Consider the following 72,089-nt stretch of genomic DNA (forward strand, 5'->3'; position numbering starts at 1 on the left):
TTCCTTAAAATAATAAGCAATTTGATATAGATTACATATTTTCAATAATATAAAATATATGTCCATGTTAATCATGTTGTGAAATGAGAAACAAAAGAAAAGAAAAAAACTTGAAAAAAATGGAGACAATATGCTTCATTTTGCACTGAGTCTTCCATCAGTTCTTTCTCTGGATGTGGATAGCAGTTTCCATCGTAAGTCCTTTGGAATTATCTTAGATCATTGTATTACTGAGAAGCACTAAGATATTTGTAGCAAGTCATCAAACGATTTTGGTGCTATTGTGTACAATGTTCTGATTCTGTTCATTTCATTTTGTATCAGTTCATACAAGTCTTTTCAGGTTTTTCTGAAATCTGCTTGCTCATAATTTCCTATAGCACAATTATATACCATTATATTTATATACCACAACTTGAAAAGTCATTCTATAACTGATGGGTATCTCCTCAATTTCCAGTTCCTTGCCACCACAAAAAAAGGCAGCTATAAATACTTTTGTACATAAAGGTTCTTTCCCCTTTTTTATAATCTCTTTGGAATACAGACCTTATTGTTGGATCAAAAGGCATGGATATTTTGATTGCCTTTGGGGCATAGTTCCAAATTGTTCTACAGAATGGTTAGATGAGTTCATAACTCAACCAACAATGCCTTAGTACTGGAGATTTTCATAAGAAAGCTGTATTGTCACTTTTTTTGGTGGGGGGAGAAGGGATTGGCCTATAGAGTTATTGAAGACCCTGTTATATCAGCGATACAATGTTCCTTTGATTCTCAGTTTTGTTTCATTCGAAAAAAAAAAAAAACAAACAACAAAAAAAAACACAAAACAAAAAAGGCACAATAAACAACCTGCCACCACCAGCAGCAACAAAAACAAGCAAACAAAACCAATGAACAAAATAATTATTCTAACAGCTCCTAGAATTCAAACTTCCAAAACTATCTTCCACTCTATTCAGCTGAACTAGAAATGAAGAGATAAGGACTAAGTGAATGCTACTTGTCAGGTAATTTAAGGCCCTTATAAGAAAAATATTATAATGCATTCATTCATTTTGATATTATTTGTTGGGTTTTTAAATGGAAACCAAACTGAAACTTTGCCCCTGCAACAATGTTGTCACTAGGATCATTTATTTCTTGTTTTTAGACAAAAAGTAAATTTATAAAGCACTGGGAAAAAAAATTTACCTCTCCTTTTACAGAACACTTCCCCAAATTGAGTTGGAATTGAAAGTGCACCAGGAGCTACAGAGAGGAAAATTCTCTTTCCAGATCTGTTAACCTGCTTTTCCAAAATAAAAATGGAAGAAGTTCCAAATGATAGATTCATTTTTCTTGTGAGGGAGGGATAATGGCAAAAAGGGCCAAAGGTTCTCTTTACTCTAGAGTTCATCAGATTTTTTTTCTTATTTTTTTGTATACTATATGAAGAAAGAGATAATGGGAAAATTCTTCTTTAGTCTTTCCTTCTACTTCTGAACTTCAAAGGAATGGTTGCCTTTAGCCACTCCTGAATTATGATTGTATAAAAAGAGAATAGAGCTAACATTTTCTCCAAGAAGCATTGTTGTATTGGTTGTCCAGTAACTCAAAACAATTTGAACTTCAAAGTCAGCATGGACACATCCCAGAATGCCTTTTTAAGCCTGTAAAAGCTAATGGTTCTTCTTGAAGACACTGCAGATCAGAAATAAAGACATAGAAACAGTGCCCAGTGGTCTCTGTAAGACAATGAAGTACATGAGAAAAGAAAATGAGGTGGAAATACAACATGATGGGAAGGAGTTATGTCTCTCAAGAAAAATGTGATCAATACCTAGGCCCAGAAAAATGGCAACATGAACAAATGGGACCAATATCCAAAACCCAAAACTAACGCTAAAGATGTATACATGGTTTGAGACTGTACTGCTAAGTAGAGATAGGTAGGCTGGTATGATTTGAAGAATAGTACTAAGTTATACTTGCTAAAACATCCCTTTGCCATGAGGCCCCTCCTCACCTGGCTTAAATTCTAACTCTTAATCCTCTTCCTAGAACAACAATAGGCCATCAATATCATCCATTATGATATAGAAGCTTAGAAGTATAAGTGAAAAGAGGAACCATGAAGATGATGTTTTCTTGAAATAATATCATTATCGATGGTCTTAATTTCATACCTCCTCTTCCTCCATAGAGCATGCCATTTTCTCTGTTTTTTGGCATCTGGGGTCTAATCAGGAAGAGAATCTATGAGAAGAATGGCATTAGGGTGTTAGAATATGTAGGATAAAACATTTACTAAGAAAAGGAAATTAAAAAAAAGATATAAGGGTTGGCATGAAATAATGGAAAAGCACATCAAAACAGAAGTAAGAAACCTACTTTCTAATCCTGATTCTACTCTGACCTTGGACAAATCTTTTACAATAGTCCCTCTAAGACTTGCCTTATTCATTTACAAAATTGAGGTAGCTATATCTTTTTAAGACTAATTCATGGGATTGTTATGAAAAAAGGTGCTCCATAATTATACATATTATTATCCATATATAAATCCATATATAACTATGTAGTCATATGTATGTATATATATGTGTGTGTATATATATATATATATATATATATATATATATATATATATATTTGTTATTATAGTTATGCAAAAATGCTCAGTGCCCTGAAATGTGTTATTGGAACATACAGTTTTATTCTCAATAAAATGCCATGAAAATGAGGTATCTTGTTATTTATAAAGCACTCTATAAATGGAGGACTTTCTTATCATTGTTAATAAAACAAAGCCAGGATTCATTTTGGAGCACAAAAGCGAGACTGCCTTCTGAGAATGCAGATTAAAAGAGGAATAGGATTTGTATTTCCTTGTGGGTAATGATCCTTCTCCTGGCAAGGAGAGGCTCCCTGTGGCTTCCAGGGCAGCCTGCTGAGCTGTCTGGGAAGGAGTGATGGGCGTTCAAGGAAGCATGTGTGCTGAAGTCTCAAGGTGCTTCTTTCTCCCAGTAGATGCTCCATTTCTTCCTCCATGCTGAAGGAAAAAGGAGTTCTGGCATATAGCATTCAAAACTGAGTCTTCCCATATTGTGAATCTTTGAAATGTAGGCTTCTTTCACTTTAGGCCATAACCAACTCGCTCAAGAGGTTTGTGCATCTTAAATTCATGCAAATCCAATCATACTTTCAATTCATTAGGGAGCTAGTGACTTAATGACGCCTTGTGGTATATTCTTTAATGACGACTCACATTTTTATTGAGTGTTACAGCTTATTAACAACAACCTTTTCTAACAACAGTCTTTTGAGATAGGTGTTTTCTAAGTATTTAAAAATATTTCTTTTAATCAGGAAAACCTGAATTCAAATCCTGCCTCAGATACTAGTAGTGTATCCCTGGCAAATCATTTTTAACTTTTCTCAGTCTCAGCTTCTTAATTTGTAAAGTGAAGATAATAATAACATCTGCCTCCCAGGGTTGTTGGGAAAATCCAATAAGATCACATATATAAATTGCTTAATAAACTTTAAAGCACTACCTAAATGCTTTTATAATTACTATTTTATACTGTGACTTTTATACCAAATACTATTATTATACTATTTTATAATTACTACTATCCTATTTTATTGTTGAGGATTAGAGTTGTAGGAGGTATAATGCTGGTAGCAGTAATAAAAGAAGCATAAGAGTTGGGGAATCTATTTAATCAAATCAACAAAATCACTTGACTTAAAGTAACTACCCAACCAGACAAGAACTTCATTACTCAATGAATCGAGGCCATCAGACTAGATATGAAAAGTCCTTGAGTTCTTTGGAAAGAGGAAAACCATTGGGTAAAATCAAGTGATGCCAGTCAGGAAGTATGTTGAAGTTTGTTGAGAGGCCATGTGTGCCTTAGGAGTTTTAAATGAAATGACAAAGTAGTTTGGAACTGAGGATTTGAGTGTCTGAAAATCTAAAGGATAGAATAGTTCCAGTTATCCCTTAATAAGGAAAATCTTAGGAGTAAGGTTAAGATTGGGGAGAGAGAACAAACTCGTGGGCCAACCCATGCCTTGATCAGGAAGTGAACTTTTAATGGTTGGAATTCTCAGCAGCATCCTAGTAACATTCTTTGAACATTTGTAGCAGGGCCTGAATCAAGAGCTGAGAATAAAACTAGACATCATGAGGAAAGGCAGCTTCTAGATGCTGCAGGACATACCAGTAGAAAACTAAACCATACTTAAGAGGAATATCACAGTCACCCTGCAGAAAAAGGAGAAAAAGACTTCAAGAGCCTGTGGCTTAACCACTTTACCACATTTGCTCTAAACCTGAACATATTTTTCCCTGGGTTCTGAATACATTTTTTTTTGCAATATTACACCCCACTTTTAGAGAGAGAGTCTTTTATTCCAAAGAGATCAGAAGTTATGAGGATTTGGTCTGGTTGATTAGTTACTGTCCTTCACTCTCAAAGATGATCAAAATGACATTATGTTGGAGTCAAGGTATGGTCTGTCTGACGCTGGCTGATAAGACCAGTACAAGCTTGAAAAATTCTCCTGCAGGTCTATTTGGTATGGTAGCATTTATTCAAAATGTCCTTCATTATTATGAGCCAGTGTTATGCCCAGGCAATGGGAAGAAACAGTTTGTTCATTGATAATGCTGTGCTTCTGGTATAGTTTATTGGTTAAATTTGAATGTAAATTTGGAGAATACACAGTACAGAGATCGTAATGATTCCTTGCAAAGTGATAGAGATAGGAAAGAAGGATATATGCCTGAGCTCCAACCAAATTAAATGTCCATGTGTACAAGTGGGTTTGGCCACTAGTTTTAATTTGTCAACTACAGCCAAAATGTAAAAGAAGCAGACAGACATTTAACAGTGGGTAATGGAGGAAAGGGGTGTGTGTGTGTGTGTGTGTGGTGTGTGTGTGTGTGTGTGTAAGAGAGAGAGAAGGGAGGGGGGGAGAGAGAGAGAGAGAGAGAGAGAGAGAGTGTAAGAGTTGGAAAGACCAAAAGCATTCTACAAAATTCTACAAATTGTACAAATTATTCTATACAAAATTAACAACTTTGGCAATTTCCCATTGTTAATTGTGTGCGCAAGCTTCTTCAGTTCTCAAGTTATGTTTCATATATATATATATATTCAGACTATCCAATATTTGTTCAGTTGAGAAACTCAGTTTACTTTCATGCCCAGTCTTAGATGAGATTCAATTAAGACTTCTTGAGAGATCATGTCCAAACTCAGGATTAAAAAGGGTCATAATCCAAGATCAATTCTGGATTCTGTATTTACCACGTCTTCTCATTATACTACTTCCGGTACATCTTGGAATGATGCCATGTTGCCATGTCACATGCTTACCTCCATCCTACACCAGCTTCTCATACACCATCACAAATTGATTGAGAAATTATATTGCTGAGGTCAGAAGTCAGGGAGACTCCAGTTCAGATACTTAAAAACTGTACCACCTTTGGCAAGTGATGTAGCCTCTTCCATCCTGAATTTCTTTATATGAAAAAGAGGAATAACAATCAGAAGATTGTTGTTGAGGATTAAATAAAATAATGTATAAGCACTTTGTTAACCTAAAATTATTATGTTAATGTGTTGTCACCATCATCATTATCATCATCTTTTTATCTACTTTCTCTTTTTAAAATTTGGGAGGTTTAATACCTGTCAGTATTAAGTACTGTGATAAGGATAATAGATACTCTACTTTAAAAAGACAAGAAAAAGAAAATAAGTAATTTTTAACTCTCAGAGAGATAGATACTTAACTGTACATGAATGTATGTATGTGTATGTATACATATGTTTGAATGCTGTCTCTCCTAAATACTCTCACTAAGCAAGAGTATTTTTTCCAGTCAAGAAGAATTTCTATTTACATTGCAAATCTGCTCCCCCATGGCCCTACAATTATTTCATCTAGGGCTTGACCCACTGTCATTTCCAAATCACTGTTCTGTACAACAGTTTAAGATAGGAAGTACAAAAGAAAAAGGCTGCCCTTATGAACTAGAAAGTTCAGACTTTACTGGCTCATCTCTGTTATAGCCAGAAAGGATCTGAAGGCTTTGTGAGGGCCTATCCCTAGGCCTGAGGGTTTTGAAAATCTTTCCTCAGTGATACTTAGTTTGGTCTTAGCTAAGTGAGCTTCCTGAGTTCTACAGCCAGCTCTTTCTATGGATTGTAGATCCTGTGATCAAGCAAAAAAAAAGTTATTTGACTATTGTTTAGGAGAGAGAAAAGTAGCAAGCCATCCTATTCTGAGAAGAAAATCCATCCAATTAGGTTGAAGATTCTTGTAATTTTCCTCCTAGCTTTTATAGGACATTCTTGCCATGATATAAAATTCAATATAGCAACAATTCATATGATAACAGTAGATTTAGGGTGAGAGGAGATATTAGCCATCACACAAGTCAAACTCCTCCTTTTTCAGAGTAAGAAGCCATGGCCTGGAGGGTCAGAAAGATTTTTCTAAGGTCACATAAGAAGTTTGAAGAAAAAGTTAACAGGTCCTCCCATTCTAGTAATCCAGTACATCTTAGAATGATACCTTGCTGCTATGTTAAATCTCTCCCTCCATGCTGCACCAACTTCTTCCACCACCATCATCATCCTCAGATTTTTTTTCTTTATTATTCATAAAACAAGAGGAGAGGATATAGGATTCCCCCCTTAAGCTTGTTATAATATTGTCTCAATTCTTCCACTCAATCTGTTAAAAAATCAATCATTTAATAACTATTATTATTAAATAATAAGCATTGCATTTTATTAGGTACCTATGTACCACAATGGGATGTCCTGGATGAGATAGATTTTAAATAAGCCCCAATATTATCCCCTCAATTTTCTAGGGGAATATAATATGCAAATAACACATGGAACAAAATAGCTGATTATCCAAGACATTGTTGGGTTGTGCAGGGAAAAGTGTCAGACAGTGATAAAAGATGGGGTGTTTTAATTTTGCACTCAATGTAACCTGTAGCTCACAATTGCTTCACTTCTCTGAGCATTAACATTCTTAGCTGTAAACTGGAATAGAGGATAATAACCATTTGCATTAATATCTAATGCATTATTTTAAGATTTGCCAAATTTACAGTTCTTAGTTATCTGATTTGGTCCTTAAGGTCTCTATCTGATGTAAAATTACAGCCTAATTATATGAATACCACATGTATTAGAGGAGAAAAAAGTGCCTTATTCTTCCCCATGTGAGAGGCAGCAGGATGTAGGTGTCTAGAGAGATGGCCTCAAAATTGAAAAGATGAGGGTTCAAGTCCTGCCTGTAGCACATTCAAGCTCTGTTGTGGATTTGTTACTTAATATCTCAGTGCTTGAAGCAACTCTCTTGAACTAAAAGTTTTGGAGTAGACATTGACCTGAATTGGATATAGGAGTTCCCCCTGGGACTTTATTGTTGTACTGTTGTGTCCAACTCTTTGTGGCTGCATTTGGGGCTTTCTTGAGAAAGGTACTAGAGTTGCTTATCTAGTTCTTTAATTTGATGATGAAACTGAGGCAAACAGGGTTAAGTGACATGCCAGGGTCACAACACAACTATTTAGTGTCTGAGACCAGATTTGAACTCAGGGAGATGAGTTTTCCTGACTCTAGACACAGCATTTAACCCACTATGGCATCTAGTTGGATAAGAAGAACATGATTCACTTCAATTCAGCACCATGGCAACTCTTTATCCACTGTGTTCCTAAAGAATGAAAATAGAATGGGAGATATAACCATGCCCCAATAGGAAAACATACATATGTGTGTATACACATCTATCTATCATTTATCTATCCATCTGTCTATTTAAATTATATGACTTGGCCAGAATTTTGATTTTATTGGTGTAGGGAATTCTCAATCTATTCCTTTTCCAAAAAATTATTGTATCTTTTTTTTTCAATTTGTTGTCTTAGAATTACAGTGGATAGGGAATTGCTAGGGCTCTGAGTTAGAGTGATACAAATGTGTATGCATATATAAAAATTCATATATATATATATAAACCCATACATGAATATTTTATAAATGCATATGTATGTATAAAGATATTTCATATACATGTATGTGGTCATAGCAGCATATAAAATACATGTGGCCTATTTATATGTATGTGTTTATAGAATGCATGCTATAGACACATACACCTCTGTGTGTGTGTGTGTGTGTGTGTAAAATAGGGCTTAGTTGATGCAGCTTCATCATCAGAATTTATGCAATGTTCATTCACTACTGCTATCAGACCTCATGGAAATGTTTGTATTCCTGTTTTTGTTATATCTTCCCAGTAAATATCCCTTTGAAAAGGCTAATAGATGTTAATGATGACATGATGCTGAGAATTTTTCACAGCCATAGAAGAGAAAATAGATGGGAAGGGGGACTAAAATCTACAATGTTAGAAATAATTATTGCAACCCTTCAAGGATATCCTTGGAGCCCCAAGTGGAAGATGCTGCCATTTTCTGAGAGTTCTGACTCATTAGTGACCCTGGGAGGAGGTCTATACCTTCTACTATGTGAGCTTATGGACAATTTGTATGGGCTACACATAAGTAACATACACATGTATATAGATATAGATAGATAGATATAGATATATATCTGTAGATAAATTAGCTATAGATATAGGCCACAGATACATATATGAATTACACATAACATCTTCTGAACAACATGCTCCTTATTAACTCATGTATTCCTCCTAACTCATGGGAGTAATGTAAGTTCCTGAGGAGAAAAGTGAGGTGAATTCTTCCCCTTTGCCCCCAGATGGCACTAAGTGCCTTTCTGGATGAAGAGAATTGAGTTACTTTATCAAACTCCCTACCTCTCTCTCTCTCTCTCTCAACTTATAAGACTGCTTATACTGAGAGAACAGCAACCAGCCCTCTCTCCCTGTGAAACTGCAGGAAAATAACAAAAGATACACTCAGTTTTCCTAGGGAATCTTTCTTTTTTCATAATCAGGAAGATGAATAGGAATGTAACTGATGGAAGGGAGAACAACTTTTGTCATGTTTGCCCCATGATGTCCCAACCTGGTCCATCAGAGCTGCTAATACTTTACAGTGAAGGTACTAAGAGGCATCACAGGTGACTAACTGCCCCCAGAGGAAAGAGAGACGTCAAAGGCTGCCCTCCATCCCCTTTACATACAAGGATGCCTAAGGCATCCAGAAAAATGAAGACCCTGGACATTGGAAACTGTTGGGAAAGGTGGCCAGCTTGACATAAATTGCTCGTGGTTTTTTTTTTTTTTGAAAGAATGGTTGAGGATGAGATGTTATCAAATTAAAGGCGAACCTCAATGTATCTGCTCTCCAATAAACCACATTTATTACCTTCCCAAAGCGACATTTCCCTTGATGGCAAGGCGGTAATGTTCTAAAGAAATAATTGTCCGTAACATTGTTAGGCACCGGCATGTGAAGTCATTCCCAGGCATTAAGCTCAAATGATGTCTTTGATAATCATCATCATCATAAAAAAATGAACCAAGTTGCACAATTGTGGATGTCTGGGGGGGGGGGTTGGTGGATGAGGATGAGAGGGGGAGGAGAAGGTATTTCTCATAATTCTTATGTCATGAAGACTAAAGGATTTAAGTCATAATGGAAAGGTTAAGTGTGTGGGGATAGTCTTTTTTCTCTCTAGGAAAGGTTTGAGAGTTTACGTATCATTTTCTTGTGGAGAAGAATCTGGCTCTTGGATTTCATTAGTGGAGGAATTCTCTGGGCAAAAATTCCTGCCACTAATGCAGCAACCCAGTCTCTGTGAGATACCTGAAGTACTTAAGAGGTTAAAAGCTTTGTCCGGGGTGAGTTTTTCAGTAGTGTCTGACTCTTTGTGATTCCATTTAATGTTTTCTTGGCAGACAGTAGTTTTCCATTACCTTCTCCAACCCACTTTGCAGATAAAGAAATTGAGGCAAAAATGTTAAATGATTTGCCCAGGGTCACACTTTAATGTCTGAGACTGGATTTGAATTCAAGAAGATGAGTCTTCCTGACTCCAGACTCAGCACTCTGTGCACCATAATGATACTATCTAGCCGTCCTATAGCTTGTAAGTGTCAAGTAATCAACAGATATTTTTAGTGCTTATTAGATACCCAAACACATGGATGCAAAAAGAGAAATAAAAATAATCTCTGGCTGAAATACACTTACATTCTATAAAGGAGGACAAAGGTTACATGCTATAATTGAAAGAATTTTGCATTTTCAATCAGAAGTCCTGATTTTAAAACTTGTCATTGTCATTTATTAGTTATGGAAACCTAGGAAAATAATTTAAATTCTCTGGGGGACTTTATCCTTACGTGGAAAATGAAGGCATTGAGATAAATGGTTTGTGGGATCTCTTCTAATTCTAAATCTATGATCCTAAATATAAAAAATAATAAATTCCAGCTCAGTTTTATGCAACAGATCTTGACAGCTAAATTGTTGCTGTTCATCCTTTGCTTTTGAAGAGAACCGATGATGTCTTGAATTGGGCATGAATTGAATTGTAGTGAGGCAGAGTTGGGCATAAGGGTCACCCTAGCTTTCTTTTCCTGAGTCATAGTCCAGCAGGAAGACAAAAGTCATGATACTTGGCAAAGTGTTTCATGCAAAAGCTAGTCCTTCCACTGAATAGCAGAGAGAAAATTATGTGTGAGATTTTTCTGACTCAAGAACTGACCTTCAAATCTCTTCAAAATGTTATCTCTCTTTCTCTTTATGATGGAGAATTTGATGCTTAATGACATTGTCTCAACCAGCCAAGTTGAGAGAGTAGCAGGATGCTTCCTGTGCTGTTGATCTTGACTGATGATTTAATAAGAATGATGTACCTAAGTAGTTTTCAGGAAGGAATTTGAAGGAGAATGTTCAGCTTTGGTCAGTCAGCACCTACTTTGTGCTAGGAATGTGCATAGAGCTGAGCATACAAAGAAAGACGAGATGCTTTTTGCTCTCAATAAACCCATAATCAGATAGGAATGGAGTGGGCCATCTCTCCTGTCCAACATCAGAAATTTAACCTATTGGCAAGTGAGCAGAAAAGGGACCAAAGTGCAGCAAGAGTAAGTCAACATTATGGGCTTAATTCCCAGAGTTCAGAGCTAAGACAGTAGCATGAAGACACCCAGAGCAATCTCCAACCTGGGCCAGAGGAGTTCTTCACAGCATTGAAGAACATGGACTCTAGGTTCAGAATTATGAAGAAAGCCTGTGGCCAGAGATTTCCCAAAGGGGCAGGAGTATGGCCTCCACATGGATAAACACAAGGTGGGGTCTTCCACAGCAGATTATTTCCCTGTTCAGTATAGCAATGTCTGTGTGGAAATATCAAGAGGGAGGCTGGAACACAGCCTCAGTACCTACAGCTCCCAGATAGACCAACAATGCTGAGATGCCCAGAACAATGTCTGAACAATAGCAAACAAAAGGCTATTCTCAGGCCAGGGATGCCCAAGACACAAGATTAGTAGAATCACTCCAAAATACCTATGAGCAAAGCTGCAAAGGAACAAAAACTAGCTAAATAAATAAATAAACAAACTTTACCCAAGAAACAGACTCTAAAAATCAGAATGGACTAAACAGGAATTGTAGCTAAAGGGTGTAGTGGATAGAGTACCTGGCTCTGAGTTCAAATGTGGCCTCAGACACTTACTAGTTGTATGATTCTAGGTAGTTCACTCGATCCTGTTTGTCTTGGTTTCCTCTTCTGCAAAATGAGTTGGAGAAGGAAATGACAAACCATACCAATATTTTTTATAAGAAAACTTAATTGAGGTCATGGAATGTTGGACACAACTAAAAATGATTTAAACAGTAATTTATGACTAGTAGATAAAATATATTAAACAAAAGATTGGAGGAAATAGAAGAACATATAAAATACTGAAAAAAGAAACAAGTGAATTAGAAAACATGTCAAGATAATTTAAGAATTATGATATCATGGCCCAAAAAGAATCTATACAAAGATTTAAAGAAATCTTGAAAGAAAACAATCTAGATAACTTTGGCTAGATAGGGCAAAGTAAAAATAGAAAGAATTCATCAGTAACCTTATAAAAGAAACATCAAATGAAAACTCATAGAAACATTATACCCAAAATCCAGAACTTTCAAATCAAAGATAATTTTGCAAGCAGAGAGAAAGAAATATTTTATGTACAAAGAAGACATATTCAGGAGCACACAAGTTTTAGTAATTACCACAAGAAAGAAGTAGAGAATATGGAATATGATCATACAAAAGGCAAACGATATTACAAACAAAATTTACCACTATTTGGTCTATATTCCAAAGAGATCATAAAAGGGAAAATATCCACTTTTACAAACATATTTACATTAGCTCTTTTTGTGGTGGCCAAGAACTGGAAACTGCAGGATGTCCATCAATTGGGGAATGACTGAACAAGTTGTGGTATAGGAATGTAATGAAATATTACTGTTCTTTAAGAAACAATGAGCAGGCCTATTCCAGAAAAAACCTGGAAAGATTTACATGAACTGATATTGAGTAAAGTGAGCAGATCCAGAAGAACATTATGTGACAATGAACTATGATAGACTTATTTCTTCTCAGCAATTCAATGATCCAAGACAGTTCCAAGAAACTTCTTATGGAAAATTTTTACCACATCCGAAAGTACTAAAAAGTTTTAATGCAGATTGAAGCATACTATTTCACTTTTTTGGGGTTTTCTTGTGTTTTTCCACTTTTGTTATTGGTCCTATATTTCACTCTGTGACGAATGTAGAAATATGTTTAACATGATTGTATATGCATAACCTCTATCAGATTGTTTACTGTCTTAGAGAAGAGGGAAGGAAAAAAATCAGCACTTCAAAATCTTATAAAGATGAATGTTGAAAACTATCTATGTAAATAATTTTAAAAAGTAGTATTTTTTAAAAGAATAACTTATTCAGGAAAATTTAGAGAACTCCTACAGGGGAAGATGGATTTTTAATGAAATAGAGATTTTCAAAGCATTCCTGATGAAAAGATCAGTGCTGATTGGAAACTGAAATATCAACAGGTGAGTAAAGAGAAACATTAAACATCTAAATCAGAAATCAGAAGAGAAAGCATAAGGAAAGAGGAGTTGATACAAGCATTTTCTGAGAATTGCGATGTCTGTAGGTATCATAGAATTAAATAAAATGAAAGGTCTGGGAGTGTTTTTTATTATGTTGTGATGATCTTAATTAAAAGAAATGGGAGGGAGGGAAAAAATAGAGAAGTAAAGTGGAGAAATCACAAGCAAATAAGAGTCTACACAAATGAGGAAGGGCTGAGGAAAAAAGGTTTCACTTGAACATCATTTTGAAATGATTCAGAATGAAGTGACTAGAATCAGGAGAACAATTTATCTTATAATGATATTCTAAAAGGAAGGCAATGTGGTAGACATAAAAAATATCAAGATAAAAAACAATACATTCCTTGACCTCAAAAAACTTATCTTCTACTGGACGTCAAGTTTGGAAATTAATTTCAAAACTCTTAACCTCCAAGATGTGTAGCATGTCATCAGAATATGCCATTTGAATATGATATATACTTAAAAATATGTTCCCATACCATTATTTTAGAATAGAAATCGTGCCTAAGTGGAAAGTGAGAGCAGACTTTTAAGCAGGATTGGTGAATAGGGTTGGTCAGTTACTCTTATTTGCTCCACAGCAATATTGATTTTTTGCCTTGACAGGTTTCTCTGGAGAGAAGTCTCTCTCCAGAGATCTCTCTCCACCTCTGTCAATCTCCATCTCTCTCAGAAATGTCTATCCATGCTCATGTCCCTCTAGATCCAGGTAGCTTTTTTTCAGTGACCCCTCTGAGTTCCATGGATGCCTTCAGGAGACATCTCTTTAGATGTTATTGCATTCCTTAATTGCCCAGAGGCGTAAGTTCTGTTCAGTAAATCCTGACTATCATTCTTTTCTTTTTTTCTTCAATAATATTTTATTTTTCCAAATACACGTAAAGATAGTTTTCAACATTTATTTTTGAAATATGTTGTGTTCCAATTTTGTCTCCATCATTCTTTTATCTCTCCTTTTCCCAAGACAGCAAGCTATCTGATATGGATTACACATATTTTAAATATATTTCCATCTTTGTCATATTGTACAAGAAAAATAAGACCAAAAGGGAAAAAAGCATGAGAAATAAAAAGGAAACAAGCAAAATAAAAACAGGTGAAAATTCCATGCTTTGATCTACATTCAGTTTTCATAGTTCTCTCTCTTGATGCAGATGGTACTTTCTATCTCAAGTTTACTGGAATTATTCTGAATCATTGCATTGCTGAGAAAGACCATGTCCACCACACCACACCACATCATTACATAATCTTTCTGTGACTGTGAACAATGTTCTCTTACTTCTAATCACTTCACTCAGCATAAGTTCATGTAAGTCTTTCCAGGCTTTTCTAAAATCAGTCAGCTCATCATTTCTTATAGAATAACAAAATTCCATTGCTTTCATGCTTGCCATAACTTATTCAGCCATCTTCAGCTGATAGGCATCCACTCATGATAGGCATCCAGTTCCTTGCTACTACAAAAAGAGCTGCTACATTTTTGCACATGTAGATTCTTTTCCCTCTTTTACATAATTCTTTTCTAAACAACCATATATTCTACCAGTATTAACATGAAGGTTCTCTTAGAGTAGGCTCTGGATACATAATTATAGCAGCATTGCTCTTTCTTCCTTTCCTTCTTAATTTCCTAGAACAATCAAGGAAATCTGGAGTTCTGGCTAATTCAAGGTTTTTCTTCTCTTAAACTCCTCTGTTCACCCTGACCACCTAAAAGATGTGTGCTAATTCCCAGTGAAAGACAAACTTATCTCTGAAGTGTGGTAAAATTAGATTACCAACTATAGATCCATATCCATATGAGTAAATCATATCCCTATAAGTAGACCATATCCAAAGAGTAGATCACCCATATGGATCCATATAGGTTTGAATCCTTGTTTTGTTCCTCACTTAAAATTAAATCTATATATATATAGACATGTATAAAGTATCTGACTATAGGCAGAACACTTTAGAATATAGTCTCTCATTCTTTTCTCATAAAAACTGTGAGATTGATGCTGGAGATATTGTGTATATCACACAACTTCTCTGGGTCTCACTTTTCTCAACTGTAAAGTGAGAGATTTGGAGCAACTGGTCTGCATGGTGTCTCCCAGATCTGAGATTCCCTAGCTCCTTTCAAAGCATACCTCTGATGCTGTCTTATCTAGAGGACTGTAGGATTTCACATACATCTGCACACACGCACTCATATACCCAGATATATGCACACATGTACTTGTGTGTGTGGATATATATATATATATATACCAAGTGATAATGTTTTTAATGTTTTCCCTATCCTCAAGAATGTCCTCTCTCTATATGTAGTAGGGATCTATCTGGACACAGGTTGCTTTCTCCCCAGTAAAATGTAGGCCCCATGAAAACAGACATAGCTTGATTTTTGTTTTTTATAAATCTGATGCTGGACATAGAGAAACATTCAATTAATTCTTTTTTAATTGGATTGAATAAAATCACCCTCTTCATAAAGATGAAAGCTGATCAGTTTTTGGAGAGGATCAAGAACAGGGCATTCAAGGCCCCTGCTGCCCAACAGAAGCAAACCCTAAGGATAGCCCACCACCACCTCAGTGAGGGGCACTGAGAAATTTGAGAATCCAAGCCAATTAAGTCAATGTAATGAGAGTGTGAACTGTACTGGTTAAAGAGATGAAAATGGCTGAACTGTAAATCAGTTTATTTAAATGCATTTTTCTTTGATAGCAGAGGATACGCATATCATTAGCTTGTAAATGTGTCTAATAAGCCTGTCTTCACTAATATGCCAAAAAGAGCCTAATTAACTTTTCCCCCTCCAGTAAGACAGCAATGTGAGGATCCCTGATCGTGTTTCCACACTATCTTTTTAGCATCAGCAAAGAGGCACTAAAACAGCCTCTGTGACATCTATAAAAATGCTAGTTTATAATTAGGATGATCTTGGCTTGAACAATAATGTTGCAATTTGTAGTGATGGCTTCTGTTTCTCTTTAATTTTAATGTATTAGCCAACAATCCTCTGGAGATCTATAGGCTGCCTTTTCCTGTTTCTGTTCCCCAAATTGCTAGCTTTAGAGATTTTAGGTGAAAGCAAGAAAAGCTGCCATTCTGTGTTTTCTCAGAAAATGAATGCGAAGGTAGTGAGTGTGAAGGCAAGAGGATGGCACAAAGCCTATTTCTCTTGTCTCTGCCCTCTCTCCATCAACCCACTGGATGAAGGCGAGAAACCCAGTTATGCAGACAATGCAGATGACCAATGAGATCCAAAGACTGTTCCCAAAGAAGAGGATCATAAAAATATATAAATCTGCCATCTGTCCTCTAGTTCAGGGATTATTGAGCAGTAGAGTCTTAAGTGGTCTGTAGAAGGCAATGGGGAACTCCTTCAAAGACTATCCAGGAATGGTGGCCATTTTCCTTTTTTCTCCCCAGTTTAACTGGAGAAGAAAAATAATAATTTGAGAAGAAATTCTTCCCTCCATGTAGTAGAATTTAGGGTATAAGAGAATAATGTTTTTCTAATAACTAGTATTTCCAAAAATGTGTGACAATTCAAGAAGACTTTCATGTCCTTTTTCTCCCAGGAATATCTCTATTTTATCTATCTTCTCTCCAATGCAGCTGAAGTCACTCCCTTGAATTCTAACTCGTTAATCCAAGTACATAATATAATCCCATAGGTGATGCTCTTTAGTTGGTATCCTTTCCCCCATACCCTTATAAAAGGCAGATCCACATACTGGGGCCCCTAAGGCAGAGCTAAGGTCTCAGCTTTTAGGATCTCCCATGTGGCAGTTCTGTGTATTTTTCAGAAAGAGCCATAAGTGAGGGGAGGCTATGTAATGGCATCAGTTGCCCTCCATCCTAGCCAATAGAGTCATAGCCAGTCAACATGGCAGCCGAATGCCAATGCTCTCAGGTAGAGCGCTAAGGTTCTTCATCTATCTTGGACTAGAACAGAGATCCAGTTCCACCATCAGCCTTCCATTCAAAGAGATCTTCTACCTTCCTTACATCCTGACAAGAGCCAGGAAGAGAATGCATGGTTTGTATAACTGGTTCCAATTTTATTCTGCTGCAAATTTCCCTTGGAGGCTGGGATATCTTCCAGTGTGGGCTTCAGGGTCATATGAAATTGATGTCACATACTGCTCCTGTTTCTGCTGCTATGCACTCCTATCGTTTCTTCCTGACGTGGTGCTGGGTTGCTGCTGAAGAAGATGAGGGGAAATCTGCTTTCCCATCTTGCCTTCATCAACTTGGCCAGTAGAGTTTACCCTGTTCCAGGATTTATTGTTCTTTGGCAGCTATGGAGTTAAGAAAATCAATTTATGGAAAACTCTATCAGGTTTCCATTTCTGAAAAAGAAGTTAACTACAACTTCCCAACTATACTATTATCTCTCAACTTTCTTGACCTTCCCCAACAAGTCCTGTGCATTTTCTTTATCTAATCTTATGATTCTTCTGGGACTTTATTTTGCTATTGAAGCAACTATGCAAAAGAAGGCTCTGATGGATATCTGCACAGTCTCTAAGGCAATTGCAAATCTCTTTTGCATACTATTTGAGGTCCAAATCTGTCTTGTTTCCAAGGCTTCCCCAAATCTGACTCTAGATGATCTTCCTAATACCATGTCTTATCCCTTCAGTATAAACCCTCCAATCTAACTCATTTTGTCTTACCCTCTCTTAAGTATCCATAAGGAAGGAAGGAAGGAAGGAAGGAAGGAAGGAAGGAAGGAAGGAAGGAAGGAAGGAAGGAAGGAAGGAAAGAAGCAAGGAAGGAAGGAGGGAAGGAAAAAAAAGGAAGAAGGAAGGAAGAAAGAAAGGAAGGGAGGGAGGGAGAAACTGAGAAAAAAAGATTTTATAAATATGAAACAATCTCTATCTAGCACCCCATTCCCTAGTGCATACAAGCACTCTCATGTCTTCCAATTCTTAAAAACCTTCACTTGATTCGACCTTCCCAATTTTTCCTCTCATTTTGGCTAAATTCTAAGAACATCATCACCAAATTTCCTAAAGTGCTAGTATAACTATATTGCCCTCTTATTCAGTAAACACAAATGGCTTCCTATAATCTTCTAGGATCAAATTTAAAACAGTCTATTTAACACTTTAAATCCTTTACAACCTGAGGTTTCCTACTTTTCCAATTTTTTTATACTTTACTCTTTTCCACACATTCTATATTCCTGCTATTCTGTAGTTTCTTAAATGCTATTTTTCTATCTCCAGACTCTATATCCCTCAAACCTAAACCTATTTCTACCTCTTAATTTTCCTCTCTTCCTCTACAAATCCCAGATTCTATAGGAGGACTTCCTAGTTTTTCTAATGTAGTTTCCCCTATGAGATTAACTTCCTTTTACTCTGTATATATTTTGCATGTATCTGTGCCCTCTTTTTATTATATGAACTTTTTGAAGGCAGGGATTGTTTTTATTTTTCATTTTATCTCCATAATAATCAATAAATAAATGTAACTTGACTGATTGACTAATCAGAAAATTGAGGGCTTTGCAGTAGTTGAGCTCTGATGATCCAACAGAAAATGAGAGTATCATTGCATATTTACAGTAAACTTAACCTTCCTGGCACCAGAGATATGTCTCAGGTTTATCTAGAAGGTAGAAGAGAGAGTCCTTTTCTAATATTGGGAAAATGTCTAGAGAGACCAAGGGGATTGGTATCTTCCTACTAGACTCCTGTCCATGGATGATGTGGCCTGTCCCATCTTTGTATCCCTCCTATCGGTATGATGAGAACAATGTTCAAGGTTCAGCTAACCTCCTTTACTGGTTTACTGTGACTATAGTTGCCTGTAGGAAGGTATGGTGTGCATAATAAGAAAATTAAACACAAATAGGATAGTAACCACTGACAATTGAATACATTTAAATAAATTTGAATAAATTCATATGGTAGCTTTCTTATCATCTTGAACTCATTTATGCTGCAAGTTGCTGAAGGCTGCTATTTCTGTGACCTTCAGATAGCTAACTTGACCCACTGAAATCTCTGGTACCTAGGAGAAACCCAAAGGTTTTCATTTTTTGAGCAGAAATCCATCTTCTGGCTTGGTTCCAATTCACACATACAATCATTGGTGTTGGAAATGTTAGGGAACACCTAGGGTTCTGGTTCTAGAACCAAGTCCCCATAACTGTCAATCATCTAATGGTATATAAATCACTAAATAATATAGCCAAAGTTCCAAAATCCATCATTCTAATTTCCACCTGTAGCAAAAGTCAGAATCTTTCCTCAGTAATTACTGTGTCTAATTAATGTCTTCCTATAGAAACAAAATGGGATTGACACTCTCACCCTTGTACATAAGTAGCTCATTTGAGATGTTTCTCAATTGACTAATGGATTGATCTTTCTAGGAGAGGTGATGGGCTTGTAAAGATTCAACCACATTCTTTTCATTTGATCTTCCCTGTGAAGAATAAAGTGCTTGTACTGAATAGCTTGATGGAATTTAAGCACTACCCTATAACCATGGAGCAAAACAAGATACATGACATAAACATTTTTTGCCTTAAAACAAGGAAGAACTTTAGAATGATGATGAGGGAAGAGGAAAATGATGATGATGATGATGATGATGATGATGATGATACAGTTATATAGATATCACTTTAAAATTGGCAAAGCATTTTACAAATATCACATTTGATCCTCACAACCCTGAGTGTTAAGAATTATTATTATCTCCATTTTGCAGATGAGGAAAGTAAAGAAATCAGAAATTAAATCCCTTGCCTTGGGTCACACAGGATCTAGATTCAGCTTTTCTTATTTTCCTTATCTTTTGGTTAAATTGGCGTTGGCTTCGATTTATAACTAGGCTCTACTTCACCAAGAGTCTTGATTTAAAAACAAACAAAACTTTCCACTCTGATTTGCCATAAAAATAAAGACCTGTAACCCAGCAAATGGCCTTCAATAGTTGCTATTATGGGTAAAAATTAATTCTCTATGGTTAACTTAGTATTTATTTTCTCTAAATATCTTCAGTTAATAGAATAAAATCTGTTAGTGGATCCATTGTTGGAGACTTCCAACATGGTAGAACTCATTTGAGCTTGTGTTCCATTGGTATTGGTATGGCCTTCAAGAATCCAGGGTCACCTCTTATTTATGATAATGCTTCTAAGGAGGATTATAGGAAAGAACTGTTAATATATCTGTGTATGTCTGCCATGATAAAGGCAGGCAGTGGGTTAGTTATGGTATAGGGAAAATAAAGGAGAAGGAAAGAAGCATTTATTAAGCACTTCACATATGCTAGGTTCCATACTAAGGACTTTACAAACATCATTTCATTTGATTGTGCTAATAATTAAACCATTGATCAAATTATTTTTTCTCCATCACTTTCTCAAATCTATACAACAAATAAATAAACAAAAAATAAATTATGGCCTAATTTGTAGTGTTTTCAATTTCAGAGGTATAAGTGCTCACACTAAAAATTTAACAACTTACTTTCAATAACCAGTCAGATTTTGGCTCCAGGCTACCCTGACTTAATGTGTGATAAACACAAACTGGAAAGAGGGCAATGAATGTATCCAAGAAGATTTGATCAACATTAGCAGCATTTCTATTCTCATTCTTTCTATATTTTTTTCTCCTCTCGACAATAGACATAACTCTTTATACTATAGTAATCATCATGTCTCATTCACCATGTTACCATATTGATCTTAATATAAACTGTACTCGTAAAATGTACACACATACACACATACACACACACACACACACACACACAAATCTGGCTCACAGAAAACCCAAGTACTCTTAGCAAAAGAATGAAAATGAAAGAGACAAAGATACAGAGACAGTGAGTAAAAATGGATAAAATACCTTCATTTGAATTTAAGAATAACTTAAAATAACTTTTCATAGTCGATCATTTTTTAAGTGACAATTTAAAATATTTTTTTCAGTATACACACACACACACACACACATATACACATAAGTGCATTGTATGTATGCATCTGTAGGCATTTCCTTTGCTCTCTCTTTCAAATGCCCTCATTTTAGGAGTGCAGCCTATATAGAGACCAATACGGTAATTGCCATGGTGCTGATGGGACAGCTCAGAATAGCAGTAGTCTTTTTCTCTTTTTTTTCTCAGAGGTATTTCCTATGGACCACCCCCTCCCCCCTTTTCTCGCCCCCTAACTGTCCCTGGCTGCCACCTGATAATAGAGGAGATACCAAGAAGAATAATCCTGCCCTGTTATCTCTGGACACGCAGCATTTTATTGGGCAATTGCAGCCTGCTATCTGACTCCAAGGCTTTGGATCTTCATAGAACTAGTGACAGAGACAGAACTGATTCCTTTAAAAGGCTGCTCAGGCAACCTATAAAATTAATTTTAAAACATTTTTCTCTGGCAACTGTGTGCCTTCAATACCATATGTTATCTCTGTGCTTTTGCCATCTCCCTTCTTATTCTCAGTATTAATAATAATATAAAAAATCATGTTACTTGGAAAAGCAGCGCAATTTTGTTTTGTTCTTTTTTTTCCCCTCAACTCATAAATAGCAGATTGGTCCAGGGAGTCAGGTGGTCTGGTCATCAGTCCTGTCTGCATTATTCACTTTACCTATTGCATGACTTTGAACAAATCAACTTTCTCGGGGACTATAAAAAGGAAACAGATGCCTTATCATCTGGTGGTTTTGTGAAGACTATCTAAAATGAAAATATAATACCTCAGCCTCAGAGACCGAGTCAGAATATCTTCAATAACTAGGCAAGTAAAGGCTGTCTGGAACAGTAGCTGCAGTGCTGCTTACCTGGGCTCAAATCATGACTTTGATCCTAAGAAGCTATATGACTATTGGCAAGGCACTTAATCTTTCTGACTCTTAACTTCTTCATCTGTAAAATGGGGGTATTAATTATGCCTATAATATCTACCTTGTATGATTATTGTTAGGCAAAAATGATATACTGCATGTAAAAGCACTTTGCAAATTTTAAAATGCTATATAAATGTCAATTATTATCATTAAGCAACACTGTGCAATAAAAAGCCATTAGATTGTTCCAGCCACTCTCCTATAGTCTCCTAGACTCTTAAGAGCTGGGAGGAAACAGAGCAAACATTTAGTCCAAACCCCTTATTTTACAGATGAGGCAATCGAGGCCTAAAAAGGTAAAATGATTTTCTCAAGATCCCTTAGCTTTTTAATGTGCATTTTATCCATAAATCCACTAATCCGGGAACAATTATTCACTGGGAGAGAATAATAAAATTATACATTTATAGAATGTAAGGACTGGAAGGAAATTTAGACAGTTAACCCCATAATTTTACAGATGAGGAAATGGAAGTCCAGATAAGTAAAATTGCCTGCTGAAGTGCACAGTGTCAGTCTTTGGGAGAACAGAGACTAGACCCTGAGTCCCAAAATCCCAGCGTAATGATTTATGCCATTGTTTCACAATTATCTAATTTTAGTTGGGAGAATGAATTTAAGGCAATGTGATTCCTGATCATCAGGACATGAAGCTTCCAATTCAAATAGTCTATGAATTTCTGATTTGTTTTTGTCCAGTTCAGACAGTTTAGGAAAAAGGAATAGGGAAAGAACAATAGCAACTTATCTCCAATCCAATCTAAGTCTAAAACATTTGATAAGCATCTACTGTGTACCAAGCTGAATCACAAAATATCAGAATTAGAAGGCATCTTCCTAGGTACTCTTCAGTACACTTGACATTTGGCATAGGAACCCTAAAGAGTAGTGTCATGAATGACTCCAAGAAAAGATGAAATCTCAATTTATCCTTAAAAATATGGATTCATTAACAGCAAGATTATGTAATGATCAACTATAACAGACTTAACTCTTCTCAGTAACATAGTGATCAAAGACAATTCCAATAGAGTTGGTATAGAAAATGTCATCCACGTCCAGAGAGAGAACTATGGAGACTGAATGTGGATCAAATAATACTATTTTCACCTTTTATTTCTTTGCTTGCTTTTTTTTCTCATGGTTTTTCCCTTTTGTTCTAATTTTGCTTTTAGAGCCTAACTAATATGGAAATATATTTTAAATGATTGTACATATTTAAATTACATCAGATTGTTTGCTATCTTAGGAAAGAGGGAGATAAGAGAGGGAGAGAGAAAAAAATTTGGAACTCAAAATCTTATTTAAAATGAATGTTAATGGAAATTGAATGGATGCCCATCTATTGGAGAATGGTTGGGTAAATTGTGGTATATGAATATTATGGAATATTATTGTTCTGTAAGAAATGACCAGCAGGATGAATACAGAGAAGTTTGGAGAGATTTACATGAACTGATGCTGAGTGAAATGAGTAGAACCAGGAGATCATTATACACTTCTATGCTTCTACATTATACACTTCTATACAATACTATGAGGATATATTCTGATGGAAGTGGATATCGTCAACAAAGAAAAGATCTAATTCAGTTCCAATTGATCAGTGATGAACAGAATCAGCTACACCCAGAGAAGGAACACTGGGAAATGAATGTGGACTACTTGTATTTTTGTTTTTCTTCCCAGGTTATTTGTACCTTCTGAATTTGATTTTTCTTGTGCAACAAGAGAACTGTACAGATCTGCACACATATATTGTGTCTAAGATATACTTTAACATGTTTAACATGTATGAGACTGCCTGCCATCTAAGGGAAGGGGTAAAGGAAGGGAAGGGAAAAGTCAGAGCAGAAATGAGTGCAAGGGACAATGTTGAAAAATTACTCATGCATATGTTCTGTCAATAAAAAGCTATAAATAAATAAATAAAATGAATGTTAAATACTATCTTTACATGTTATTAGAAAATAAAATACTTTTTAAATTAAGTTAAAATTAAAACTATTAAAATATAAAAAAATAAAATATGAAGTCATTTCAAATGATAGAAATAGTTAAGGATTGAAGATGAGATGAGTAAGGGAAGGAGGGGAGATAGGTACTTATTAAAAAATTGAGCACATTTGCATGCTACATTCATAAAAAAACTTACTTGTCATAAGAGTAAAAGAAGGCTTCTAATATATTAAATATAGAGATCTTTAGACTGGAGCTGGAAGACTTCCTTTTGGTTATGATGTTGAAGACATTGTCATTCATTTCATTTGGACTAGATGGATAGTGAGGTCCCTTCCAATTCTGAGATTTTAGAATTCTGGGATTCTGCAGCAGGGCTTGGTTGCTGTGGAGATGCCTGTGATGTCTCAAGCAAAAGAGTGAATTCCATAGAGCAAATGAGCCTAGGGAGTGGATATACCAGGAAACCACAACAATTTTCTTCCTAATGTGGTGTAATGAAGGAAGAAGATACAATACAAATGAATGGAAATGGGGGTGACATATCTTCTCTAGATAATGGCTCCCACCATTTTAGAGGCTCTTTAACAAACACCATCAGCTTGGCGGAGGGAACAGCAGCAGTTAGTGCCACTCAGCCTTAATTACAGCTAAATGTAAATTTCAAGCCATCATGTTCAGACAAGTCATTTTGAATAACACCTTATACTGTGTGGTTGAAATCCATATTTGTCACCATCTAATTGATTTGTGGCCATTTAGGCTTTTTGTTTACTTCTGTCCTTCATTTCCTTGGATTGGTGGGAACAGACTTAGCTGTAGGGATTTATTTCTTTAGTTGAGGGGATTTTAGTTCCTGGAATCTCTGCCTGCCCCCCTTCCCACTCAGACAATGCTTTTGCAAAATGTCAATGACCACTTTATAATCAGCTTATTTTCTAACCATCACACAACAAAATAGGTTAATCATGTGATGATCCTAATCAATCATGAACTTCTTCAAAATCTAGGCTCAACACTGGCCTCCCTCAGAAAGTTTTTACGGACTATCCTCAAAGCCAGTGGCAAAAGTCAAGAGCACTGGGTTCAAGATCAAATTCCTTAGGTTAAGGTCTTAGCTCTAATACTTCCAAACTATTTGACCATGAGGAAGTTATTTAACCTGAGTTTCAATTTCCTCATCTATAAAATTAGTACTTAAACCATTGACTTCACAGAAGAGTTATGAGGAAAACAATAGAATAATCTTAATGTACTGTTTTTAGTTATTCTCACGGTTGGTAATCCTGTTGGCATGGAAAGGAAGTGCCTAAAAGAGATCATGTATAGCAAGAATATGCACAGCTGACTCCAGTAAGCTAACCACATAATGAAGGGGAGATTCTCTACTTGACTTCAGAAATACTCAAAGGAACTGCCAGAATCAGCTACTTTTTCCTTTGTTTTTCCTCTTCATTCAATGATTTCTTTCCTTGAACATCTAATGAAGGTTATGACCACACCCCCTACTTTTTTTAAAGCCTTTGATTCAGTTTTATCAAAGACTTCTTTAAAGTCTCTTTTCTTTTTTCTTTTTAAGAGTATTTTATTTTCCCAAATACATGCAAAGATAGTTTTCAACCTTTACTTTTGATAAACCTTGTGTTCCAAATTTTCCTCCCTCTCTCCCTCCTTCTCCTCCCCTAAGATAGCAAGCAATCTGATACAAGTTAAACATGTGCAATTCTTCTTAGCATATTTCCATCTTAGTCATGCTGCGCAAGAGAAATCAGATCAAAAGAAAAAAAAACACAAGAAAAAAACAAGCAAACAACAATAACAAAAAAAGATGAAAATACTATGCTTTGATTCACATTCAGCTTCCATAGGTCTTTCTTTGGATACAGATGGCAATTTCCATTATAAGGTAAAAATCTCTCTTTTAGCAAAGTGAATAATATAATACATAAAATCAGCTAAGATTCCTTTTGGTTTTGTAACCCTATTGTTATTAATAGCAAAAAAGGCATCAAAATGGGCATATTATTCTCCACTTGATAAATGGTCAAAGGATATGAACAGACAATTTTCAGATGAAGAAATTGAAGCTATTTCTAGTCATATGAAAAAGTGCTCTAAATCACTATTGATCAGAGAAATGCAAATTAATACAACTCTGAGATACTAGTACAAACTGTCAGTTTGGCTAAGATGACAGGAAAAGAGAAAGATGAATATTGGAGGGGATGGGTAGACTGGGACACTTATACATTGTTGGTAGAACTGTGAATGGATCCAACCATTCTGGAGAGCAATTTGGAATTATGGTCCAAAAGTTATAAAACTACACATATCCTTTGATCCAGCAGTGTTTCTACTGGGCTTATACCCCAAAGAGATCCTAAAGAAGGGAAAGGGACCTGTATGTGCAAAAATGTTTGTGGCAGCCCTTTTAGTAGTAGCTAGAAACTGGAAATTGAATGGATGCCCATCAGTTGGAGAATGGCTGAATAAATTATGGTATATGAATGTTATGGAATATTATTGTTCTGTAAGAAATGACCACCAGGATGATTTCAGAGAGGCTTGGGAGAGACTTACATGAAGGGATGCTAGTGAAATGAACAGAACGAGGAGATCATTATACATGGCAACAACAAGATTATGCGATGATCAATTCTGATGCACATGGCTCTCTTCAACAATGAGATGATTCAAACCAATTCCAGTTGTTTGGTCATGAAGAGAGCCATCTATATCCAGAGAGAAGACTGTGGGAACTGACTGTGGGTTCACAGCATAGTATTTTCACTCTTTTTATTGTTGTTTACTTGCATTTTATTTTTCTTTTTTCTCTTTTTTTACTGGTTTAATTTGATTTTTCTTGTGTGGCACAATAATTGTATAAATATGTATACATATATTGGATTTAATACATATTTCTACCATGTTTAACACATATTGGACTACTTGCCATCTGGGGAGAGCATGGGGAAAGGAGAGAAATCGGAACACAAGGATTTGAAAGGGCTAATGTTGAAGAATTGTCTAAGCATATGTTTTGAAAAATCAAACTTTAATGAAAAAAAACGGGCACATGGGCTTGACAAAGTTTATAAGCAGGAAAGATGTTTAGTTCAGAATACTAAATGAAACACTCTCCTTCTAGATGGTCAAGTTTTCTAGGTTCTCTTCTTTCAAGGTGATATTGTATTGCTTGTATCAAGAGGCATCACAATACAATAGAAAGAGCCCTAGCTTTAGAGTTCAAAGTTTACCTTTGTCATTGGACTTTTTTATTCTTGGAAAAGTCACTTACTTTCTCTTGGGTCCAATTTCTTCATCTGTAACATGAGGATATTGAACTAGATTATCTCTAGAGAGTTTCCAGCTCTAAATCTATGCCCATAGTAGAACCTCCTAAGTGAGATCCATATTGATTTAAGTGGATAAAGAATGCTGATTGCTGAGACTGTGACATGCAGTCCTAAGAATGCCCATGGAATTTGTCTTTTGGTACATACCAGATCTAGAATTGAATATGATAATGAAATGAGTTGTTATTGAGAGACTACAATGTTTTTAAATGACACTAAGCTTCTTTATGAAATACTCTTTAAAAAAATACATTGGTGGGCTTCTAGCAATGCTATATGATAGCAATCTCTGAAGCATCAAAATTATGGGTCATCCAAAGGCAATAGAACACATGTGGCAGATGTAATTAGACTAGAATATGGCTAGTAAAGTTTAGCACAGAAGAAAAAACATAAAAGTTACTATCAAATAGATGCATGACTAGACAAAGGGGTCAATTGGTGACATAGAGAATATAAAGGAACATAGATTCATTGCTAGAAAAGTCTACAAAGGTCACCTCATTCAATGTTCTCAGGCTAAAGATTGAGAAAATGAAACCAAGTTAGTTTAAGCAACTGCTCAAAGTTCTACCAGATTAAATGTCATAGTCACATTTTGAAATTGAACTTTTGGCCTCCAAATTCAATGAGATTTCCAGTGGATCATAATGACAAAGAGACAGGCCACATGATCTATGGATGTTCTCATAATGTGAAGAAACCTATAGGAATCCCCTGTAGAACAACAGATGAAATCCACATCCCAGTAGATAGAGCATCAGCCCTGACATCAGAAGGATCTGAGTTCAAATCTGGCCTCAGACACTTAATAGTTCCTAGCTGTGTGAACCTGGGCAAGTCACTTAACCCCAATTGCCTCAAGGAAAAAAAAAGGAATCATAGGAAGATATGAAAAGGAGCTACATAGGATGAGATTTGGCTATTTGTAATATGGATTATTAACAGAATAATTTCTGTTGTTCTGAAGTTCAGCCATGTCCAACTTTTTGTGACCCTCTTTGGGATTTGCTTGGTAAAAATGCTGGAGTGTAAAAATATAAAATGTAAAAATGCCATTTGCTTCTCCAGATCACTTTACGGATAAGGAAACTGAGGCACAGTGACTTAAGTGACTTGCCCAGGGTCATGTAGTTAGTAAATGTTTGAGGTCATATTGGAATAAGTCAGTCCACTAAAGAACCTAGCATGCTTATGAAATCACAGAGCCATTGAGATATCTGAGCATCAAATTGAATGCTGCAAAGTAAAATTCTTCACATATGAATATCTCTCCATGTGTACATATGTCCTTTTGTGTTTTCAACTTCCATGAACACGGACTGAATTCTTTTTGATGTATATCTCCTCAATACTATATTTGAATATTGCAGAGACTTTTAAGGGAGATCCTTATTCAAAAATGTTCAGCCCAACACACATATATACACAACACCCCCTACTCTATGCTATAAATATTGTCACCTCCTCTTCCCATTCACACTTGTTCATTGTATGTCCCTTTCACTTGAAGCAATACCTCTTTCCCCAAGGATAGCACATGACAATATATTAAATAGAAAAAAAAACCCTTTGCTTATGTGTTCATACGATCCCTGTGTCAGAGGCTTCCTCCTGATTCTAAGGATTTGAGCACACTTTGACCGACTCTCATTGATCTAGCTCACTGCTCCTGCTCAGATGATCTGGGATCATAAGTTTTGGCCACTCCCCAAAGGTAACCGTGTACTATCTTTATTGTCTTATAGGCTCACAAATCTCCAAACATGAACAGTTTTGTTTCCAAATCGATGGAAGCAGATTTAAGTTCCATTGGGCTATGTAGAAATTATAATACCCCTGAGAAACATAGCTCTAAAAATTTGCATCTCTTTATTATCCTGCCCTCAGCATTCTGGGACTAGAATGCCTAGGCATTCTAAGTCTATTCTGCACCAGTGCTTCCCCTATCTCAGTCGGGCTGATGATCTCTTTAGATTTCCTCTGCTCCTAACGGGTATCATCTGTTGCTGCTCCTTATCAAGTCTTCTCCATCCTCTGTCCTTTACTATCCTGCTAAAGCTTTTCTTCACTTTCATAGCTGATTATCACCCATGCGCTGTCTCTGTCGTCTACAGCTCCTGAATAGTATTATTAAATCCTTTGCTGTTCTCTACAACTCCCTTCTTCTCCAGCAAGTGCCTTCTGCTTTCTGTAGGTCACAATAATGACAGTTCCATCCAATTCTTGTCCAGCAGATGGCACTCATCCCCTTTCCCAGAGGACCAGTTCATTAAACTGGCCTACATAAGTCTATAATGGTATTTTTATGCAGCTCAAAAAAATAAATAAATAAAAGTACTTTAATGTTCTTAAAACTTCTATTGTACACAATTCCTATAGCCCTAAGCTTCACATGATTTATGAGAAGAAGGAGGTTTGGGAGGGTTGAAAAGTTCATGAGAACTTCCTTCTACCAATGAAATAGATCTCTCACTCCAAACTCATGTCAACTTAGACATAAGTTACTACTTCTTGCCTCTTCTCTCAATCAGCATCCAGCTGGCTGTCCCTAGTATGGGTGCATATGCCAGGGAGAGACAAATTTATATGCTCACTGCAGGAGCTAACTAATATGTTATCCTTTCTTGGTAACAAAAACCTAATAGCATTCTCTCTGAGAAGGAAATGGTAAGACTTTCAGTCACCATAGTCAGATAGTGAGAGATCATCATCCCAAACATTCAGATAATTTTATAAAGTTCTATCTCCATCAACATGTTGTTCAATGATATGCACATAAGAATCACTAAGCAACTGCTTGGTAAGTAATTTCAAGTTGTTTCTCCTTTTAACCTCACAGCGACTCTTTCAGGTAGGCAATAAAAGGATTATATTATGTAATTATGTTAAGATTATGTAAGGTCCCTGAAGACAGGGATTATTTTATTTTTTTCTACCCATGGATGTAGTAGATTCTTAATAAATGCTCAGATTGGCCTCCCATTTTAATGATCAATTAATTGAAGCATGAGAGGCAATCTATCACACTAACTAGGATAAACAACTTTATTATTATTATTTTGGAGAATATTTCCACACTGAGAGCTCTCTATCCTAATGAAATCAGATCCAGACCAAAAACTAAAAACAAACACCCACAGACAACCAACTCATGTCTTCTGTCTCTAAGTCTAGAATCATTTCCGTTATGTCAGGTTGCCCATCAACTATTTTGTTGTTGTCAGTATAGCTAGAGAGAACTTTGGTCACCTACCCAATCCTCATTATCAGCTGCCATCCTTCTTGGGGTTGGCTCCAGCAGTGACTTTGTGATAATGTGGTGATGATGAATGCAGATTCCCAGTAATTGAATCCCCAGGGCTCTGACCCTCATCCCACCTGCCCAAAGACAATCTCCATTTCTCCAAAGTTGTATCCATGAGAGGCAGATGGAAGTGTAGCATAGATACATAGGGTTTGAAGAAGCAGTTGGTTCCAGGAATAGTAGTGCAAGGCAAAAGATGGAGATCTTTGCCTAATATACACAAGGTCTTTCTCTCTATTTTCCAGGATGATTCCAAGAGTGTACTGAACCCAGGTCATACTACCTCTTGGAGACTAATTGTTAAATTTTCATTGTAAGCTTTTATATCTTAAAAACTGGCAAATGCTACAAATCAGATTTTGATTTATTATTTTGTACATTGTTTAGACTTAAGAAAGTGATAGGGAAAGTGTTAATAATGAAGATTAAAATTAAAAGTACAGGATGCATATATTTTTTTCAGAGAGCTTATTAAACATTTACCAGAACACCCCCTGCCTATCCCTAATGTTCCAAACATTCTCCTCATATTTCTGCCTTTGTACCTTCTACTTCATTCATTTTCAAACATTGACATTATATATACATTTCAAGGTTCAGTATGGGTTCTTTCTACTTACTCCCTGAGCATCCCAGAGTAAGTGTTTTTTTATTATTTTGCATTTCTGTCTTCTAAAAGGAGGCCATTGTGATCATGATCTTGTATTTTAATCCCATGAATTTTTGAATTATATAAGCCTAGATGTTACCTCTTTCATGAGGACATCTTTGATTCTACTAGATTTCCTCCTTTTATTTCAGTGCCTTATATTCCTCTTTAATACTTATAATTTTCAAATTTATATTATTTTTATTATTGTTGATGTTTAGAGAACTGTTCAGTTCTGCACACATATATTGTATCTAGGATGTACTGTAACTAATTTAACACGTAAAGGACTGCTTGCCATCTGGGGGAGGGGGTGGAGAGAGGGAGGGGAAAAAAACGGAACAGAAGTGAGTACAAGGGATAATGCTGTAAAAAATTACCCTGGCATGGGTTCTATCAATAAAAAGTTATATATATATATATTATTGATGTTTAAAATCCCTACTAAACTACTGGTACCTCAAGAGCAGGTACCATGATTATTTTGTCTTTTTCTCTTCTCCAGGCTAATACTAGAATAATTCACAGAGTTAATTATAGAAGAGCTGAAAAGTAATTTAAAAGATAACTTAGTCCAACTGTCATTGGCCAAGACCATACATTGAAGTTAGTGCCATAGTCAAGACTAGAAACAAAGCCTGTTGTCTGTCAGATGAGAGGTAACTAGATAGTGCCATAAATAGACTACTGGAACCTGGAGTCAAAAACTGTGTTCAAATCTAGGCTCAGACACTTACTAGCTATATGTCCCTAAGTAAATGACTTAATCTCTTTCTGCCTCAGTTTCCTGATCTGTAAAATAGGGATAATAGCAGTACCTGACTTTCAGAGTGATTGTGAGAATCAAAAGAAATAATATTTGTAAGTAGCTTTGGAAACCTTAAAACTCTCTATAAATTCTAGCTTCTCATCATCATCATTATAATTATCATTGCTGTTGTTCTACTCAGTATTATTGATGCATTCAATATATATGTGCTGAATGCTGAATGAGTCACCTTTACTACAATCCCATTTGTATTCCTTTCCTTTCTAGGGCTGACCCCTCATTACCATGTCCCCTTTACACTTCTTCTCTAGGCAGGCTCGTACCCAGCTGTGTGTGGATGGAAGCAGACGTGGCCGCCAAAGAGCCAAAGGGGATGGCGCTCACCCATCACTGTAGGGACAGACACCGGTGCTTCAGCAGTTGACAATATGTTTGTAACAGATCACTGGGCAATTTTCCAGTCTGATACTTTCACTCTGTCTGTGTCCTCCAAAGCACAAGGTATCCGGCAAGTTGGCAGTCCAGTGTGATGAAGGCTTTGGAACAGAGCCCCCTGCTGCCAGCCACAGGCTGGAATGGTTCCAACACACAACGCACCACTGGATTCATTTGCAAGTCTCTTAGTCCCAGGTTAATTGTGCCAAACAATGGCTCTGACCTATCTGTATAAAAAGAAGGATGGCAGGTGTGCATTCATTTGTTCATTCAGTCCACCCATCCAGATTTGTAGACACCCTTCACACTTCCCTCCTATGTTATGAATACATGCATACACATGCAGAATTTTCACACATATATGCACGCATAACTATACATAAATATGCAATATGCATGAATACATATGTATAGATATGTATATACTGCATACCTATATTTATGAATAGATGGATAGATAAACAAATATACATCTTTGTGCTTAGGCCAGAATCTCTACTGAGCCCAATCCTAGAAGAAACCCAATGCGACCTTTCTCTTTCAATTTACCCCCAGTTGACAGCTCTGTCCTTCAAAAACTTAAAGAAAGGGAAACAAATAGGTACTAGAGGCAAGAGAGTCCAATTTTTCCAACTCAACATAGGCTTGATACTTTTCTCTGAATGCCAGATAAGTTTTACTCCAAGCCAGGGAACAGAAGGTCTCATCAGCTCAGCCCAGCCATCTGACCTGTGTCCAAGCACTGTGGGTAACTGGATGAGTCATTCTTCCTCTAAAGTAAAGGGACAGAGCTTAGTCTCTTAACTTTCTAGCCCTGCCAGCATCCCTCTCTACACAATCTCTATTGGCTCAGTTGTTATAAGCCTGGGCACTGACCCCATTCCATGGTTGTACCATAGTCCAGTTCTATATCCCCTCCTGCCACTCCTGATACAGACCCAGACTGGCAATACCTCCACAGATGGGTTTAGTAATGTTGCCAAATGTCTATTTAACACACACCTGAGATCTCACACACTGTAGTGGGTCACTTCAAGTTTGAGTCAGTTCCTGGGGGCTCAGGGACCCAGATTGCTTGCAAAGTTGGCTTGTTTCCTTTTTCAGGCTTCTTGCAATCCAGCAGCAGTAGAAGTTCCAACTGGGAACTTAAGAATTCAATCCTGTTCATCTGGAGGAGATTTGATGATTTACTTGTGATTGCCTTGTCTTCTTAGGACAGGCAGGAGCTTATGAAAATATGTATGCATAAAGCACAGCAACTCCAAAGTGAAATTATTCTCATCTTCTCCACTGGCTTGCAATCAGAGTCCCAGGAGAAACCTCAAAATGGATAAACTATACACCTCAGTCACAAGCCTTTGTAATTGAGAGTTTAAAAGATCACAGGTTCTTAGATTTAGAGTTTGAAGACACCATATTAGAAGTCATCTAGTGGAAGTCCCTCATTTTACAGGTGAGAAAAACAAGACCCCAAAAAGGTAAGTTAGATATTCAAGTCACAGAAGTAGTAGTAGCAGAGCAAAGATATTCTGGTTCTAGAGAGAAACTTCTTGTCATAGAGATTCATTTTCTCTAAATTTTCATCAGAATCTGATCATCCATTAATACCTACAGCAAAGGCCATTATTATGGTATTCCTGAACTCACATAAAGGAATATCATAGGCTCATAGGTCCAGAGTTGAAAGAGATCTAAGAGAGTATCTAATTATACCAATGAAGGACCAAGGTCAAAAATGAGGTGTCTAGGGGACAAGGAATAGGAAAATTGGACAAGAGAAGAGGGGTATCAAACAAAGGAAATAACTAAACCTTACTCACTAAAGGATGAGAATGGGGGATTTGCTTGTTCGGGGGGGGGTAGAAGTAATGCTGGAGTTTTGCATATGCTGGTCTTCAGGGGAAAGGGAAAGGGAAGAAGTTGGATGGAAATCAGTGATAGTCTTTCAGAGAAATAGCCTTTGGTTTTGGTATACTCCAAAACCTCTCTGCCTCCCTATCTATTTGAAGTATGGGATATCTGAATTCTTCATCTCTCCTATATCAGGGCACCTTGATGAAGCAGGTGAGGGTGATGGCTTTTAAAAAAGAGTGAGTTCTCAACCATACACATTTGTTTGGTTTCCCACCTTTTATGGGAAGCCAAGGAGAGGGTAAGGACAAACTGATGCTTCAGATAGATAAAATATGGAACATGATGTAGTACTGGTTAATTCTTAGAGTACTGGTCTCAGAGACAGGAAAACCTAGGTTCAGAACCCATCTCTGATAATCTGTGTGACTCCATGTGAATCATCTCACCTTCACCCCTTCCCAAGACAAATCTCTAAAACTGTAAATTGCAGGGTTGGTGCTGATTCACATAGGTAGAGGAAGCTCCTCACTGGTAACTCCCTACATCAAATAAATTACATAATAGATTTTAAAAAAATAAATGGGATATGGAATGTACAGAAAAAGGATCATTTTCATAACATAGGCTCCCTATCATAAGTATTTCCCTGAGATAGTCTCCCACCATCCCCAAGAAAAGGATTCCAAGACACCAAACAGGGTTTTTTTTTTTTAATTTTCACAACACAGCTTTGAAACTCTACATTTTGTCAAATCAAGTATCATAAGAATTTCATGACAGGAGTCATTGATAGTGCAAATCTACCTACAACTTTATAAATGCAGTGTAGGAATAATCTCCTTAGTGTCATTAATTGGTTCTGTGAAAACATGATATTATGTGAAACAACTTCATAGGGGGCAGTTAGTTCCATAAAATTTATGTCACTAATGGAATGGAAGAAATTATATTTCAGTAACATCAGAGATCTATAATTTTGTCAGCATGAGAATCCATTCCTTGACTGGCAGAGGTTATAGTCTTTCTATTATTTAATAAAAAAAATAATAATAATAATAGTATTTATATAATGCTTTAAAGTTTGCAAAGCACTTTGCAAATATCTCATTTGACTTCCCAACAACCCAATGAGATAAGTACTATATTAATCCCATTTTACAGATGAGGAAACTGAAGGATACAGATATTTTAGGCTCACACAACTAAAAAATCTCTGAAATAGAATTTGAATTCAGATTTTTCTTGCCTCTATTAAGCATTCTGTCCACTGCACAATCTACCTCTTTGTTATCTCATTTGATCTTCACTAAAGCCCTGGGAAGTAGATGCTTTTATTATCCCCATTTTTGAGATGAAGAAACAGAGGCAGATAGAAATTAAATGTTTTGCCCAGGGCTGCATAGCTAGTAAGTGTGTGAAACTGTTTTGAATTTAGGTGTTCCTGATTCCAAGCCCAGTGGTTTATCATCTAAACTATCACCTAAAACTTTTATGATCTTTGAGAGCTTCTATGGCCAAAAAAATTCAGCACCCTTTGTCCAATATATGGGATTATAGAAATTGGGAGTTTGAAGGGACCTCATGAGTCCCTCTGAGATTAACTAAACTGATATACTCAGCAGACAGATACACACACACACACACACACACATACATATACTTATGTATACACATGCTAGAACTAGGTCATTACTGAGCACCATACTTCAAGCCTGTCCAGAGTGACAGGACTTGTCAGAACTTGTATTCCATAGTCATACCTTTCCAGAATTGAAGATTACATGCATGCCATAATAAAACATTAGAATGGAAATTTAGAGAAACATATCCAAATAATATTTCTTACTATGTAAAAAATTTGAAAAGCTTTTATATCATAAAAATATATATATAAATAAATAAATGCTAAAGAAAAGTCATTTGGGGAAATTCTCCTTAATAACTATATCTGATTTGAAAAATAAAAACCTGACATCCAAAATCTATGAAGCACTGACACAAATTTTAAAACAAAAATAATCCATTCCCCAGTGAATAAACAATCAAAATTGACAAATTCAACAAACATTTATTAAGCACTATCTGCATGGAAATCATATGCAAATAGGAATAAATAGAAACTGTTAGGAACCACTTGAAAAATTACTCAAAGTTGCTAATTTTAATAGGAATGCAAATCAGCATAAATATGAGATACTATTTTGTAACCAATGAATTGCCAAAGATAGCTTAAAATAATAATGTTCTGCGGTGGTGGGACTGTGGAGAGATTGGCATACTTTTTCACTGAGCTTTGAAAATGTATAATCTTTTAAAAAAGCAATTACAGGATACAGAAAAATCTACAAAGCTTCATTTTGTTTGACCCATATAACCCTCCTCTGCAGTGCTTCTTAACCTTTTTATGTATCATTGACCTCTTTGGCACAATAGTGAAATCCGAGGACTTCAGTCTTAGAATAATGTTTTTAAATGCATAATATGAAATTCCCAGAACTGCAAAGGAAACCAATTAAATAGTTGTTGATTTTTTTTAAGAAAGAAAATAAGTCCATAAAGTCTTGTTTAAGAATCTCCTGTAGGAATATAAGGGTAATACTAAAAATGAAAAAAAAAAGACTCATCTGTTATTCATAAGGGCCCCAAACAAAAACTAAGATCAACCTTCAATTCTCCCCAAGATTATATATATATATATATATATATATATATATATAATATATATATATATATATATATATATACATACACACACACACACACACACATATATAATACCCATATTCTGCCAAATGACCATCTCACCTCCACTTCCATTCATCTATTTCCTTGATAATGTAACTTTTATGCCACTTCTTACACATATGTTTCTACTAATAGTTTATTTGCTTTATGAAAGATCAGCTTTTGCAATAAGAGAAGTGATGAAGATGAATAATATGGGAATACATATGATGACACAAAATGAAGAAATGAGAATGAAAACAAGAAAAAATACATTGATTATGTCTATAAAACATAACAAAAACAGATAGCAAATGCAAACGTACAACATACAAACAGATCAGAAAGGAGATGGAGAAATATGCTTTTTGTTATTTCTTTGTTAAGTATATATACTTGTTTTACCAATATAATTTGGAATTTATGGTTGTATGCATCTTTTTTTTTTTTAACTAAAGCTGTATCTTGTTAAGTATAGGAAGCTCTTGATGAGGAACATTCTCTACTGATGAATTTCCGCACGGCAATTGATAGTCTTAAAGAGTTGCCTGGCATACTGACTGAGCTGGTGACTTACACAGAGAGTCACAATTATGACAGAGGCAGGTCTTAAACTAAGACTTTAGTCTGATTCTGAAACCATCTCTTTATGCAGTATACCACATAGCTTCTCATGCTCATTGAATTTATTTAGGTGCTTATTTTTGCCACTGATTTTTCTCTTTAGAATTTAACAGCATTTTAATTTTAAAATGTAATAATGAATAATGTATTAAAAGGATTTAAATTCAGAACATTAGAGTTGGGAGGCAGGTTGTTGATAATTTATTAGTACCATTTTTGCAAATGATCAGAGGATGTTAGTCAAGACAGAACTAATTGAAGTATACTAAGATCAAACACTGAAAAGTTGAATGTAAGTTGAGTTTTACTTTTCAAATGGCACATAATAATTTGTGAACTATGCCATCTTCATCATTTTAATTGACCTATAATTCACTGAGATCTACTACTTTCATATTTAGTTTATCTATTCTCTAATTCTTCTGCTGAGGCACTTGCCATCTATGATGATAATAAAAATTAACTAAATAAAGTGGCAGCTAGATAGTTTGATCTGGCCTCAAACTTACTAGCTGTATGATCCTGGGCAAGTCATTTAACCCTGTGTTTCTCAATGTCCTCAACTGTAAAATGAGCTGAAGAAGGAAATGAAAAATTACTGCAGCATCTTTGCCAAACAAACCCCAAACAGAGTTGGACATGACTGCAAAGAACTCAACAACAAAACAGTAATAAAAAGTAGAGTTACCTCCTTCAAAGCCTAATACAACATTCATATTAAATAGGACAAAGAATAGCAAGGTAGGAGAATACCAACTCAGGTGACAGATGGCAAGGATGGTAAGACCCCCTAGAACACTATGGTAGCTATGAAGGCCTGGGAAAAATTCTGAAATGCTGGATAAATGGATGCAGACAATACCACTAATGGAGATAACATCTTAAGAAACATGATGAAACTGCGACTCAGAATCTAAGAATAAACCAGATGGCTTACGAGCTGCAGACTAGCACTCACTGAAACTGTAGTGATGATGCTCCTTCCTGTTATAAAACACAGGAAGACTCTTGTGAGCTGATCAAGGCATAAATACTATCACCTTTCTTGCTGAAAATGCTTTAAACTAAATAGTGCTGACCACTAACTAATAAACACTTAATAAATGTTTATTGATTGACACATTAATATATGAACAAACCATGTGTGCACATGAAATGAACTGAAGACCCATTGACCATGACCATGATAATTTCCACTCTTCTCTAGTAGTATAGTGTAACAAATTGGGAATTGCTCTCATTGATTATAGACAAGGGTCTCACACAATAATGTATTTAAATTAATTCAGAGTGCTTTAGAAATAAATAAATGAAAGAATGAATGAATGAACAAATAAATAAATAAATGAGTGAGTAATAAATGAATGAATGAATGAATGAATGGATAGATAGATAGATAAATGATTTCAGCCTTAATCTAGATGAGAAGAAATAAGAGGTGAAATTATGGTTAAATTTTGAAGAATAAGTTGAAACGTCAGGTCTATGAAAATCTTTACATAGGGTAAATTCTATAAATGTCATCTAATAATGAACAATGGCAGAAATCACTCTAGGGTTCAAACAATTCTAAAAAGGAGATGAGCACACCTAGGCTGGAATTCTAAAAGGCTCTTTTGGAGTTTTGTTGCATGAATCTTACTAGTGGTCCAATTACACTAAAACAACTATTTAAAAACAATATATCTGCTATAATAATCTGGAATGATTACAGTCTTCTAAAATATTTGGCAAAAAATTAAAACATTTCACTCTTTGCACAGCACAGTATATGTAGTCAGTCAGGGTATTACTTCAGTTACCCCAAAACACCCAAGTCCTTCATAACTGAGTTATACATAGCCAGGCAGATGCAGACAGGTTTCTCACTCCCTAAAGTGATCAAATTCTGAGCTATCTTGTGTGGTCAACTGAAAGGAGGCAGATAGGTCATCTCTGTCACCCTAGGATACTGTGGTGTAGAAAACTATTGCAACTGTTTTAAGTCACTCTCCTTTCAAACTTGGCTATCTTCTTGTGCAATTCATACTGTTCACAAGAGAGTCAAGTCACTCCTGTGAAATGGCACATTTGAAGGCTAGTGTCAAGAATAAATGAAAACATTATTATAGAAATAATCCAGGAAGAAAAAGATACTATAAATGCCATTTCCCCCAAAACTACTTTGCAAATTAATTAACATTTTCAAAATTAGGTTGGCTTAATATTCTAGGGGTAACCCTAAGAGGATGGTTTTCTGGAATTGTTGTTCACCAAGTCTCATCAATCAGTCATATTCAAATCAGCTTCTTAAAAGGAGTGTTTTCTGAGTTAACATAGCAGCTAGTACAAAACTCCCCTGCCCAAGAAAGAGCTAATCATCTTTCACCATGTGCCAGACACTGCTGAGTGTTTTACAAATGTTAACTCATTTTTTCCTCACAACAATAATGAGATCAAATGATGAATGTTGGAAGGGATGTGGGAAAACTGGGACACTGATACATTGTTGGTGGAATTGTGAATGGATCCAGCCATTCTGGAGAGCAAATTGGAACTATGCTCAAAAAGTTATCAAACTGTGCATACACTTTGACGCAGCAGTATTATTACTGGGGCTTATATCCCAAAGAGATCTTAAAGGAGAGAAAGGGAACCACATGTGCAAAAATGTTTGTGGCAGCCCTCTTTGTAGTGGCAAGAAACTGGAAACTGAGTGAATGCTCATCAGTTGGGGAATGACTGAATAAGTTATGCTTTATGAGTGTTGTGGAATATTATTTTTCTGTAAGAAAGGACCAGCAGGATGATTTCAGAGAGACCTGGAGAGACTTACATGAACTGATGCTAAGTAAAATGAGCAGAACCAGGAGATCATTATACAGGGCAACAAGAAGATTATATAATGATCAGTTTTGATAGATGTGGCTCTCTTCAACAATGAGATAATTCAAACCAATTCCAATTATTCAGTCATGAGGAGAGCCATCTACATCTGGAGAGAGGACTGTGGGAACTGAGTATGGACCACAACATAACATTTTCACTCTTTCTGTTATTGTTTACTTGCATTTTTGTTGTCCTTCTCAGGTTTTATTTTCTTTCTAGATCTGATTTTTCTTGTGCAGCAAAATAACTGTATAAATACGTTTACATATATTGCATTTAATATATATTTTAACATATCAAACATGTATTGGACTACCTGCCATCTAGGGGAGAGGGTAAGGGGAAGGAGGGGAAATTTTGGAACAGAAGGTTTTACAAGGGTCATTGTTGAAAAAAATTACCCTTGCATATGTTTTGTAAATAAAAAAACTATAATAAAAATGTCTGAGATCATATTTGAACTCAGGTGTTCATGATCCCTGGTTGGTGTTCAAATAACTAACCAATATAGCAGGTTAGTGAGTATAGTATTTTGGGGAAATGTCATGGCATACTGAAAATAAGCCCTGGTATAGAACTCAGAAAACTTGAATTCTAGTCAAGTTCAGTTGCCTATTGCAGGTATGATTACAGTAGTCACTCAATTACTTTTAACCTTAGTTCACTCATCTGAAAAATGGGAATCATGGGAATCATAGCAATCCCTGCCCTGTTTACTTCAAAGGCTTTTCTGAGGATCAAATAAGATGTTTGTGTATCCATTGGGAAAAACAAACAAACAAAACCAAATCTATAAACTGTTATGGAAATTAAGACAAGGAAGAGGAGAAAGAAGAAGAGACAAAGGAAGAGAGTACAGAGTAAGCAGTTCAGATGTTAAATGATTATAGAAACTAACTCGATTTTAAGGACATCAGAGTAAGGGAGCATTGAATAAGAGATCTGGATATAGATAGACCTGGATTCAGATCTCATCAGACATCACTGGCCATATGACCTAGATTATCACTGAATCTCTGTAAGTCTCATTTTCCCCATTTGTAAAACCAGAATAGAATTAGCATCTACCTCTCAGAGTTACTATAAAGATCAAATGAGACGATTTATATAAAGTGCTTGGTAAATTTCAAAGTGTCTTAACCATGAGTTATTATTGTTCTTATTATTCTACATGGCACCTTGTAGAATGCTGGATACACACACTAAGCAATAAATCAGTTAGTCAATGAGCATTTATCAAGTGGCCACTAATGTGCCAGCCACTGTACTAAGCACACAATACTATTTGATTAACTGTAACTAGACCAATATCACAGGGTAGGAGACACTTCCTTTCTGGTTGCCTCCATATTGTCCATGCCTGTCTTTCATGGGTCCCCTTTGTGTAGTTGTACAAGGTTCCAACTTGGAAAGAGACACCAGAAATTGTGTGGTGGCATCCAGTTCACTGGCTGGGCATGCAGGCATGCCAAATTATACATCAGGCAGGAATCAGGACACCTGTTTTGAACAAAAGATGTCTATTCAGGGATTTGAGTAGTGACTAATGCCAGAAGTAAGTAAGAGAGGACTGGATTTCAGTGGTGACTACCTGTCCAATGCTGTTTGGTATCATGCCCACAACTGAGACAATATAGATTAGGGAAATAATTAATCACAGCATATAATTTGCATTTATCCATATGATCATAGGATTTAGAGTTGGAAACAATGTTAGGGGTCATTTAATCCAATCAGCTCATATTATGAATGAGAAAAATCAAACTAAGAGAAGAGTAGCATCCAAAGTCACAAAGTTAACATATGGCAGAGATGGTCGTGAAACCCATACCATAATCATTGTCTTTTATATGTTACTTATCTCTTCTAAACTGAAATCAAATTCTAATTAAATTCTAATATATCTTATCTTCTTTTCAAGAATAGAATTTATTTATCTTCTTTTCAAGAATAGAATTTATTTATTTTATTTTTGAAACTAATTGATTTGGTTTTCTTATTGAAGATTTTTATTTTCAAAACATAGGCAAGGATAATTTTTTAACATTGACCCTTGAAAAACTTTGTGTTCCAATTTTTCCCCCTCTTTTCTCCCCCCAGATGGCAAGTAATCCAACATATATTAAATATGGTAAAAATATATGTAAATAAAACATAGGCATACATATTTATACTATTATCTTGCTGTACAAGAAAAATCAGATCAAAAAGGAAAAAATGAAAAAGTAAAATTCAAGCAAACAACAACAAAAGAAGTAAAAAGGCTATGTTGTGATCCACACTCAGTTCCCACAGTCCTCTCTTTCTGATTGTAGATGGCTCTCATCAATCCAAGATCATTGGAACTGGTGTGAATCATCTCATTGTTGAAAAGAGACACATCCATCAGAATTGACCATCATATAGTCTTGCTGTTGCTGTGTACAATGATCTCCTGGTTCTGCTCATTTCATTTAGCATCAGTTCATGTAAGTCTCTCCAGGTCTCTCTGAAATCATCCTGCTGATTGTTTCTGATAGAACAATAATAGTCCATAACATTCATATAACATAACTTATTCAGCCATTCTCCAACCCATGGCCATTCACTCCATTTTCAGTTTCTTGCCATTACAAAAAGAACTGCCACAAATCCTAATATATCTTCTTGCCTCCACTTTGTCCCTCTCAAATACATCCTGCACACCACTGCAGATTTTTCTTTTATGTATAGATTTTTGAGTCTATCAGTCCTCTGCCTAAAAGTCTATTCTGGCTCCTTCCTGCTTACCAAATATTTACTTCAAATTCCTTCCCCTTGTCTTTGAATTCAAGTCCTTGAATACTCTCTTTGTATGCTCTATCTGTAATACTCTATCAGAGTATTTCTACTCTGGTCACTAATTATTCTGTTTCTTTTATAATTCTGTGCTCCATTCAAACTGTAACACTCACCATTTTTCACACTCCAGAATTTTGTCCCTCCTTTGGTTTTCTAATACTATTCTTTAACTGTCTAATATCTTCCATGCTTTTTGCCTATCCACTTCTTATTCATCCTCACAGAATGGGACACCAAAAGTGATATAGTCCAATCTTAGCATGAGCAAAAATGTCCTCTATAAAATTCTTGATAAACATTCATTCACTCATACTCAAAGACCTTCAGTAATAATAATAATAATAAAAAACACTCCTTCAAAGAACAGCCAATCCATTTTTTAATAAGAGGTTTTTTATGTCCTTACATCAAGTCAATCATAAACCATTATTAAGCGCCTTCTATATGTAAGATAATGTGCTTAGTACTAGAGGTAGAAAAAATTAGGCAAAAGATAGCCTTTCTCCTCAAGGAGTTTAAAATGTAGTGGATTGTAATGTCAAGTCAAAATAGATTTCTTTGCAACTCCTACCCATTGATCCTAATTCTGTCCTTTGAGATCAAGCAGAACAAATGTCCAAATGTTAGTCCTTCTATACTTGAAGATAGTTTTGCTCTCCCCATCCCAAATCTTCCCTGAATTAAAATTTTCTAGTCCCTTAAATCTAATTTCACAAAGTATGTTTCCCAGTCATCTCAGCCAGTCATCTCACTAAATTTTTTCTATGTCAATATCCTTTGTAAAATATATTGACCATAATTGACCATAATACTCCAGAAGTTGTTTGAACAAACACACATGTGTAATATAAACATAAGTACACATATACATACATATAAAACTTCACTCATTCTTAACACTTTAGCTATACATACACATGTGTATATCCACATAATCATGTGAGTATATGAATACATATATACTGATATACACACTGATTTAATACACATTCAATACATATACATAATATGTGTGTATATTTGTATAGACACACATGTGTGTGTGTGTATGTGTGTATATATATATATATATACACACACGTGTGTGTGTGAGATCATTCCTAAAGATTATATGAGTTTTTCTAAAATGTCTTCTGTCAAATAACATTGAATGCAGTCTTCTAAAACCCCCAGATATTCACAGACTCTTTTGCCAGCTATAAGTTCTCAGATTGTTATAATTCATCTTTACAACAAAAATACAGGACTTTACATTTATCCCTAATTAAATTTTATATCAGGTTGACCTATAGAATGATCCTATTAAGATCATTGTGGATTCTGGTTCAGATGACCAATGTGTTCACAAGATTACCTAGTATTGTATTACCTGCCAACTTGATAAGTTTACCAATTATCCATCCCTACCTCATCAATAAAGTGAATTAATAGCATGGACAATTGCCCCTTTCCCTATGCCACATCTCTAGCTTGGCATAGACCTAATAATTACTATCTTTTAGTCTGATCATTACTAAATGGAAATCTCCCAACTGCAACTGTCTATATTTTCTTTTCTCTCTTAACCATGAGGATATTAGTAAAGAATTAGTTAAATGCTTTACTTAAATCCAATGTCTATAGAATTCTCTCAATATAGCAACCTAGTAACCTTAGTCGAAAATTAAATGACATAATTCTGGCATCATTTATTATTGTTGAAAGCATGTTAGCTTATATTGATCTTTTTATTTTATCATTTAGATAAAACAAACCATTCTATTTTTTTCATAAATCAAAATTAGCCCTACCAACATATAATTTGAGAATTTTAACTTCTTTCTCTCCTTTTTTAGAAACCAACAAATTTGCTCCTTTATTACTGGAACTCTCCTATTTTACTTAATTTCAGAACTTCTCTACAATCATATTTGCCATTTCTTAAGGTAGTTGTTTCCCCATCCCTCAAATATACATGCTGCTTTCCCTCATAAATTAAAACCTTCTTGAAGATAGGGATTTTTTTTAATTTCAATTTTTGCTTTGTATTGTGTCTACTATGGTGCCTAGTCAATAATAAGCTCATAATATTGTTCATTGATCAATTGATTGATCATACAAGCTGAAATATAATCCTATCCTTTCTGTGTTCTTCTTTTCACTCCCTTTATAGCTTTAAAAAAAAGAAACTAAAAAGCCTTCTTATTTGTGTGCAATTAATTGCCATTCTTAAATTTTACACAAATTTTTAGCACTTTGACAGCATTTTTTCTCACAGGTCCAATCTATTCATTTTCATTTATAGTTATCTGCCAAATTCATTTTTTCTTCAGGTCTCTAAAAAACAATTTATAGTTCCCCTATCTTCTGCTTCTTTAGAATAATTTGTATTTTTGCATTCAGAATTTTATTCTTGAGAACCTTCCATTCTTTAAAAAAAATTTTTTTATTATAGCTTTTTTTTTTTTTTTACAAGTTATATGCATGGGTAATTTTACAGCATTGGCAATTGTCAAACCTTTTGTTCCAATTTTTCCCTTCCTTCCCCCCATTCCCTGTCCCCAATGGCAAGTTGACCAATACATGTTAAGTATGTTAAAGTATAAATTAAATACATTATAAGCATACATGTCCTAACAGTTATTTTTCTGTACAAAAAGAATCAGATTTTGGAATAGTGTACTATTAGCCTGTGAAGGAAATCAAAAATGCAGGCTGACAAAAATATAGGGATTGGGAATTCTATGTAATGGAGAACCTTCCATTCTCATTGTGATAACTTGCCTTATAAAATATTAGTTCATGGGATCTCACCTATACTTTCTCTAATTTCTAAAAAGTCACTCTCCCTAAATCTAGGCTGTATTTCAGACATGCTCATCCATCCTTTCCTTATCAGTTGTTCACTCCAAGATGATATTGTCTCTTCCTCTCAAAGTATCTATCACCTTATTTTTCTCCCCAAAGAACCAATTACTTTATAGTAATAATCAGGTAAAGAATAGTAACATCCTTCATCACTTCCTCAATCTTTTAAGTAATAAACATAACATTAAGGCAAGTGGCTCTTGTCAGAGTTCAAATCAATGACCAAAAATACTAGGAATAATCTTTGTTCAGTTCTGACATAGCTATGTCATTTTTTTCAATGCAAACGAAGTTCAGATCAAAACAAATAAAAGCAAAACTAATATAGCTAATTCACTCTGATAGTGAATGTATTGTGGAAATTATTTAAATGATACATGCAAATTAGGTCAAATTTGAGTCAATGCATGTCAAATCTTAATGTAGTTATGATCTAAGACTATTGCTATAAGTTATCATATACTTATGACATAGATGAATTTTGTTGTTATTTCATTTGAACATGAAATTCTTAAAGTTAAAGTTAAACAGTATCTCTGGAAGTTAAAAGCACCATAATACCTATTATATTTCATAACATCATTTTAATAAAGAAAATGCACTAAACTTTTTCCAAACAATTATATTTTTAATGAGATAACGAGAATGATTGTAGGCATCATTTGAAAATTTCAACAGTAAAGTTTAAATATAAAAATCTTTATTTTTATCATTTACAATTTTTAAGTGAAGTTCTATTTGTACCTGATGGTTCCCTTCCTAAGTTTATGGACAGCCATTTTCCTATTATAACTGTTCCTGCTGTTACTGCCTCTATCACTGATTCAGGATCCAAGTCAATCTTTAAAAGAACATTTCTAATGAAACTGAGTTTGATCAATTAATTGGGAAAATAAAAATGTCTTATTTTACATTTCAAACAGATAAAGCAACAAATGTAGTTAGAGGCACTCATTTGAAATCTGATGTGAGATATCCAGAAAAAGAATTATGATGACTTAATATAGATCAAAGCACAGCATTTCCACTTTTTTATCCTTCCTCATGGTTTTTCTATTTTGTTACAATTTTTCTTTCACAAAATGACTAATAGGGAAATGTTTAACATGATTATTGTAAAAGTGTAACCTACATCAGATTCCTTCTGTTTTGGGGAGAGAAAGGGAGGAAGGGAAGGAGAAAAATTTAGAGCTCAAAATCTTATAAAAATGAATGTTGAAAACTATCTTTGCATGTAATTGGAAAAATGAAATACTTTTAAATGGGAGCAAGGAAGAAAGCCAGTGTTACAGAAAAATCATTACTTTGTAAACTTATTAATGGCAATATGACATAATAAAATATTTTCTTTTTGCTTTTTCCATTTTATTTATTTAATATTTTCCCCAGTTATATTCAAAACAAAAAAAAAGTATATTTGTTTTTTTTTTTAATTTTTGAGTTCTGGGCTCTCTCCCTTATTCTCACTTACAATTAAGAACCCACATGTGAAGTTATGCAATACATTTCTATAAAAGTCAAATCATGAAAGAAAACAGATCTCCCACTCTAGTAAAAAAAAAAAAACCCTTAGGAAAAATTAGGTTAAAAAGAAATACAGAAAGATAGAGAGGAAGGGAGATGTTTCAATGTGCATTCAGGCAGAATCAGTTCTTTCTCTGGGTATGGAGAGGATTTTTCATCACAAGTTTTCATGAAGTATTTTCAAAATAATAAAAGGAATTTTAAGGGAAAATAACTCTATGTGAAGGATGCATTACCCTCTATGGTCATGCTATTTGTTTGATTCTGGGGTTGTAAACTAAATTGTTGATTGCAAGCCTGAAATACTGGACTCTTTGTGGTTTCTTGAATAAAGAACTTTTTCCAACCGTGGCATTTTCCCTGCCTGTTCCCATGCCCAGAACTCTCTTCTTCATCTTTGCCTCCTCACCTCCATGATTTCCTTCCAGTCCCAGCTAAAGACTTACCTTTTACAAGAAAGTTTTCCCAATCTTTTGGAATGCTAGTTCCTTCCATGGGTTGATTATCTTCAATGTAGTTTGTACATCTATTATTTGTACATAGTTGTTTACATGATGTTTATAACATTTGACTTTGAGTTTTTTGAGAGCAAGGATTGTCTTTTTTTTTTTTTTTTGCTTTCTACTCCCAGCACTTAGCACAGTATTTGGCACATAATAGGAATTTATCTAATAAATTCCTGTTGATTGATTGTTCCTAAAAGTTATTCCTAATTCCTGCATTTATCTTTGGCCATACCATTTCCTATAGGTGGAAGATGCGCTTGTCAACTTCTCAGTCTCACAAAGACTTATTCTTTGTTCAAGGCCAACACTTCTAACAATATTTTCTAATTCTCCAAAAAATTTTACTTCTCAAATCCTTGAATCTTTAATAGCATGTTGCATTTTGCAATACATATATGATATTCTAGATTGTATTGTAGTTATCTATTTGTATGTCTTTTCTTCATCATAAAACTGTAATGTCCTTGAGGGCAGGGACCATATAATAGTCACTTTTGTAAGAGCTGTGATATCTAACACAGTTCTATGAGCATAGTTAGGAATGCATGTTCACAGAAGTACAGATGCACTTAATTCAGTAATTTGAAGATCTTTGAACTGGTAAACATGTACATAATATACAATATTTGACCAATGAATATACTTACAAAAGTAAATTTTATCTGAATGAAAGCTTACTGGATTTTCAATTACAATACTTTAGTAAATCAGTAATGTCATCAATGTGAGTATTCTCTTAATAATAATAAAGATTACAATCCAGCACTTCCTGTCTATCCTGTTTTACTCTGATTTATGTTCCCATAGGGTCTACCCCATATACTGGTTACTTTCCTCATGTTTTCTTGCCATCACAAAAATGTCAATGGAACTCATAAGCTATCAATCATCCCTCATTCTTACCACATGTTTTCTTTTTGAAACGTCCTTTTTATGAAGTCATTTTTAGTGTTTCTCTTGTATACCAACACTGATCTGAGGATGCACATTCTTGATTCAGAGAAGGAACGAGGGAGAGAATGTGAATGGATCAGCACAAGTTCATCACTATCACAAATAAAATAATGCAAATACTCACATTGTATGCTATATTGATAGGGAGGGATAACGGCCCTCCCTATCAATATAGCATACAATGTGAGTATTGGGCCGTTATCCCTCCCCCCCTCTCTCTTTCTTTCTGTGTGTGTCTGTGTTTTGAGAGAGAGAGAGAGAGAGAGAGTTTCCCATCACTAGACATATGCTTGGATGGAACATATTGTCTCTAAGTTCCCTTTGATATTCTGTGATCTTGTAGTGGAAAAGTGTAGTTGATAAACAAAATTTATACTTGGTTAAGTTGGCAACAGCCTTTCCTGAAATCAGATGCCCACACAGATATTAACAAAGGGAGGGGGCAGAGCCAAGATAGTGTAGTAAAGACAGAGACTACCTTGAAATTTTCCCCAAGCTCCTTCAAATTCCTTTATATAATGACTCTAAACAAATTTTAGAACATCAGAACCACAAAAAGATGTAGTAGAACAATTTTCCAGCTGGAGACAATTAAAAAGTCAACTAGAATGGCCTGTTGTCCCAAGGTAGGAGCCCAATACAATCCTAGAACTCCATGCCAGTACATCTCTGAGTATCAGTAAAGAAGGAACAGGAATTGAGGCCTCTGAATCAATAGCATTACTCTCAGCTTAGAGACCCCAAAGATGACTTGGAAAATTGGCAGGAAAGATTTGTCTCAGTAGAGTGAGAAGGATTTGGGAAACCAGCAAACACAGGACAATGGCAATAGTGGTGGTGGCAGCTTCTGAAAGCCTCAGCCCATAGGAGGTCCCTTTACTAGCACTGAGGAAGTACTCTGTTGCTTTAGCATAATAGAACTTACAGCCACAGTAGAGTGGGAACCCTTCTCACAGTTTCAGGGCAGAAAAGATGTGTAGTCAAGTCTTTAGAAGGATCTTTGAAAAGAGCTGTACAAAATCCTGAAGCTTGAGACACTGCACCCCCAACCTGGAAACAGATCCCTACTTTAACAAAGGTTAAAATCCAAGTAATAGGCTGGGAAAATGAGCAAACAACAGAGAAAGATTCCAACCATAGAAAGTTATTTTGATGACAAGGAAGATCAAAACACACACTCAGAAGAAGATAACAAACTCACAATTACTATATTCAAATCTTCCAGGAAAAATAAGAATTGGTCTGAGGCCATGGAAGAGTTCAAAATGAATTTTTAAAATCATGAAAAAGAGACAGAGGAAAAATTGGGAAGAGAAATTAGAGTGATGCCAAAGAAATACAAAAAGCTAATGAGGAAAATTGCCTTAAAAGGCAAAATTGGCCAAATGGGAAAGGAGGTACAAAAGCTTACTAAGGAAAATAATTCCTTTAAAATTATAATTGAAATGTGTGTAGGGAAAGAGAAAATTTAGAGCACATGGTTTTTCAAGGCTGAATGATGAAAACTATCTTCACTTGTATTTTGAATAATAAAAGACTATTATTATAAAAATAAAATAACAAAAAAGTGTAAAAAATATTAGAACTGAACAAATGGAAGCTAATGACTTTTTGAGAAATCAAGAAACAATCAAATAAAGTCAAAGAATGAAAAAATATATAAAGTATCCCATTAAAATTTTGATCTAGAAAAGGGATCCAGGAGAGACAATTTAGAAAAATTTGGTCAACCTGAAAGTCATGATCAAAAAAGAGGATAGACATCATCTTTCAAGAAATTATGAAGAAAAATTGTCCTACTATTCTATAATCATAGAGTAAAATAGAAATTGAAAGAATATACTGATCACAACCTGAAAGAGATTCCAAGGTGAAAGCTCACAAAAATATTATAGCCAAATACCAGAGCTCTCAGATCAAGGAGAAAATATTGCAAATATCCAGAAAGAAACAATTCAAGTATAGTGGAACTATAGTCAGGATAACACAAGATCTAGCAGCTTCTACATTAATTGATCAGAGGGTTTGGGATATGATATTCCAGAGAGCAATGGAGTTAGGATTACAACCAAGAATCACATACCCAGAAAAACTGAATATAATCCTTCAGGTGAAAAGGTGAACATTCAATGAAATAGAATTTCAAGCATTAGTGATAAAGACCATAGCTGAATACAAAATTTTATTTTCAAATACAGGACTCTGGCATAGCTTAAGGATGTAATCAGGGAAGGTAAATCATAAGAGATATAGTAAGGGACTTCCGGTTAAGATGGCGGAGAGGAGGCTCACAGTTGCATAAGCTCCGCGCTTTCTCTCACTATCCACTTCATTACAAGCCTCTGAATCAATGCTTGACTGAAAAAAACCCACAAATAGTTACCAAGAGAAGCCATCCTTGAGATCCGCCAAGAAAGGTCTGTCTTTACTGGAGGGCTGGGGCGGTTTTAGATCGGGCGCAGGCTGAGGGCAGCGGCAGTGAGAGCACGGGAGCAGACTGGAGAGGGGGTGGGGAGTGATCGCAGCTGTCTCCGCGGGGAGAGCTTCGCTACAGGTTTGGAACCTGCAGCAAGTCAACAGCCCAGAAGAGAAGCTAAAAACACCGGGGCTGAAGAACACAACCGCAAACAGCTGGAGTCTCTCAGGACCTGGCCGCCCCCCCTTTCCCCCCCTCAGTGACTCAGCACGCTTTGGGATCTCAGAGCGCAGGCGCAGCACAGTCCTGCTAGTGCCTCACTGCTGCCACCTGCAGTCTGTAGAGGAAGCTCGATAACACACCCAGCCCCCCCAAAGAAAGACTCCAGTTTTTTCTGTTTTTCTTTGGTAGTTTGTCTCTGATTAATAGACAGAATGAGCAAGAAGCTGAAGAGGACTTTAACCCTAGACAGCTTCTACACAGATAGAGAGCAGACTCTAAATCCTGAGGAGACTAAAAACAGGCAGTCCCCAGGTGATTCCCCAAAGGAGGAGATCATCTGTTCCTCAGCACAGATGAACCTCATAGAAATGATTAAAAAGGCTCTCACAAGGGAGCTAGAAGAAAAATGGGGAAAGCAGAGTGAGGCTTGGCAAAAGGAGAAGGAAGCTTGGAAAAGGAGAGGGAGGCTTGGCAAAAGAGCCTGGAGAAGTCAGTTAAAGAGAGAGTGGATAAAGAAGTAAAATCCTTGAAAAATAGGATTAGTGAACTGGAAAACAAAATTGGCGAAATGGAAAAAAATTCCACAGAACAAAAGAACTCAATTGGACAATTAGAGAAAGATTTTAAAAAAGTGAGTGAAGAGAATACTTCACTGAAAATCAGAATTGAACAAGTGGAATTGAATGACTCGAGGAGACAAGAAGAATCAGTCAAGCAAATCCAAAAAAATCAAACAATGGAGAAAAATGTGAAATACCTTCTGGGAAAGACAACAGACCTGGAAAACAGATCCAGGAGAGACAATCTGAGAATCATTGGACTCCCAGAAAAACATGATGAAAAAAAGAGCCTGGACACTGTCTTCCAGGAAATTATCAAAGAGAACTGCCCAGAAGTCATAGGAACAGAGGAAAAAATAAACATTGAAAGGATTCATCGATCACCCACTGAAAGGGATCCTAAAATCAAAACACCAAGGAATATAGTGGCCAAATGCCAGAACCCTCAGATGAAAGAAAAAATATTGCAAGCGGCTAGAAAAACCCAATTCAAGTATCAAGGAGCCACAATAAGGATCACCCAGGATCTGGCAGCATCCACATTAAAAGATCGAAGGGCCTGGAATATGATATTCCGAAAGGCTAAGGAACTTGGTATGCAACCAAAAATAACTTACCCAGCGAGAATGAGCATCTTTTTCCAGGGAAGAAGATGGACATTCAACGAAGTAAGCGAATTTCATCTATTTCTGATGAAAAAACCAGAACTTAACAAAAAGTTTGATCTACAAATATAGAACTCAAGAGAAATCTAAAAAGGTAAAGATTAATCTTGGGAACTATATTTTGACTATATAGATGCATAAAGAATACATGTATACCTTGTTCTAGAAATTGATGTGGAAAGGACATTGTACCAGAAAAAGGGTAAAGTGGGGGTAGTACATCTCATGAAGAGGCATAGGAAACCTATTATATCTGAGAGAAAGAATGGAGGGGGATGAATATAGTGGGTATCTTACTGCCTTCAGAATTGGCTTTAAGTGAAAAATCTTAAGACATATTCAATCTATGGTGAAACTTCTCCCATCTCATTGAAAAGTGAGAAGGGAAAAGTGGAAAGGGAAGGAATAAGCTAAGCGGAAGGGAATACGGGAACTGGGAGGGAAAGGGGTAAGATAGGGGGAGGAACTCTAAGGCGGGGGGAGGGACACTAAAAAGGGAGGGCTGTGAGAAACAAGGGGTGCTCACAAGCTTAATACTTGGAAGGGGGGGAAAGGGGAAAGAAGGGAGGAAAGCATAAACCGGGGTTAACAAGATGGCAAGTAATACAGAATTGGTCATTCTAACCATAAATGTGAACGGGGTAAACTCCCCCATAAAGAGGAAGCGGTTAGCAGAATGGATTAAAAGCCAGAATCCTACAATATGTTGTTTACAGGAAACACACCTGAAGCGGGGAGTTACATGCAGGTTAAAGGTAAAAGGTTGGAGCAAAATCTACTATGCTTCAGGTGAAGTCAAAAAAGCAGGGGTAGCCATCCTGATCTCAGATCAAGCTAAAGCAAAAATTGACATAATTAAAAGAGATAAGGAAGGACACTATATCTTGCTAAAGGGTAGCATGGATAATGAAGCACTATCTATATTAAACATATATGCACCAAGTGGGGTAGCATCTAAATTCTTAAAAGAGAAACTAAGAGAGCTGCAAGAAGAAATAGACAGTAAAACTATAATAGTGGGAGATCTTAACCTTGCACTCTCAGAATTAGATAAATCAAACCAGAAAATAAATAAGAAAGAAGTCAAAGAGGTAAACAGAATACTAGAAAAGCTAGATATGATAGATCTCTGGAGAAAATGTAATGGAGACAGAAAGGAATACACTTTCTTTTCAGCAGTTCATGGAACCTATACAAAAATTGACCATATATTAGGACATAAAAACCTCAAACTCAAATGTAGTAAGGCAGAAATAGTAAATGCATCCTTTTCAGACCACGATGCAATGAAAATTACATTCAACAAAAAACCAGGGGGAAGTAGACCAAAAAATAATTGGAAACTAAATAATCTCATACTAAAGAATGATTGGGTAAAACAGCAAATCATAGACATAATTAATAACTTCACCCAAGAAAACGATAATAATGAGACATCATACCAAAATGTATGGGATGCAGCCAAAGCGGTAATAAGGGGAAATTTCATATCTCTAGAGGCCTATTTGTATAAAATAGAGAAAGAGAAGGTCAATGAATTGGGTTTGCAATTAAAAATGCTAGAAAAGGAACAAATTAAAAACCCCCAGTCAAACACTAAACTTGAAATTCTAAAAGTAAAAGGTGAGATCAATAAAATTGAAAGTAAAAAAACTATTGAATTGATTAATAAAACTAAGAGTTGGTTCTATGAAAAAACCAACAAAATAGACAAACCCTTAGTAAATCTGATTAAAAAAAGGAAAGAGGAAAATCAAATTGTTAGTCTTAAAAATGAAAAGGGAGAACTCACCACTAACGAAGAGGAAATTAGAGCAATAATTAGGAGTTACTTTGCCCAACTTTATGCCAATAAATTCGACAACTTAAATGAAATAGAAAAATACCTCCAAAAATACAGCTTGCCCAAACTAACAGAGGAAGAAGTAAATATCCTAAACAGTCCCATCTCAGAAAAAGAAATAGAACAAACTATCAATCAACTCCCTAAGAAAAAATCCCCAGGACCAGATGGATTTACAAGTGAATTCTACCAAACATTTAAAGAACAATTAACTCCAATGTTATATAAACTATTTGAAAAAATAGGGATTGAAGGAGTCCTACCAAACTCCTTTTATGACACAGATATGGTACTGATACCTAAACCAGGTAGGCTGAAAACAGAGAAAGAAAATTATAGACCAATCTCCCTAATGAATATTGATGCTAAAATCTTAAATAAAATATTAGCAAAAAGATTACAGAAAATTGTCACCAGGATAATACACTATGACCAAGTAGGATTTATACCAGGAATGCAGGGCTGGTTCAATATTAGGAAAACTATTAGCATAATTGACTATATCAATAACCAAACAAACAAAAACCACATGATCATCTCAATAGATGCAGAAAAAGCATTTGATAAAATCCAACATCCATTCCTAATAAAAACACTTGAGAGCATAGGAATAAATGGACTTTTCCTTAAAATAGTCAGGAGCATATATTTAAAACCATCAGTAAGCATCATATGCAATGGGGAAAAACTGGAACCTTTCCCAGTAAGATCTGGAGTGAAGCAAGGTTGCCCACTATCACCATTATTATTTAATATCGTATTAGAAACACTAGCCTCGGCAATAAGAGTCGAGAAAGATATAAAAGGAATTAGAGTAGGCAATGAGGAAACCAAACTATCACTCTTTGCAGATGATATGATGGTATACCTAGAGAACCCCAGAGATTCTACCAAAAAGCTATTGGAAATAATTCATAATTTTAGCAAAGTAGCTGGCTACAAAATAAATCCCCATAAATCCTCAGCATTTTTATACATCACCAACAAAACCCAACAGCAAGAGATACAAAGAGAAATTCCATTCAGAATAACTGTTGATACCATAAAATATTTGGGAATCTATCTACCAAAGGAAAGTCAGGAATTATATGAGCAAAATTATAAAAAAGTCTCCACACAAATAAAGTCAGACTTAAATAATTGGAAAAATATTAAGTGCTCTTGGATTGGCCGAGCGAACATAATAAAGATGACAATACTCCCTAAACTAATCTATTTATTTAGTGCTATACCAATCAGACTTCCAAGAAAATATTTTATTGATCTAGAAAAAATAACAACAAAATTCATATGGAACAATAAAAAGTCGAGAATCTCAAGGGAACTAATGAAAAAAAAATCAAATGAAGGTGGCCTAGCTGTACCTGATCTAAAATTATATTATAAAGCAGCAGTCACCAAAACCATTTGGTATTGGCTAAGAAATAGATTAGTGGATCAGTGGAAAAGGCTAGGCTCACAAGACAGAATAGTCAATTATAGCAATCTAGTGTTTGACAAGCCCAAAGCCCCTAACTTCTGGGAAAAGAATTCAATATTTGATAAAAACTGCTGGGATAATTGGAAATTAGTATGGCAGAAATTAGGCATGGACCCACACTTAACACCATATACCAAGATAAGATCAAAATGGGTCTATGACCTAGGCATAAAGAACGAGACTATAAATAAATTAGAGGAACATAGAATAGTTTATCTCTCAGACTTGTGGAGGAGAAAGAAATTTGTGACCAAAGATGAACTAGAGACCATTACTGATCACAGAATAGAAAATTTCGATTACATCAAATTAAAAAGCCTTTGTACAAATAAAACTAATGCAAACAAGATTAGAAGGGAAGCAACAAACTGGGAAAACATTTTCACAGTTAAAGGTTCTGATAAAGGCCTCATTTCCAAAATATATAGAGAACTGACTCAAATTTATAAGAAATCAAGCCATTCTCCAACTGATAAATGGTCAAAGGATATGAACAGACAATTTTCAGAGGATGAGATTGAAACTATTACCACTCATATGAAAGAGTGTTCCAAATCATTATTGATCAGAGAAATGCAAATTAAGACAACTCTGAGATACCACTACACACCTGTCAGATTGGCTAAGATGACAGGAAAAAATAATGATGAATGTTGGAGGGGATGCGGGAAAACTGGGACACTAATGCATTGTTGGTGGAGTTGTGAACGAATCCAACCATTCTGGAGAGCAATCTGGAATTATGCCCAAAAAATTATCAAAATGTGCATATCCTTTGATCCAGCAGTGTTTCTATTGGGCTTATATCCCAAAGAAATACTAAAGAAGGGAAAGGGACCTGTATGTGCCAAAATGTTTGTAGCAGCCCTGTTTGTAGTGGCTAGAAACTGGAAAATGAATGGATGCCCATCAATTGGAGAATGGCTGGGTAAATTGTGGTATATGAATGTTATGGAATATTATTGTTCTGTAAGAAATGACCAGCAGGATGAATACAGAGAGGCTTGGAGAGACCTTCATGAACTGATGCTAAGTGAAATGAGCAGAACCAGGAGATCATTATACACTTCGACAACGATATTGTATGAGGACATATTTTGATGGAAGTGGATTTCTTTGACAAAGAGACCTGAGTTTCAATTGATAAATGATGGACAAAAGCAGCTACACCCAAAGAAAGAACACTGGGAAACGAATGTGAACTATCTGCATTTTTGTTTTTCTTCCCGGATTATTTATACCTTCTGAATCCAATTCTCCCTACGCAACAAGAGAACTGTTCGGTTCTGCAAACATATATTGTATCTAGGATATACTGCAACATATCCAACATATAAAGGACTGCTTGCCATCTAGGGGAGGGGGTGGAGGGAGGGAGGGGAAAAAAATCGGAACAGAAATGAGTGTCAATATAATGTAATTATTAAATAAAAAAAAAAAAAAAGAAAAAAAAAGAAAAATAAATAAATAAATAAAAGAAAAAAAAAAAAAGAAAAAAAAAAAAAAGAGATATAGTAAGCTATTTGTTTACATTCCTACATGGAAGGATGATACTTGAAACTCATAAGAACTTTCTCATTATTATGGCAGTTAGGAGTATATATAGACAGAGTATATATAAACACAGGTATGAGTTAAAGATTAAAGGATAACATCTTTTAAAATTAAGGTATAAAAGAGGAATGTACTGGGAGAAAGGAAAAGGGAGCATGACATAAATTATCTTCCATAAAACAAGCAAGAAAAAGCTCTTATAGGGAAGGGAAAGAAGGGGATAGGTGGGGGAATGAGTGAATCTTACTCTGGTCAGAATTGTCTCAAAGAGGAAATAACATGCACAGTCAATATAGACATAGAGATCTATCTTACCCTGTAGGAAAGTAGCAGGGGAAGGGGATATAGAAAGAGGGGAAGGTGATAGAATGGAGGACATATTGGAGGAGGGAATGGTCAGAAGCAAGACACTTTTATGGAGGTCCAGGGTGAAAAGAGAGAACAGAATAAATGGGTAAGCAATAGTAATTATAAATTGAATTGTGAAAAGGATTTGAAGCCGGTTTCTCTAATGAAGGCCTCTTTTTTCAAATGTATAGGGAACTGAATCAAATTTATAAAAAAATAAGATCCATTCTCCAGTTGATAAATGATCAAAAGATATGAACTATGCCCAAAGGGCTACACAATCATGCATATTCTTTCACCTAACACTACCACTACTAGGCATGAATTCCAGATGAGATATTTTTTAAAGGAAATGGACCTATATGTATTAAAATAATTTTAGCAGCTCTTTTCTCAGGGAAAATAATTGGAAAATGAGGCGATATGCATCAATTGGGGAAGGGGGAATAAATTGTGGTATGTGATTATATTGGAATACTATTTTTCTATACGAAATGATGAACGGGATGCTTCCAGAAAACTCTGGAAAGTCTTTCATGAGCTCATGCAAAATGAAATGTACATGTAGAAAATAATAGCAATGTTGTGTGATTATCAGCTATGAATGACTTTGCTATTCTCTCCAATACAATGATTTAAGATTACTCAGAAATGAAAAATGCTTTCAAAATCCGGAGAAAGAATTAATTGCATCTAAATGCAGATTGAAGGATACTTTTTTAAATGTTATTTTTTCTTAAGATTTTTTTCTTTGGGAGGAGGGACCTATGTTTTCTTTTGCAACAAGACTTTTGCATAATTTCACATGTACTTTCTCAATGGGGGGAATGGAGGGAAAAAAAGAAACGACCTGGAACTTAAAGTTTTTTTTTTTTTAAACATAAAAAATTTGTTTTACATGTAAATGGAAGAAGTATGTGTATATTGTATGTGTGTGTGTGTGTGTGTGTGTGTGTGTGTGTGCATACATAAACAAAAAAGACATGAACAAAAGCCCTGCTGGGGCCAATTCCAGTCTGAAACATATATACACATATGTTTATACATATTTGATGTGTATGTATACACATAAACACATACATGTTGTTTATATACATATTCGTCTATCTCTATATAGAATGCTACTGCCTTTGAAGAATTAAAATTGAACATACCCAAAAGTCAATAGAGAAGTATATAGTTAGTATGAGCAACATGCAGCATAGTACAATCATGAAATTATAGAAGAGAAACAGAGCAAGAGATATCAAGAAAGAAATATGAATGAAAAAGAAAGGTTCAATGGCATGACAAGCGTGAAGCATACATCACCAGTGGATAGATCATATGCACCTTCATAAAGGTGAAAAAAAGTGAAAAAAAATCATTGCAAGCAGTATACAGTACTTTGAATGGATTTCCTATTGCAAGCTTATGGGAGGACACAGATAAGGGTCACACAACATAAGTGTGCATGAGGAACGGATAGATTGTGATTTGCAGAATTGGAGAGATCACATCAAAGAGTTCATAATTTTGTTGAAAAATTGCATTGTGTACCTGTATGTATGCATATTTGTTTATGTACAACATATTCTCTATTTACACAAATATACCCTATAAGAGAAATTCTTTTGTATTTTGAATAAATATAAAGCTATCTGGTCCTCTCCTTTTCTCAAGTAAATATCACCCCCAAAAAAACTAAGTAAGAAAATCATTTTTCTTCCTTTACAAACTTCCCAGTCACTATCTTCCTAACCAAATATCCAATGGATTTATCAGTTATCTTTTGCTTTCTTCTCTTTCCCAAGAAGACAAAGGTAAAATGTGTCATGCAAATAAAGTGCTGCATTTTCCCCACAAGAGGAAAATATTTCATTGATGCATAAAGAATAATTTTCAGATATAGGACTGAAGAGGCTATATTCTGTGGGCTCTTTCTGTGAGGTTTAAGAGAAGGGAATTAAAGGAATTAAAGAGACCTATATCTGATGATAAGATATTGTCATCAAATGATTTAATCCACATGATTCCATATATGGCATACAGAACCAGAATGCAACAAGGTAAGAAAGATACTGGAAGATTGGAAACCTATGTTCTAGTTCTGACTCTAACTAGTTATGGGTATGACTTTGACCAAGTCAACAGACTTTCTGAGCCTTGGCTCATCTGTAAAATAAAGTAGTTATTCCAAGTGATCTCAAAGGGCCCTTCTAATTCTAACATTTTAACATTCTCACGATTCAAATATTTTGCTAATCCTACCAGTTCATCATCTCATCTACCTGCCTAATGGAGAAAGAACTAGGGAAGGGTGATAAAGAAGGAGGAAGAAAACATAAAGGTGAAATTGACAATGAGTACCAAATTCACTTTAAGGCTTTTCATAGGATATAATACAAACAGATGTGTCTGAGGCAGAATAAAAGATTGCATATTTTAATAATAAAAAAGGCCACATGTTGAAGGTGAATTGTTTCTTCTTTCCTCCACCCCATTTTATGCATGCAAATGAACTGGAAGCTTATTAACAAGATGAGAGGCTGGAGTCTAATTAGCAACAGGACTGGGGAAGCCTATATTAGCTGATTCAGCAAACTCACCAGATAATTACTGTAGCTGGACTTTGGCAGCTTCTAGGAAACCTTATTAATTGAACTCTCAAAAAGTGCTTCCACAGCCTTCCAAGCCCAGATCAGACACAGTTTATAGTCATTCTGCACAAAGAACTGTGCTCTTCCATCAACCAGTCTTTGGGGACAAGGTTGCAATGGAAAGTATCTTCTGCTGGAGTAATGCTCCATCAACAGGGTGACCAGAGAGGGAGGGGGGCGGCTGCTGCTGTTGCTCCTGCTGCTCCTGCTGCTGACCTAACCTCTTCTTGAGCCAGGTCTTTGGGCTTTGGTATGGAGAAGTGCACTGATAGGTATTTATCACCTCTGGTATTTATTCAGCTTAAGTGGGTTTGCTAGCTTGATCCAGAAACAATTAAAGAGAAAGACACAAAACTAGGGATTATCATCAGAAATTGTGTTTTAACACACAAAACAACAACAACAACAGAACGTTTCTTGGATGTTTTTATAAATATTAAATACTTTGAGTTTTTTTCCTTTCTCCCATTATGTGTGTGTTCATATGTTTGTGTGGGATGATAAAGAAAACCATTCTTTGCCAATATCAGAGAATCATAGAAATTTAAAGTTGGAATTGATTTCATCTTCAGAGTCTAATCTATTCCTGAAAGGAATCCTACTTTATAATACATCCCATTAAAACAATAAGTTTAATGGGATGTATTATATAGGTGATGTAGTGGATAGAACACTCGACTTGAAATCAAAAATTCATCTTTATGAGTTCAAGTATAGTCTCAAATATTTACTGGCTGTGTGATTCTAGACAAGTTACTTAATTCTGTTTGTCTCATTTTCTTCATCTATAGAATAAAATGAAGAGCAAAAGGAAAACTACTCTAGTATATCTACCAATAAAACTTCAACTGGGTCATAGAAAGTTGAAAAAGACTGAAAAAAATGACTAAAAGTGCAAATTCTTTGAGTTAAGCACTAGAATTAGAAAGAGATGTAAAAGATGATCCTTATTCTCCAAGTTTCACTGCGTAATGGGAGAGACAACATGCCAAAACAAATAAAGCTACAAGCAAGGCATTTATAGGATAAGTTGGAAATCATTATTCTGATCTTAGCTTGAAAACCTTCAATGAGGGGGAGCCCACCCGCTTTTTACTACATAGATGTATAAATATATGTATACATGCATATATATCCATATGACATTACAACCTAAATCTCTTTGCCTGCCTCTGTAACCTGAACCCCACTTCACTTAGCTAACTTTTTTTGTTCCTAAACAGTTGTCCTCTCTGTCTTGATCAGGCCTTTTTCCTCACTATCTCATGAGTGCTAGTTGCCTCTGCACTTTCAATTATCTTGTTCTACTTGAGTTGCTTTCTTCTGCCCATTATATTCATCAAAAGTCTATAATTAAAAATCTACCTCATCTCCTTTAAGCCTTCCCCAATCCAAATCAAATCTCCAATAGAGTCCAGTCCAGCCTAACAATCATTCATGAAGTATCCAATTTGTGCAAAACTGGGTTTTTAGTACTTATTTCTTCCATATAAACTCAAGAGCAAACACAAAAGCCTTTCAGAAGCAAGCATTAACAAAAACTGAAAACAGCATTTGACTGTTATACTCCCCCCAAAGAGGATGAGCCTCAATTCAAGAGAATGTAAAAGAGTTTGTAAGACTGCTGAATAGGAATTTCATGTTTCACCTCAGCTTTGTACTATCCAAAAACATACTCAAGGTCTTTTGGCAAATCTGCTCAAGAGTTAAGTTCCTACTCCATTGGTAGTCAGCCTCTCTAATGCAGATGTTCCCTTGCTACCAGTCAGCTCCAAATAAGAGAGATGTTTGGGGCATTAAAAAAAAAGACAAATTGGCCCTGCCATCAAGGAATTAATATTCTATTGAGTAAATAAAACATGTAAACAGGCATGTACATAGTAATTTGAGTAGCAGAGAGTACATCAGGGAAACCTGCCTGTAGTTGGTAACCTCTGAGCTGAACCTTGAAGGAAGTTAGGACTAGTAAGAAAGAGAGATGAAGAGGAAATACATTCTATTACTCTGACTCTGATGAGCTTTATTGATTTCTCCCAGTCTCCTAAAATGCTATAGCTCTTATAAGCTGTCCTAGTACATTTTAACACTTCATTCTCTGTTCTCTTTTATTATGGCCATAAAAACTAGAACAGGAACTAGGACACTAGTTCTAGTTCCTAGGAATTAAGTCTACAAAGTATTAAAAACAGTTCATCAGAAGATAAATTAATTCACAGGAGTGGATCCAGGCTTTAGAAATAAGTTTGTCTTTACAAAATCTTATTCCAAATTACATATATGTATTAATATATGTACTCATACATGTATATGAATATGTGCACTACAAACATGTGTGTGGACATATGCATATATATAATACTCTAGAAGCATGGTGGGTTAACCTAAGATTTTACTTAACAGAAACAGTTGAAAGTGAGTAATTGATAAACACAATTGGGACTGTTTCCCTTGTAAAATATGAAGAACAGAAGTACAGGCTTCTTGGACATCCATATGTGTTCACTCAGTGTTCAGGGACTTGAGCATTTTGAGAAAATGAAGCAACCTCTTATCAATTCCTTTGTTCTATGAAGGGATGAGTGGAGCAATACAGTTTAAACAGAAGGGAGAGCCAGACTTGCTCTTTTCCTTCAACTCCTAAACTAACATAAGAGTTGGGAAAGAGTCAGTCAGTTCTTCTCCACCATAGAAGCACATCAATAATAGTCTCCACATGGCAGCAAAAACAGGGAGTTCAGCTAAGTGAATTTGAGCCTCAGCTTTTAGAACACAGCTTTTCCTTTCTATTTCTTTGGTGATTATAAATGACCATACAGTAATCCCCAGATAGATGTGTACAGCCTTGGAGACAATCTCATGAGTTTGAGGAGAACCAGCTTCCATGCCTATGAACATCTCTCTTATTTGGAGCTGACTGGTAGCAAGGGGAACATCTGCATTAGAGAGGCTGACTACCAATGGAGTAGGAACTTAACTCTTGAGCAGATTTGCCAAAAGACCTTGAGTATGTTTTTGGATAGTACAAAGCTGAGGTGAAACATGAAATTCCTATTCAGCAGTCTTACAAACTCTTTTACATTCTGGTATTTGAGGCTCATCCTCTTTGGGGGGAGTATAACAGTCAAATGCTGTTTTCAGTTTTTGTTAATGCTTGCTTCTGAAAGGCTTTTGTGTTTGCTCTTGAGTTTATATGGAAGAAATAAGTACTAATCCTATATTCTATTCCTATGGTGCAACGGATACCTTTCAATCCCTTTGGGGGGGATACCTTAGACATAAGCTAAATGTGAATTTTTAATAAACTTCCCAGGGATGCAAGGTGAGGATTTGAAGAATCATTATGTGTTGGAACCAGTTCCAACCAGCTGGAGAGAGCCTATTGTTGAGTTTTCATTGTAAATTTTTACATTTAGGATTTACCCACACATCCTTGCAATAGTCAGAGAGACAAAAGGGCCTGGCACAAGGTTTAAGTAGCCAAACTGCCAAGTCCAAACTTGGAATCATTAATGTGAGTCCAGTAAGAAGGGTACCTAAGAGGAGAAGAAAAGGACATAGTGGCTCAGCTGCTTGGGCCCAGAAATAGCAATACTTTTATACAAACATTTCTTGAAAGTCTCCTTTTACTAAAAACTACACTAAGCCCCTTGGGGAGCTCAAAAAAAAACTAAACAAACATGAAATTGTCTTTTTTTTCTTTAAAGAGTTTACAATCTAATTGGTGAGAAAAAAAGAACAAAACATCCACAAGAAACAAGTACAGGACATGTTAGCTATTTAATAAATGACAGTTGAATTAAATGTCAAATGGAAATGTTCACTCCATAAATTTTGACAAGGCATCAATGAATTTCTGCAACAGAAACACTAGTTTTATTTCTGAAATAGGTTCATAAGCCTTTCATCTAGGGACCCCAAAAAGACCTTGAAGAAGACAGTGTCTGTCTTTGTCAATACATAATCTTGCTGTAATTACTTCATTTTGGTCTCTCACGTTACCTTTGAAAAGAATGGGTGTGATTCTTTTGATCCCCATGAAACAGTGAGGAAAACACTTGCAAAATGTTTTTAGTTAATTGAAACAAAGTTATCATTAATAATCTAGACTGTGGATTCATTTGTTCATTGTTACAATAAACATTTATTCATTTATCAAATATGAGTACTGCCTACTCTACTGAAGTAAGATTAATCAACAAAACACAGTAAAATTTGTGCTGATCACTAGAGCAACAGAGTTTATCAAGAAGCACCTAATAACATCATTATCAATTATCCCAAAGTTGCTTACTTTAAAAAATATATTTTATTATTTCAACCAAGCTAAATTTATCTTCTCCCTCTCCTAACTAACTCAACTCCTTGCCCTGGGAAAAAAGAAAAAGAAAAATAAAAGCCTTTGTAACAGATATGCATGTTTAAAAGAATGTCCATACTTGTGATATTCAAAAATATGTCCCATTCTGTACCCAGAATCCACTACCCTTCTGTCAGAAGGTGAGCAACAAACATGATCAGAAATCTTCAAATTGTGATTCATCATTGCATTGATCACAGTTCTTTAATCTTTCAAAGTTATTCATCTTTATAACATTATTGCTGTACAGATGGTTCTTCTGGCTCTGCTTACTTCATACTGCATTATTTCATCCAAGTCTTCTAGGTTTTCTTTGGGACTGTCCCTTTCATTATTTCACCATTTCATACAATAATATTAGAATACATTGATATACCAACATTTGTTCAGTCACTTCCCAAACAACGTGTGCTCCATTAGGTATCAGTTCTTTTCCACTACAGAAAATGAATATGCTATAAATATTTTTGGACTTAATAATTTTTCCTCCATGTATCTATTTTTTTGGGCTTAGTCTTAAGAATGATATTGTTGAGTCAAAGGCAACAATGGGGCAGACACATTGCTGGTTGTGGGCACTTATAGGACTGAGTTCTGGTTTCAGTTCCAGACAAGAAAAGAGAATTGAAGGAGGACCTGAGGCTAGAGGCATCATCCTCCACATCCCAAGATTAGAGGTGATTACATTAACAATTACCTATAAATAATTTTTAATGAGCAATTAGTAATTGGTTGGGTTGGAGGAGGGAGGCTGTTCCAAATTGTTTTCAAAAGTGATCAACATTTCTTTTTAGGTGGCTGGAGGGTAATGAACAGACACTATTAATTCAGATTTGCAATTCAGAGGGTCTTATTTTTACTAATCTAACCCCAAGCAGCCCAAAGAACAAATTATGGATAAACTAACTAAGAGGAAGGCAATTTTTGTTAGATCACTTTAAATATGTCCTAATTATCCCATCTCTGCTTTTTACTACTTGTAAGATTTTGGACAAGTATTTAATTTTTCTAGGCCTGAGTTTCCTAAGCAATAAGAGATTTTTTTGGGGTGATCTCTATGACTTCTTTTATCTCCAACTTCTGTGATCCTAGATCCCAAATACTGTGAAGAAAGAAGGTTTCTTTCAGGACTTTCCTCTTCAGCACTTTGGCCAAGAAGCATCTTCTCTGTACTTTTTTTTTTCCCCACAGTGGGCTTTAAGCCAGATAACCATGTCCTTCTGCTTTCTTCCTTTTTTTAGACTTGAGTTGGAGTTGTCACAATAATGCCATATGTAAGTAGTTTTACAAAAGAATATCACCCCAAGACCATTTGTTTTTTCATGTGTATGTACACACACACACACACACACACACACACACACACACACACTCACACACACACCATCTTTATTTTTTATTGAAGATTTTTATTTTCAAAATATATGCAAGGATAATTTTTCAACATTGACCCTTGAAAAATCTTGTGATGCCTTGTCTCCTCTTCCTTTCCCCCATCCCCTCTCCTTCCCCCATTCCCTTCCCTAAATGGCAAGCAAACCAATATATGCTAAACATGGTAAAAAAAATATAGTTAAATCCAATATAGGCATATATATTTATACAATTATCTTGCCATACAAGAAAAAAATCAGATCAAAAAGAGAAAAAAATAAGAAAAAATAAAAATTCAAGTAAACCACAACAAAAAAAGTGAAAATACTATGTTGTGGTTCACCCTCAGTTCCCACAGTTCTCTCCCTGGATGTAGATGGCTCTCATAATCACAAGATCATTGCAAATGGTGTGAATCATCTCATTGAAAAGTCCATCAGAATTGATCATCATATTATCTAGCTGTTCTGTGTACAGTGATCTCCTTGTTCTGCTCATTTCACTTAGCATCAGTTCATGTAAGTAAATCACCCTGCTGATCATTTCTTATAGAACACTAGTATTCTATAACATTCACATATCATAACTTATTCAGCCATTCTCCAACTGATGGGCATCAATTCAGTTTCCAGTTTCTTATCACTACAAAAAAGACTACCACAAACATTTTACACACGTGGGTCCCTTTCCCTCCTTTAAGATCTCTCTGGGATACAGACCCAGCAAAGACACTGCTGGATCAAAGGGTATGCACAGTTTGATAACCCTTTAGTCATAGTTCTAAATTGCTCTCCAAAATGATTGGAAGAGTTCACACCTCTACCAACAATGTATTAGTGTCCCAGTTTTCCCATGTCTCCTCCAACATTAGTCATTGTTGTGTCCTGTTTTCTAGAGCCCCAAGTTAGGGTGATTAAAATATTGAATCCTGCTTTCTAGAGCCCCAAGCTGGGGTGACAAAACATACTGTTGTTTTCTACAGCCCCACACCAGAGTGATTAAAATATACCTTCCTAGTGGAGAAGTGATGAGGCAGGACTACCGAGGATGATGGGAAAATGAAATCCATTTATTCTTTTTATAATGAAACAAAAATCACTCTGAGCATGTAGGACCACATAAACAACTTGCTATGTAGTTTGCCACCTGGTAGCACTCTGCTTCAAACTCAACACAGGTTGTCACCCCTGACACACACTTCTCAGGAAGGATGAGAGCCCTTAGGGAAATGGGGAACCAAACTAGACATTGTTAACAGGTTCCCTCTGGGCTGAAGGGTCTCTTAGGCCTCACTCAGAATTTCCCCACTGACTGTGACTCCCTACAAGTCATTATCTTTTCTTGTCATTTTAGCCAAGAGGTATATAGTGTTACCTCAGAGTTGTCTTAATTTGCTTTTATCTGATCAATAGTGATTTGGAGCATCTTTTCATATGACTAGAAATGGTTTCAATTTCTTCATCGAAAATTGTTTGTTCATATCCTTTGAACAGGTCTTTATTAAAAAAATAATCTTGATGGTCATTTTAAAAAATATCCCATTTCCCAAAGGTAATTCATTTTATTCTCTCCTCTTATTCAATTCTGAACCTAGTTCATTTTAATAGTCTTTCACAAGTTCTATGTACTTCAAGATGAGCTCTAGAAGACCTTCCCACCACATATCATACTCTGGATGGATGACCATTTCTATTTTTCCTATGTGAATGATTAAGTCAAACTCTTTTTTAGATTTCATTTAGATGTCATTTAGGAGATTTTGAATTTTGCGGGGGGAGGGCATGACAATCCCTCTTCATTAGAACATAAGCCCTGGAACTTGCAGAGTAGATCAGAAAATTCCAAGCTTTCCAGATATCCCCCACAAAGAAGATAAAATAAGCCTCAGGATGAATATAGAATGATAAAAATAAACAAAAGTTGGGGCAGAACAGTGGTCTTCTCAGGACAAGCAAAAAAAAATTGAAGAAAGATTCCAGGACCTATTTTTGGCCCCTATGAAGTATAAGTACCTTCAGGCTAGCTCTACTGAAATAATAGAGCTCTGAGGCTAGCTGGGTTCTGGGGTACAATCTTTCCCAGCCACAGGAATTTTCACCTCCTGGTGGCTGTGAGTAGCCAGTCAGGGATGATTAAGGAAACCTCTGTTGATAAGGAAGGCATTCCAAGCTGTGCTGCTAAGAGACAACCCTGGGTGAGAAGGAACCAGCACACATCCATTAAGTACAGAAGCAATGGGGCAGAGATATTGGTAGTTATGGGCATATACAGGAGGGCTGAGTTTTGGTTTCAGTTTCAGGCAAGAGGAGAGAACTGAAGGAGGACCTACAGGCAAAGGTATCATCTTCTATATCCCAAGATTAAAGGTAATTACATTTTTTGAAAAAAAAATCAGGTGAAGGAGAAAGAACCCAATTCTAAAACATTACTATGGAAATAATATGGAAAAATAGGGTTCATCTTCAGAAGAGGATACTGATGCAAAGAAAATCTTTCCTGCTCCCAAAGAATATTATCAATTGGTCATCTCCTCCAAAAGAATTCATGGAAGGACTCAACAAAGACTTTATAAATCAAATGATAGATAGTAAGAAATTTTTTAGAAGAACAATCCAAGAAAAACAAGAACATTATGAAAAAAACAAAGCAATCAACTGGAAAAGGAGTTTCAGAATTTTAAAGAAGAAAAAGACTCCTTAAAAATTAAAATTGGAAAGGAGAAACCAATAAAGTTATGAGACCAAGAAATAACAAAACAAAATGTAAGAAATGAAAAAAGTGAATAGATTGTGAGATATATCATTAAAAAAAAAACTAATCTGGAGAGCAGATCAAGAAGAAAAAACAAGAATAATCAGACTATCCGAAAACTACAATTAAAAAAAAAGAACTTGATACAATAACTTAAGAAATAATTAAAGAAAATTGTCCTGAAGTATTAGAAAAAGAAAGGAAAGTAGAAATGGAAAAAAATCTACCAATCATCACCTGAAACCTATGGGAATATCATAGCTAATTCTGAAACCCCCAGAGCAAAGCGAAAGTTTTATCAGCAACAAGAAAAAAAATTCTAATATGGTGGGACCACAATTAGAATCACATAAGACCTCACAATGGCTACCTTAAAGGACTGCAATTCTTGGAACACTAATGAAAAACAAAAGAAAGAGAGGAAAAAACTGGGCCTATGACTGAAAATATCATGCCCAGCAAGTTAAATATAATACTGAACAATAGCAACAAAAGGACATCAATAAGTTGCCAGACATTCAGGATTTTGCAGCAAAAAGACTTGAACTTAATGTAAAATTTGACATACAAGATCCAAGAGAAGCATAAGATATGCATCAAAGACTAATTATAAGGAACTAAATAAGGAAAACTGTTTATATTTTATATGTGGAAATGTAAACTATATGTTTAAGATTGTCATTAGTAATTGAGTAATTCTAAAGAAAGATTGGGGTAGAACTAAGTATGATATAATTCTAAAAAGCAAAACAGAAGGAAAAGGTTAAAAAAAGAAAGTAATTATCTTATTCAAATGAAGTATGAGAGGAAGAACTGACACAGAGGAATTAAATGGGGGAAGAGAGTTCGTAGTTCTGGAACTCTATTCTTGTTGGAAATCTGTTAAAGAGGGAGCAGTACATGAAAATTTATAAGAGTAGAAAGGTCTTCAAAATTCAGAAAGAAATAAGATGATAAAGGGACAGTGAGAGAGGAGAGGGAGGCATTTTTTAGAAGGACTCTTACTTGCACCAAATCAAGTTAAAGAGAGAACAACATAGACATTTAGAAGAGAATAAAAGTTTTTTAAATTTATAAAGAAATAAGAGGGAGAAGAAATAGCATAATGGGGATGACAATTAGAAAGGTATGTAGATTAACATGAATGAACTAAACTGTGTAGAATAATGGGAATGGGATAAAGAGGGATAGGATTGGGGGAAAGGTTAAGGAAGGGATTTTGGGAGGGGATCAGGAAAAGTAATAGGAATGCAAGGTAACAGGTATAAGTAAAGTAGATGAGTTAGGAGGTTTAGGAAATAAGAGATACACACAAATATAATAATAAGGGTAATGAGTAGAATTTATTGTGTAAGAAAAATAGGGGTAGTAATTATTGATCTCAGAGAAAGTTAAAACTAAAATATATTTAATCAAAAGACAAAAAAATTAGGAAACTACACTACATGACAATCACATAAATCAATATTGTTTTATATTATTTAAAATAACTTAAGGCAGTATAAGGTTGGAATATTGGGATATAAGAAGTGATGGATTGGTGGACTTATAAAAATATGGAAAGATTTGGAATTATGAAGGAAGATATCATCCACCTTCAGAGAAAAGAGAATATACCTACGAAGGAATGCACATGTATATATGTGTATAATTATAGATGTCTATGCATATATATTTGTTTATATGTATCTCTCTATATCTCTACTTATCTACATATATTTTTGTGTATATATGGGTATGTGTGTTTGTCGGTATGTGTATATGTGTGTATACATGTATATGTATATGTGTGTGTGTGTATCATGTAACTTTCTTTTTTCTTCTTTCCCCTAAAGATGGCTACCTGCCATTAAACAAAATATTTGTGTGTGTATGTAAATTTTACATATACTTCTATTTATCAAGATTTAGGTACCATATTTCTTCATAGGGTCTTTGGAGTTGATTTTGGTATTTATAATTATCAAAATGATTTAGTTGCTCAATTGTTTTTAAAGCAATATCATTGTGGGGCAGCTAGGTGGTACAGTAGATAAGAGCACCAGAACCTGACCTCAGACATTTAACACTTCCTAGCTATATTACCCTGGGCAAGTCACTTAATCCCAATTGCCTCAGTAAAAACAAACAAAAACAATATCACTGTTACTGTATTCAATGTTCTCTTGGTCCTGCTCCTTTCACTTTTGATTATTTTATGCAAGTCTATCCATTTAAAAAAAACAGTATTGAGCTCAGCTTTTCTTATAGCATAGTAGTATTCCATCACAATCATACATAACATCTTCAACTATTCCCCAATTGATGGGCTTTGCCACAGTTTCTAATTCTTTGCCATCACAAAGGGATCTGCTATAAATATTTTAGAATATATATATTCTTTTCCTTTTCCCATAATCATTTTTGGGAACACACCTACTGTGGTATTGCTGGATCAAAGTGTAGTTTAATAACTCTTTGAGGAAAATTCCAGATTGCTCTTCAAAATGGTAGTATTCACAATTGCTCCAAAAGTGAATTACTGTTTTTCCCACATCCTCTGCAATATTTGTCACTTACTCTTTCAATCATTTTGGCCAATCTGATAGTTATTAAATGATATTTCAAGGTTGTCTTAATTTGCATTTTTCTAATCAA

This window comes from Antechinus flavipes, chromosome 4, assembly GCF_016432865.1.
Source record: "Antechinus flavipes isolate AdamAnt ecotype Samford, QLD, Australia chromosome 4, AdamAnt_v2, whole genome shotgun sequence".
Classification (NCBI taxonomy): domain Eukaryota; kingdom Metazoa; phylum Chordata; class Mammalia; order Dasyuromorphia; family Dasyuridae; genus Antechinus; species Antechinus flavipes.